Here is a 72,089-nt window from a genome sequence, read left to right as displayed (position 1 = left end):
CATTTGAAGTTTGACTTGCAGGACAATAATATAGGTGTCACAGGGTTCAAAGCTTCGATGTCCCGAACGGAGGGTAATTCCACCACAGGTGTGCAGCTTAACAGGGTGTTAATTGGGGAGCCCGTGAACACCTCCTCCACAGGCAGCCCAGAAAGCTGTGCCAGGATTTGCTAGTGAATAGAGGGATTCAAGAGCCAAACCCATGATCAAAAAATAAAGAGAAATTTAACTTGTTTTTATGCTGCAGCCATTACCACACAAAATGACTTCAAGCACATTTTAATTGGAGCTGAAGGCTTTTTGACTTTACCACTAATCAGAACCACTTCAGGTCTTGGAAATACTTCTCTGCCTCGGAAGGAAAATAAAAGAGCCAAATTAAGGGTTGAGGTTCTCCAATAGAAATAACTTCCCTACATTTAGCAGGTTGGTTTATTCAGCGTGGGTAAGAAAAAGCCTTGCTGATTCCCTGGGGAATCAGACGTCCACGGTTTCTACATATAATAGAAGCGTGACCAGCTGATAAAGTACTTTTCCTCTCTGATGCTGCACCCTGCTTCTCCCATTTTTCTGAGCCCCCAGCTACGAGGATAGGAAATGGCAAAATGCTTCTCTGGGAAGGTAGCTAACTCTCTAGAGCAGAGAACCCATGACAAAGAAATCTGCATCCTCATTGGAGGCCACAGGGCTCTACACCCTGAATATCCATTTCCTGCTCCTCTTGGAAGACTCTAAGACACAAGGAATCCATTACTCTGCAGGGACGAAAGCCACTGGCTAAACATCATCCATTTTAGGAGTTCCCATCGTGGTCCAATGGTTAACGAATCTGACTAGGAACCATGAGGTTGCGGGTTCGATCCCTGGCATTGCTCAGTGGGTTAAGGATCCGGCATTGCCGTGAGCTGTGGTGACGGTTGCAGATACGGTTTGGATCTGGTGTGGCTGTGGCTGTTTAGACCCCTATCCTGGGAACCTCCATATGCCTGCCGTGGGTGTGGCCCTAGAAACAGACATAAAAAAAAAAAAGTCATCCATTTTTATCATCCATAAAAGCCTCAGTGCCATTCCCTAGGTAGAAGAGTCTTCTACTTTTATCAGAAAGTGGTTTGAGGAGTTCCCTTCATGGCTCAGTGGTTAACAATCCCGACTAGGATCCATTAGGATGCGGGTTCCATCCTGGCCTCACTCAGTGGGTTAAGGATCCGGCATTGCCGTAAGCTGTGGTGTAGGTCGCAGCCAACTGTTCAGATCTGGCATTGCTGTGGCTGTGGTGTAGGCTGGCAGCTGCAGCTCCAATTCAACTCCTAGCCTGGGAACTTACATATGCCAAAGGTGTGGCCCTAAGAAAAAAAAAAAAAAGTGGTTTGAAATAAAAAGCCTTGGGTGATCTTATTAACTGAAGATAGCTTTCTGAGAGCCCTAGTCCCATCCAAAGAGTAATAGATAGCAATCTTTCTCTTTTTAAACCCTCTTAATACATAAGTGTATCATATGCCTAAGAAAAACAGAAATTGTCTTTCTTATATCCAAAAAATGTTGTGGAAAAATGAAATCGAAAACAAAGCATAAAACCAAGAAGGCATGGCTATCCTTCAGAAGGCACCAAACTTGCCTTATGGGAAAGGCAGTGTTTTCCCAAAAACATTTCCAGTTGCTGCATCCTAATCTAATATTGCATAGAAGCAATAAGCCTCATATCTCTACAGCCAAGCAAGCTCTCAGAAAACAGAAAAATTGCCCTGTCCTTGGCCTAATGCCAAGTACAATTTGACATATTAATACGTGCTAAAACAGTCTCTCAGCATTTTCTGTGAGTGATGTGATCCACATAATTTAATAAGATCCACAATCTCACTTCAGGCATAAGAAAGAAAATTGTTCCTTTTTTTTCATATCCAGAGTGGAGTAAACTCTGGTTTCCAACTTATTCTGCCTTACCTGGGTACCACTTTGGATAGAAGGTAGAGAATTTAGACCTAGCCCACTGCAGAAGCAGCATAAATCTAAAGGAATTTTTTTCCAGAGTGTTTCATGGGACCAAGGTAAAACCTTTAATGTGATCATGTTCATTGTAAATCTCTAAGATGACTACGTAGGGCAGCATGTCCTAAATTGCTTTAACCGTGATCCCCTTTCCTATAGAAAATCTAACACAATTACATTCTGAGGACCACACTTTAAGAAACACAGTGGAATGATCCTAAGGAACTGAGGCTCCTAGTCTGCCAATAGCCACCTGAGATGGCAAAGATAAGCCACTTGACTTTTTCAGGGCCCCTCTCTCTTCCTTTTCAAAGTTTGGGCTCCTTCCTATAGGTGTCCAGGGATGTCTAAAGAATTGAATGTTGGAGATAAGAAACTGTTCTGAAGCATTAAAAATGCCTTTCTCTTTCTGATTTACTTCACTTAGTGTGAGAGTCTCTAGTTCCATCCGTGTTGCTGCAAATGGCATTATTTTGTTCTTTTTTATGGCTGAGTCGTATTCCATTGTGTATATATACCACATCTTCTTATGTGGAGTCTAATACATGGCACACAGGAACCTTTCCACAGAAAAGAAACTCATGGACTTAGAGAACAGACTTGTGGTTGCCAAGGGGGAGTGGGGTGGACTGGGAATCTGGGGTTAATAGATGCAAACTCTTGCCTTTGGAATGGATAAGCAATGAGATCCTGCTGTATAGCACTGGGAACTATAGCTAGTCAGGCATGATGGAGGATAATGTGAGAAAAAGAATGTATATATGTGTGTGTGTGTGTGTGTACAGTAGAAAATTGACAGAACACTGTAAACCAGCTATAATGGAAAAAATAAAAATCATTTGAAAATCTTTAAAAAAAGAAAAGTTAAAAACGCAACCCTAGTGTGAGGCATCATTTCAATATTAGTTACCCCATACTGCTAACACCCACCCTCATTACTCCCTCTTAAAAGTTTTAAGAATTCAAAGCAATATCAAAGTAATGCAATTTAACTTCAAACTCTAGTGTGATTTAAAATGCCACCTAAGTGTGTTTATAGCAGTTAAACAATACAATTCCAAAAGGAAGTCACGAGGGACTGAAGTTCATCTTTTGGTGCAGTGCGTAAACCCTTGGATGTTGACACTACTTTTATTGTCCCATTAGGTAAATACAGGTTTAAGAACCACCGCGCTGTAGATGATGGTCTAGATTGAGATCGCTTTGCCTGTTGATATAAATCCTTTGTTTCATGGTTCCCGACACAAAAAGATTCATTAACATCGACTGTGTGGTTATAGTGGTTGTACTTTCCCAGTGAAGAAGCACATTGAAAATGTGTGCCTTTTTGTTCCTTTAGGAAAACAGTACGAGCCAGATCCACAGTTCTCCTTCACTAGCTTTTTATTTCGGCTGTCTAAACTGTCTCAACTGGACATCGTTCCGGGTCTTAACATGGGGCGGGGGGGGGGGGGGGGGGGGCTGGCAGGGAAGGAGAGGCAGGGAAAGAGTCTGAGAGGCCTAAATTCTAGTGTCGTTGCTGAGGCTGTAACTCTGATCCTCCATTGCAGATGGCAGACCAATCCTTCGCTATGCTTCTCCTTTTCCTTCCGCCAGTTGTCCCCTTTGCTCCTGTCCTTCCTCTCCTTTGATGTTCCCTGTTCTTCTCCTTGCCTCCTCTTAATCTTCTGAATACACGTCCCTCCCTCCCATCTTCCTTCCTTTCTCCCTTCCTTCCTTCCTCCCTCCAGATTCCACGCAGTGCAGTAGTTGGAAGCCAGACAAAAGATACCAGACCTTCTACTTTTGTTAACCCCTACCTCTTTGGTGACACATAAAATCCATGACTCCTCCACCCCAAGCCCGCCCAGTTGAGTTCCTCACACCAGAATGGAGGACCTTATATTTATTCTTGTTGCATTTCATCCCCTGTGCCTGGGCTCCATCACCCCTACTCTTCAAGATTTCATGCAATACTTATTCTGTCGCGCAGGATGCCGCTTGCTTAGATGGTCATCTAGAAATCTAATACGTGTGGATTAAAAATGTTGGCTAAGACAGGAAAAGGGCAGAGTTTGGGGTGGGGGAGAGGGTTGGGGTAGTCTATAGGGAGGTCTAGTCTGTGAACTGTAAATCATTGTACTCCAAAGATAGGACTGTGGGGGTAAGGAGAATGTGGAAAGGGTTGGGTCTGTAGGATTCCTCTCTCCTGGGCCTCCATAACTTTGAAGTTATGTTAGAATAATGGGACTGGACATGCTGATGAAAACTGCGATGACGACCATGAGTCCCAGTTGATTGATGTATGTGAATCCTCTTCTGTTAATGAAGGTAGTTTATTTTATATCAACAAGTGCTTAGAACAGGGTTTCATCCATGACCCAAACTTTCTGTCATCCATCTCCTGACTGATCGCTCTGCTATTAAGGAGAATGTCTGACTGCAAAGAACCTAAGCAACAGGTAAAGAACCTGTTTGCCTAGTGGGGAGAGAAAGAGTAAGCAGGAATGAAGAGACTAAAGGAAGAGCAGAGGTCTTGGTAAAGTTAGAAAGATGTACTTTTTGAAAGATTATGAGATGGAACAACATTTTTTATTAATCAAACTTCTGCCCTGACTTCAAATATAAATTTTGGAGAGCCTCTGAGCAGGAAAGTAGACACATGTAGGTTTTCCATAAAAGCCTGTTGTCGGTAGCCTCCTTTCCTGATCAATGTGAAAACAATGTGGTTATTCATTTAAAAGTCTTTATGATTATATTCCATTATAGGTTATTATAAGATATTGGGTAAAATCCTCTGTGCTATACAATAAATCCTTCTCGCTTATCTATTTTATAGATAGTAGCTTTTAATCTATTAATCTCATCCTCCTAATTTGCCCCTCTCCCTCTTCCTCTCCCCTTTGGTAACCATAAGTTTGCTGAAAACAATATGACTAGACCTTTCATTTTCTGATTCCTAAAACAATCGGAACCAGGAGCACGAGAAATGATAGTAAATTCAACAGAAATTGCCCAGTTATTTTTATCATGCTAATATCTCTTCATATTAGGGTATAGAAGACGAACTGCCATAAGTTTATGTTAGCATAAAAAAAGGTTTTTAAAAATTTTGTTCCATCTAGACAGAAAGTACGGTATTCCTGTTGACTAGCTTGATTTCTCAGACTTTTTTCCTAACCCATAAACCAGTTATGGTGATCTTTCAGTTGATTTAGAAGTTAAAAAGGCTCATACCTCATACCCTATCCTTCATATCAGCTTATATATCTAACACCATGTATCACAGCAGGCGTTCCGCAGAACAGACCTTTTTACAGATGGGAGAGTGGGAGAATCCCCTATAAGTTGTAATCTTTCTTCAGAAAAATCCTTAAACATGGGTGGGCTTTTGGGGGTGTTTTGTGGGTTTTTTGACACCATCTAGTTTATTGTGGGTTGTCAACAAATGCTTTTGAAATGATTTGTTATTGTGTTACATAAAGAGTCACTTAGTAATAATAATTTCAAGCTAATTAAAAAGCTTAAACGTCGAGCTGACAATCTCCTGTGATGAGATAATCAGCCTTTGTTAGCACTGTCGGTTTAGCAAATGTGGTTTTTTTAAAAACAGATTTTCTAAACTAACAGTTTATAAAAATTAGAGAGTTAGAGAAATGACTCCTCAGAGGCCCAAGAGACCCAAGGAAAACCAGCCAAAATGAAATGATCACTGTATGTTGCCAGAATATGTAAGATTAAGGATAATCTATTCATTTTATACCCTTCAAAGTACCTAGCACACAGCGTGCACATGTTGGCCTTTGATGGATTTATTTTTTGACTCACCAAATTTTTATAAATCTAACAATAGTTGGCAGTCATAGACTTTTGGAGCTGGAAGAGTTCTTGTAATATCCTGGAAAGAGCAGCACTTACTTTGAAATTAGAAAGATATACTTTCAAATCTCAACTCTACCACTAAGCAGTTGTGACCTTAGGGAAGTTACCTACACATTTTGAAGTTCAGTTTCTCCACCTATAAAATAAGGATGTTATTCTGCAAGAATAAAGCAAGATAACATATGTAAATAGCTTTGCACATTGCCTAGCTCAATAAATGCGAGGTATTTATTATTTCAGTATTATTATTATTATTTTTTGTCTTTTTTGCCATTTTCTTGGGCCGCTCCTGCAGCATATGGAGGTTCCCAGGCTAGGGGTCCAATCGGAGCTGTAGCCACTGCCCTACGCCAGAGCCACAGCAACGCGGGATCCAAGCCGCATCTGCAACCTACGCCACAGCTCATGGCAAGCCGGATCGTTAACCCACTGAGCAAGGCCAGGAATCAAACCCGCAACCTCATGGTTCCTAGTCGGATTCGTTAACCACTGCGCCATGACGGGAACTCCAGTATTATTCTTTTTAAGCATAGATAGGACAACCCTTTGACAGACGGGAGATAATAGAAGTGATGGTGGTTAATGTTGATTGAGTATTTGTTACATGCTAGTTATTGTGCTAAGTGGTTTATGAGGCTTATTTCATCTGGTTATCTTTTTTTTTTTTTTAACAGCCCATCAGGTAAATGAACCCATCAGATGTTTACTCAGACTTTACAGATAAGACAACTGAGGCTAATAGAAGGTAAGTAATTGGACCAAATTCACATAGCTGGTGAGAAGCAGTCATCGAGTGTAGTGGAAGAGAAGGCATTAATCTGAGTCCCCAGATTGAAGGGAGATGTTCCAGATCATTCTGTTGGATAAAGTCAGAGCCAAGATTAGCGTCCGGAAGTCTGCTTCTTTCTGAGCCTGTTTTTCCATTTGCCTAATAAGGATAATAATCCTATCACAAAGGATTAGGAGATAATGTGGGAATGGGACACAGGTCGGAATTTATGAGGACATAACGGCACCAAGAAAAGGAGATGAGAGTAAATCAAAGACAGAGCCTTCTGACTCCAGAATTTGGCCTGGAGCCCACCCTTCGGGAAGGCCAGAAGACTGCTAATCCCTGAGAAGGCAGTTTATTCTTATTCATTCATTCACGCAGGCATTTGTTGACTCATCCGTCCATCTAGCTGTTATTTATTAACCGCTTGCAATGTGCTCACCTCTTCTAGATCTCAGGGGTACAATGGTGAGCACAGCACAGATAAGGAGCTCATTTTGGCTGAGTGCTGCCAAGATTTGGGGGACCTCATGGAGGCTACCACACCTGTTAGCCACTGGACCTCTGAGCCAGGAATAACCAATTCTTGCTACTCTTGCCTGCATCATTGGCATTCCTGGCTGCATGAAAAGCATTCCCTGGTCAACTTGCTGGTCCCACCATGTTTGGGTTTTCTGAGGACTGACAGAGACAGGTCTGGAAAGGGAAAGCTCCTTCTTATATAATGAAGGAGGAAAGCCTCCTTTTGCCAACATTAGACAGGGGAGAACTAATTGCTCTGCTGTAGTTGATGAGTCGTCCACACTGGAAATTTATGCTAACAGTAAATGGCTTAGTGCAAACAAGGTCGAGTCACTTTGCTGGTGGATGGCTTTGGTTTTGCAGTTCTCTGAGTATAGTAACTCAATTTAAAATTGTTAGAGGCATTTAATCACGGAAAGGGGTAATTTCCAGTTACTGCTTTGTAGCTTGATTTATTTGCCTCTTGAAGATTTTGTGAAATTCCCTGAAATTAATTTGCATTTGCAACATAAGAAGTAATATCATATATGGTATCTTTTTATTGGCAAGGCTTATTTTCCAATAGTGGTTAATGTGATTCTCTCTTAAGAGAAAGTACCGAAATATTTCCTTTTAAAAATAATAAATCTGTATTCATATTCCATCATTAATATCCTAATGAGAGAAAAGATAAAGTATATATTATGAAAACTCAATAGTAACCACAGCTTGGGTTTAGACCTGAAGTGTACTATCCAGTATGGTAGCCTTTAGCTTCATGTGGCTGTTGAACACTCGATATGTGGCTACTTCAAATTGAGATGTGTAGTAAGTATAAAATACAACGATATGTCAAAGACTTAGTATAAAAAAGAATATAAAATAGCTCATTAATATATGTTCCATTAACTACACATTGTAAATGATAACAATTGGGATATATCAGGTTAAATATGTCATTCAAGTTAAATTTACTTGTTTCTTTTTACTTTTTAAATGGGACTAGATGAAAAATTTAATTAATAACCTCCCCAAAACAGAAACATCTGGGCCCAGATGGTTTTACCAGTAAATTCTAGCAAACATTTAAAGAAGAAATGATACCAGTTCTCCATAATCTCTTCTAAAAAATAGAAGAGTCATCACTTCCTAACACATTCTGTGAGAGCATCATTACCACGGTTTCTATTATTCTAGCTTCCAGATCACTCATTTGTTCTTTAGTCTGCCATTAATTGCCTTTAGCTCAGTTTTTATCTCAGCAACAGTTGTCTAATTTTGATTGGTTCTCTTTATAGTCTAAGGTGTTGCAGTGCTCACCATTTATATTGATAATCTTTCTTAATTCCTTCATCGCTTTTATTACCTCCTTTTTGAACTCAGGATCTAGTAGACTGGAGAAGTCTGTTTCATTGTTCGCTCTTTCAGGGCAGTTCTCTTGTTCTTTTAATTAAGAGTAGTTCCTCTGCTTTTTCATTTTACGTACATTTCTCTGACCATGAATTTAAGAGAACTAGTTATTGTGGTCTCGAAGGGCTGTTTTTACGGGGGAATAAATAACGTAGCATTAGATTATAATCCAAAGAGTAGATTAAATACTCATGCGTCCACACTGACATAAATAAATGAATAAATAGATGGGGAGAAAGAGACAAACTTCTTGTAGAGAAGAATTCCAAATAGTTTATGTAGATACTGTCTTTCAAGGCAGTGACGCTTACCGCTTTGACTCCTGAGTGTGGGCTGTATCTAGTGACTTGCTTTCAAAGAGTACAGTACAGACAGAGAGAAATGAAAGAGTAGCGTACAGGAGTTCCCGTCGTGGCGCAGTGGTTAACGAATCCGACTAGGAACCATGAGGTTGCGGGTTTGGTCCCTGCCCTTGCTCAGTGGGTTAACGATCCGGCGTTGCCGTGAGCTGTGGCGTAGGCTGCAGACGCGGCTCGGATCCTGCGTTGCTGTGGCTCTGGCGTAGGCCGGGGGCTACAGCTCCAATTCAACCCCTAGCCTGGGAACCTCCATATGCCGCAGGAGCGGCCCAAAGAAATAGCAACAACAACAACAACAAAGACAAAAGACAAAAAAAAAAAGAAAAAAAAAAGAAAGAGTAGCGTACACTGGAGGAATGGGACAAACACTACCTCAGCCAGATGGTCAAGGCTAACATCAACAGGGATAGGGCATGTTGATATGTTGATAAGGCCTGGATATGATGCGATCTGTGCGGTCTTCCTCCGCAAATCCCCTAACCCCAGTCTAATCATGAGGAAAACAGCAGACAAATCTCAAGTGATGAACATTCTACAAACTTTCTGACCAGTCCTCCTCAAAACTGTCAAAGAATCTCAAAAATAAAGTCTAAGATATTGTCACAGCTGAGAAGTGGCTAAGGAGACACAGTAATTAAATGTAGTATTGTGTCCTGGATGGATCCTAGAACGAGAAAGGGAAACTAGTGAAAAGCTAAGCTAATCTGAATCAAGTATGGACTTCAGTTAAAATCATATCTAAATATTTGTTCATTAATTGTGACAAATGCACCAGTCTAATGTAAGATACTAATAACAGGGGAAACTGGGTTTGAGGGATGTGAGAACTCTCTGTACCGTCTTTACCATAATTCTGTAAATCTAAAATTATTCAAAAATAAAGTTTATTTTTAAAATTATGTTGAGCCTATCTATTCCCATAGCAGCTTTTTTTTTTCTTATTTTTTACCATCCTTGAGAACAATCAGAACAATCGGAAATTTCTACAACTCTTTTCTCCTGTTGCCTGCCATTGGTATGCAAGAAAAATGGGAATCCCATTGGGGAATGTCATTTTCTCTGAATCAAGAGTTGTAAGGATGATGCTGGCAATGGCATGTTAGTCATAAATGGCTGACTTTGTGCATGATGTATCTTAGTCTTCCAAGGCCTCCTTCTTTGACAGCAGGAGGCTGAAGTTCTTACATTTCCTATTACTCATAAATCCCCAGAGCTGAGCACTCCTGGCCATTCCTCAGAGCTATTTCTTGGAAGGAAGGAAGGAAGGAAGAAAGGAAGGAAGGAAGGAAGGAAGGAAGGAAGGAAGGAAGGAAGGAAGGATGGATGAGCTAGAGAAAGATTTAATTATCTTGAGTTAAGTACTAATTGCTATAATGCTAAGCATCTTAGACATACTTAGCTGTGGATTATGGATTAATATTACACTGCTTTATTTTTCTAACAAGCACAGTGTTACTAATAAGGTTGACAGAGTTTGCATTTTCCTCCTAGGAAGCGAAAGGTACAGAGAGCTTATTAACTAGTTGGATCTTTTAGACATCATGCTCAAAGGAAATGTGAGCGACCAGGAGGGATTTGGGGAGGCGTTTACAATTTACAGCTCAATGAGATGCAAAAATATTCATTGTTAATAGCTTCTGCTGGGAGTTCAGCAAGCCCCACAAGAAAAGGAGGATTGACTTGTTGGTCTCTGGAGGCCACCTGCCTGCTCTTTAAATTGTTTTGAAGGAGCCAGAAGGGCCCCTAAATCCATCTTGGCACCTGCATGGTGATATCTCAGGTGAGCTATGCTAAACAGAACAGGAAAGTGGTCAAACCTACATCTTGCTTTTTAAAGTTACGTATGATGGGTAAATGAAATGAAAGTGAAATCTGAATGAAAGAAGAAATTGTGAAGACTTTATTTTAACAATTGAGGCAACATGAGTCTCACATGACACTAGGTCTTCAAAACTCAGTTCAGCTCATTGCCTCCCACCGCTTTTCTTCTCTACGTTTCCCTTCCTAGCATCCGCCACGGGGCATCACAAATGTTCTAAAGTTGGAAGAAGCTTCCTTGCTGTGACACAAAGTAATGAAGTCATTGTGCGTTATGTGGTCCTGGAATCTTGCTCTTTCATGGCCCTACTGCTGGATGATGCGCTTGTCCTCCTCAAAGGTCGCTGGGACTGCCCTTAGAAGGTGCACGTTGTAATGAAGTCAGGGTTAGTGGCAGAATAATGACAGCAAACACGCGTGGTAGTCACTATGTGCCGGGCGCTCTTCTGAGCGTTTTTTCATGGATTACTTCATTGTCATCAAGCTTATTACTCTAAGATGCATGTCGTTTTAGTTTCCCCATCATATAGTTGAGAAAACCGAGGCACAATGGCTATTCTTGAGATTTGTACAAGGTGACGCCTCACCGGTGTCACACAAGCCCCCGTAAGCCTCGGATTTGTCCTGAAGGAAGGTACTTGGGTTTGTTTATGGGTGTTTGCCTCACTCTCCACTGCTTCTCTTCCCAAAACTGGCATTTCTGACCCACGAAGCCGTGGTAAGCTTGTCTCCAGAAATCCTTTCCCTTTCCATGTAAAGATGGGTGGGGTCCTCTCTGGTCTCCGCTGCACTGGCACGTCCTCCCATCTGCGCATGCCTGCATCCTACCTGTGCTCCAAGCTGCCGGCACCTGTCTTTCTCCTCAGCATCCCTTGCTTTTCTCACAGCCCTGCTCTGCCTTCACCCTCTCTGTGTCTGCTTGCGGGCGACCGACTCAACACCAGTATCACGGACTCTAAATCTTTGGAACTGACTTCACTTCGTATAATAGGCTGCCTTTTCCCTTTCTGGTCTCCCGTTTAGAAAGGGGAAATCTTTTTTTTTAATGTCTTTAATCTTGCTTCTTTCTGGCCTCTGAGATCTTGATACTCAGCCTCTATAACCAGTTCCTGTGCTGAAATACCACTTAGATTGCCTGTATTTATTGAATACTTTTCTTCCTACTTAGGGATTCTGCACTGTATTTTTGTTTAGGCTCACTAACACATTTGGATAACACAGAACCAAAGGAACCCAGGAAGTTCCCTGGTGGCCTATCCATTAAAGATTAGGCACTGTCACTGCTGTGGCGCAGGTTGGACCCCTGGCCTGGGAACTTCTGCATGCCGCTGGGCATGGCAGAAAAAAAAAAAAGACCAAAGGAGACTGAATTATGGACATTAGTAATATGCTATGCTAAATATCGCCACACTGGCCATCATATTACAATATATAAATGTATCAAAGTATCACACTGTACACTTTCAACTTACACACTGTTATGTATTAAATTTATTCAATAAAAATAACAAGAATGTGCTACAAAAGCATTCCTTGTGTGGCATTATAAATCTTAAACATAAGCATATTCTAACATCGTATCTATCAACAAAAATATGTTCTGACAACACAGACCGCGTTCAGAAACTTCAGGGCTCTTGGGAGAAGTAATAGAGGAGGCAGGAAGATATATCTAACAGTATTAGTAAGGACTATATTCATAGTGAAGTAAGGTAGATCATAAATGATGCACAGGTGATTCAATACCAATTAACTATGTAAAATATTCTGGAAAATATAAAATATTGGATTGGTCCTGGTTGGTGGGAGGGACAAAAATCACCCTGGCATGAAACTCCTTTAAATGGGAACAGTTAGTTTTCATTCTACATGAAGGATGAAGTGTTTACTTGAGAATACTGTTTGCAATCAGCTAATTAAGAGTTGTAAGTAATTTCCTGTTTTGATAGCCAGAATGGGGTTTTTTTTGGCCACGCCCATGGCATGTGGAAGTTCCTGGGCCAGTGTTCACACCCCAGCCACAGCGGTGACAATGCTGGATCCTTAACCACTAGTCTACCAGGGAACTCCCAGAAAGACATTTTTATCAAGGAAAGGAGAAGAAATGAAGAAAAAAATATATATATATTGAATATGCAGAGCTTTCGAGAAGGAGGTAAGGGAGTCACCAAGAGAGAAGAAAAGGAGGTGAAAACTTGCATAGACTTTGCAATGTTACCTAGGGTTGTCCTGATTCTGCGGAATCACTGAAGCAACTACCCTTTCTGAAATTCTTGCTGTGGGATAAATATCGTGTTACTTACATTTCCTATAATTTAACAACAAACATGTTATAGGTGAGAATATCAACATCCAAAGTTAAGTAACCTGTCTAAGTACACAAAGCTAGCAGGTGGCAGAGCTGGGATTAGAGCTCAGGCCCAGCTCACTCCCACACCATCCCCTCTTTCCTATTCAATGGAGCTGCTTGTGTGCACTACTCATTAGCACACCCAAGCTATGAAGCAGGGGATGTTGTTGACATGCGGACTGTGTATGCATGAGTAATTGCAATGATTTTTGAAGATGAATTTTTATTTTAAAAGACATTTATTTCATAAAAGTAATGCATGTTTGATATTTAAAAATCAGAAACATGCAAACAAATAGTAAACAATGAAACAAACACCTTCACAAAGCCACTAGATAGAGCCAACCAATCTTGGCATTGTCATATCTATTCTTAAAGCCTGTGAGCGTATATAAATCAAAAGGCACGGGCATTTTTAAGACTTTATGTATGCACTGCCACATTGCCAGAATCATCGTTTTCACATAGTATATGGTATTAAAATGAAACTTCATTATTGGGAATTTGTTCGTTGAAGTATCTTTTTTTTTTTAAGGCTTCAAAAATTTATTGTTAAATGTGTACATTTTTTAAATTGTTATTTCCCCAATACAATTTTTTCTTTCTACTGTACAACATGATGACCCAGTTTTACATACATGTACACATTCTGTTTTCTCACATTACCATGCTCTATCATAAGTGACTAGACATAGTTCCCAGTGCCACATAGCAGGATGTCATTGCTCATCCATTCCAAAGGCAATAGTCTGCATCTATTAACCCCAAACACCCAGTCCACCCCTCTCCCTCCCCCTTGGCAACCACAAGTCTAGTCTCCAAGTTCTTGATTTTCTTTTCTTTGGAAAGGTTCATTTGTGCCGTATGTTAGATTCCAGACTTAAGTGATATCATATGGTATTTGTCTTTCTCTTTCTGACTTACTTAATATGAAAGTCTCTAGTTCCATCCATGTCGCTGCAAATGGCATTATTTCATTCTTTTTTATGGCTGAGTAGTATTCCATTGTGTATATAGACCCCATCTTACTAATCCAATCATCTGTCGATGGACATTTGGGTTGTTTCCATGTCCTGGCTATTGTGAATAGTGCTGCAATGAACATGTGGGTGCATGTGTCTTTTTAAAGGAAAGTTTTGTCCGGATAAATGCCCAAGAGTGGAATTGCTGGGTCCTGTGGTAGTTCTATGTATAGATTTCTACGGTACCTCCATACTGTTCTCCATAGTGGCTGTACCAGCTTACCTTCCCACCAACAGTGCAGGAGGGTTCCCTTTTCTCCACACCCCTCCAGCATTTGTTATTTGTGGTCTTAAAATGATGGCCATGCTGATGGTTGTGAGGTGGTATCTCATGGTAATTTTGATTTGCATTTCTCTAATAATCAGGGATATTGAGCATTTTTTCATGTGCCTGTTGGCCATCTGTACATCTTCCTTGGAGAAATGTCTGTTCAGGTCCTTTGCCTATTTTTCCATTGGGTTGTTGGCTTTTTTGCTGTTGAGTTGTATAAGTTGCTCGTATATTCTTGAGCTTAAGCCCTCGTCATTTGAAATTATTTTCTTCCATTCTGTAAGTTGTCTTTTTGTTTTCTTTTTGGTTTCCTTTGCTGTGCAAAAGCTTGTCAGTTTGATTAGGTCCCATTGGTTTATTTTTGCTTTTATTTATGTTGCTTTGGGAGATGAAGTTTCATTGAATCATAGTCAAACTTCTGCAACATCTCTGAAATTTCTCTCTGGAGAAAGTTATAAAATTTTATCATATGAAATTTTTTTTTTGCTTAAATAACAACTAGTTAGAATTTATAATGGGGAGTTCCCATCATGGCGCAGTGGTTAACGAACCCGACTGGGAACCATGGGGTTGCAGGTTCGATCCCTGGCCTTGCTCAGTGGGTTGGCGATCCGGCGTTGCCATGGGCTGTGGTGTAGGTTGCAGACGCGGCTCGGATCCTGCGTTGCTGTGGCTCTGGCGTGGGCTGGTGGCTACAGCTCCGATTCGACCCCTGGCCTGGGAACCTCCATATGCCGCGGGAGCAGCCCAAAGAAATAGCAAAAAGACAAAAAAAAAAAAAAGAATTTATAATGGGAGTTCCCGCTGTGGCTCAGTGGTAATGAATCTGACTAGTATCCATGAGGTATCCATGAGGATGTGGGTTTGATCCCTGGCCTCACTCAGTGGGTTAAAGACCCCATGTTGCTGTAAGCTGTAGTATAGGTCTTAGATGTGGCTTCGTGTAGGCTGGCAGCTACAGCTCCGATTTCACCCCTAGCCTGGGAACTTCCATATGCCACAGGTGCAGCCCTAAAAAGAAAAGACCAAAAAAAAAATTTATAATGAAGAAAAGCACCACCTTTACAATTGTGACAGTGACATTGAAAAAGCATAGGATTATTTATATTTACCAAGAAATATCAAAAACATGTAAAGAATAATTTAAATCACTCTTGAAGCACACAAAAGAAGGAGTTCCTATTGTGGCTCAGTGGTAACGAACCTGACTAAGATCCATGGGGATACAGGTTTGATCCCTGGCCCCGATCAGTGAGCTTCAGATTATGTCCCAGACATGGCTCAGATCTGACGTTGCTGTGGCTGTGACACAGGCCAGCAGCTGCACCTCTGATTCAACCCCTAGCCTGGGAACTTCATATGCCACACATGAAGCCCTGAAAAAAAAAAAACTGAGGTACACAAAAGAAACAATTAGAAAAGCAACCCATCTTCTTGGATAGGAAGACTCAATTTGCAAAAGTTGTAAATTCTCTCTAAATGTATTCATAAATTCAATTTGATAGCAATAAGAATTGCAGCAGATTTTATTTACTTGTTTAATTTTGGTTATGTTATAGGAGTAAGACAAGGTCATTCTAAACTCATATGGAGAAATAAATAAGAACAAAGGAGAAAATTTAAAAACAGGGTTAGGAGTTCCCGTCGTGGCTCAGTGGTTAACGAATCTGACTAGGAACCGTGAGGTTGCAGGTTCAATCCCTGGCCTTGCTCAGTGGGTTAAGGATCCAGTGTTGCTGTGAGCTGTGGTGTAGGTTGCAGACACAGCTCAGATCCCACGTTGCAGTGGCTCTGGCGTAGGCTGGCAGCTACAGCTCCGATTAGACCCCTAGCCTGAGAACCTCCATATGCCGCGGGAGCAGCCCTAGAAAAGGCAAAAAATAATAATAATAATAATAAAATAAATAAAATAAAATAAAAAAACAAAACAGGGTTAAAGGGGGAAAGTATGGAAGACCATCTCTACCAATCAGAAAAATATTTTATAGGCCCTCAACGGTGTGGTATTAGTGCATAAATATTAAGGCAGACAATGGAAATAGAAGATAAAATACAGAAATAGATTGGAATACATACAATAATTTATGAGATAGCTAGCCTCTCAGATCAGTGCTGAAAAGATAAATGTTTGACATATTGTTTGGGAAAAACTAGGTAACCATCTACCAGGATAACTTCTAAGTAGATCAAAGATGTTAATCAAACCCCATGCATGCTAGAACAAAACATGGAGAAGTTATTTGATCACCTCAGAGTGGGAAGGGCCTTTTAAATTTCAAAATTCAGATAAATTTGACTATCTAAAAAGTAAAAGTCTATTTTAAAAAAATCATCAAGTCAAAAGACACGGGGAGGAGTTCCCACTGTGGCCCAGTGGGTTAAAAATCCACAGCGGTGGGAGTTCCTGTTGTGGCACAGTGGAAGTGAATCCAACTAATATCTATGAGGGTGTGGGTTTGATCCCTGGCCTCACTCAGTGGGTTAAAGATCCGGCATTGCTGTGAGCTATGGGGTAGGTCGCAGATACAGCTCGGATCCCGCATTGCTTTGCCTGCGGTGTAGCCCAGCAGCTGTAGCTCTGATTCGACCCTTAGCCCAGGAACTTCCATAGGCTGCAAGTATAGCCCTAAAATGACCAAAAAAAAAAAAAAAAAAAAAAATCCACAGTGGCTCAGAGTGCTGTGGAGGTATGGATTTGATCCCCAGCCTGGTACGGTGGGTTAAAGGATCCAGTGTTGCTGCAGCTGTAGTGAAAGTCACAGGTGCGACTTGGATTCAGTCCCTGGCCTGAGAACTTCCACATGCTGTGTGCACAGCCAAAAAAAAAAAAAAAGTAAATTCATAATACAAAGAGCTCATACTGCACAATATCAAAAACAAAAAAAACAAAAATCTCGAGTTCCTTGGTAGCACAGTGGATTAAGGAACCGGCTCTGATTATTGCTATGGTGTAGGTTCAGTCCCTGGCCTGGGAACTTCTGTCTTCCCTGGGTGTGACCAAAAAATATAATAAAATTACAGATCCAATTTCCTCAACAGTTATAGGACTATTCAGATTTTCTCTTTCATATGGGCTAGTTGTGATGGTTTGTTTTCCCAAGAATTGGCCCACTTCATATAAGTTGGCCTGTAAAATTGTTTGTAATATTCCCATAGTACCTTTTTGATGTCTACAGTGTCTACCTTATTTCCTTATTTCATTCCAGATATTGGTAATTAGTGTCGTCTCTCCTTTGTTCTTTGCAAATCTTGCTAAATGTTGGTCAATTTTAGTGACCATTTTGAAGAACCAGCTCTTTGTGTCGTTGATTTTCTCTATTGTTCTTCTGTTCTTGACTTTGTTGATTTCGGTTCTTATCGTTAGTATTTCCTTTTCTCTGCTGCTTTGGGATTATAAATCGTTCCTGTTCTTTTTTAGGTTCTTGAGATAGGTGCCTAGACTATTTCAGGAGTTTTTTTTTTCATTTAATAAATATTTATAAGGTAGCTTTTACTATGCATATGATCTTCTTTCAATATTATAAATCCATATGGTGGACCTTTAGAATTCAAAAAAGTCTATTTAAAATTGTTTTTTAAATTATCTATTTTTTAAATGATTTTTATTTTTTCCATCCTCGCTGGTTTACACTGTTCAGTCAATTAAATTATCTATTTTTTAAGTATAGTCGATATACAATGCTGTGCCAATTTCTGCTGTGCAGCATAGTGACCCAGTCATACATATATATACATTCTTTTTCTCATATTATCTTCCATCATGTTCTATCCCAAGCGATTGGATATAGTTCCCTGTGCTGTACAGTAGGAGCTCATTGCTTGTCTATTCTAAATGTAATAGTTTGCATCTACTAACCCCAAACTCCCAGTCTATCCCACTCCCTCCCACCTCTTCCTTGGCAACCACAGGTCTGTTCTCTATGTCTGTGAGTCTGTTTCTCTTGTGTAGATAGGTTCATTTGTTCCATATTTTAGATTCCACATGTAAGTGATTTCATTTGGTATTTGTCTTTCTCTTTCTGACTTACTTCACTTAGTACAATAATCTCTAGATCCATTCATGTTGCTACAAATGGCATTATTTCCTTCTTTTTATGGCTGAATGGTATTCCATTGTATATATGTACCACATCTTCTTAATCCATTCATCTGTTGTTAGACATTTAGGTTGTTTCCATGTCTTGGCTATTTTGTATAATGCTGCAGGGAACATTGAGGTGCATGTATCTTTTCAAATTATGGTTTTCTCCATACATATGCCTAGGAGTAGAATTTCTGGATCATGTCGCAGTTCTATATTTAGTTTTCTGAGGAACCTCCCTACTGTTTTCCATAGTGGTTGTACCAATTTACATTCCTACCAACAGTGTAGGAGGGTTCCTCTCTAGCATTTGCTATTTGTAGAGTTATTAATGATGGCCATTCTGACTGATGTGAGGTGACACCTCATTGTAGTTTTGATTTACATTTCTCTAATAATTAGTGATGTTGAGCATCTTTTCATATGTTTATTGGCTATCTGTATATCTTTTGGAGAAATGTCTATTTAGGTCTTCTGCACATTTTTTGATTGGTTGTTTGTTTTGTTGTTGTTGAGTTGGGTGAGTTGTTTGTATATTTTGGAGATTAAGCCCTTGTTGGTTGTATCATTTGCAAAGATTTTCTCCCATTCTGTAGGTTGTCTTTTCGGGTGTTTTTATTTGTTTTCTGTTTTTTGTTGGTTTTTGTTTGTTTCCTTTGCTATGCAAAGCTTTTGAGTTTAATTAGGTCCATTGGTTTATTTTTGTTTGTATTGTCATTATTCTAGGAGATGCATCAAACAAGATATTGCTGAGATTTGTCAAAACGTGTTCTGCCTAGATTTTCCTCCAAGAGTTTTATAGTATTTGGCCTTATGTTTAGGTCCTTAATCTTTTTTGAGTTTCTTTTTGTGTATGGTGTTAGAGAATGTTCTGATTTCATTCTTTTACTTCTTTTCTAATGTAAGCAGTTAGTGCTGTGGATTTCCCTCTCCACTGCTTTAGCTGTGCTTCACAAGTTTTGACATGCTACATTTTTATTTTCATTCAGTTCAATATATTTTTCCATTTCCTCTTTGGCCCATGGGTTTTTCAGAAGTGTGTTCTTTAATTTCTAGGTCTTCGGAGATATTTCCTTTATCTTTCTGGTAATTTTAGTTGAATTCTACTATGGTCATAGAAAACACTCCACTATGATTTTAATTATTTTAAATTTGTTGGTGCTTGTTTTACAATCCAGGATATGGTTTGCCTTGGTATATATTCCATGGGCATGTAAAAATAATGTGTTTTCTGCTGTTGTTGGGTATAATGTTCTAGATTCTGTTGGTCGATAGTATTGCTGAGTTCTTCTATATCCTTGCTGATTTTTCTGTGTAATTGTTCCATCAGTTATTGAGATAGAGGTGCTGAAGTCTCCAGCTATAACTGGGGATTTATCTATTTATCTTTTCAACTCTATCACTTCATGTATTTTAAAACTCTCTTGTTGAGTGTACACACATTTAGATTTGTTATATCTTCCTCGTGGAATAATGTTTTTATCATTATGTAATGTTATTCTTGGTCTCTAGCCATTTGTATTTGTCCTAAAGTCACTTTATCAGGTATTAATATGGCCACTTCTGCTTTTTCACATTAATGTTTGCATGGTTTATCTTTTTGTATTCTTTTACTTTGGACCTACCTGCCTCACTGAATTTGAAGTGAGCTTCTTGAAAATAGCATACGATTAGTCTGTGTTTTTTTTAATCTCCTCTGCCCATCTTTGTTGTTTGTGTATTTGCTTTTTACAGCCCCACCCACAGCATATGGAAGTTTCCAGGCTAGGGGTCGAATTGGAGCTACAGCTGCCGGCCTACGCCACAGACACAGCAACGTGGGATCCGAGCCACGTCTGCGACCTACACCACACCTCACGGCAATGCCAGATTCTTAACCCACTGAGCGAGGCCAGGGATTGAACCTATATCCTCATGGATCCTAGTCGGGTTTGTTAACCACTGAGCCACGAAGGGAACTCCTGTTCTTTGTGTATTTCTATGATTTGTATGTAAAGTAATTACTGATATGTTACTGTTTAATTAAGTTTGCCACTTTGCTTTTTATTCATTTCCACAGGGTCTTATTCCTCTGCTTATTTGTTTTGCTTTTTTTATGGACTACTTGAATAGTTTTTAGGATTCAGTCTTAATTTAGTTATAGTATTTTTGTATTTATCTCTCTTTATAGTTTTGTAGTGATTGCTCTGAGCACTGCAATATGCATGTGTGACTTATGACAGTTTACTTGTATCAATATTTTATCACTTTGAGTGAAGGGTGGTGACCTCACTTCAATTTAGGCTACCTTTACTACTTTTAAATATTGTTGTCTTGAGTATCATATGGTATTATAATGTTTGTTTTAATCATCAAACATGATTTATAAAGCTCAGGAGGTAAAACACATTCTATTATATTACCCATAGTCTTGCTCTTCTGTTCCTGATGCTCTAAGCCTTTCTTGGGGCCATGCCCACAGCATGCAGAAGTTCCCAAGCCAGGGATTGAACCCAAGCCACAGCAGTGACAATGCTGAATCCTTAACCACTAGACCATCAGGGGACTCCTAAGCTTCTTTGTAAAAATCACTTCTTTCTGTTTGAAGAATTTCCTTTAGCCAACCTTTAAAAGTGGCCTTCTTGGGAGTTCCCTGGTGGCCTAGCTGTTAAGGTTTCAGCATTGTCACTGCTGTGACTCCAGTTTGATCATTGGCCTGGGAACTTCTGCACGCTGTGGGCATGGCCAAAAAGAGTGGACTTCTAGCAAAAATTATTTTATTTTTTTAAATCTGAGATTGTTTTTTATTTTCCCTTCATTCCTAATGGATCATTTTGCCAGATAAAGAATTCATGGTTGATAGTTCCTTTCTTTCAGCAGTTCTTTCTGGTCTCCATGGTTTCAGATGAGAAATCCCTTGTCATTTGAATTGGTGTTTCTGTACAGGTAATGCATCATTTTCTCTGGCTGCTTTCAAGACTTTTTTTTGGCTAGTTTTCAAAAGTTTAATTATAATGTGTCCTGGCGTATATTTCTTTTGGATTTGCTCAACTTCTTGTGTCTTTTGCCAAACTTGGGAAGTTTCCGGCCATCTTTTCATATTATAGTATATCTAAGAAGGCTTTGACTACTGGTTTATATTTGAATCTAAGAACATAGTACCATGGCTGGCACATTTTTGATGCTCTCTTTATATTTATCAAATGAATGAATGAATAAATGAATGAATCTAAGAATAAGTAAGTGAATAAATGAATTTTTGAGTAGGCGCAATGAACAGCTAACTATAATTTGGAATTTCAAGTCTCTTGATCAAAATTGTTCTTTCCTATAAAGAGCTGAACCAGTTTTATTTGTCTATTTACAGGCTATAATCATAGGTGAAATGCAGTTCCCTAGAGATTTAACAATCTCTTTTGTCTTTGGTTATTTGCATCTTCACATTCCTGAAGCATCTAATCTCATGTATGGATTGAATAAAAGAATGAAAGTAATGGGAGATCTTCTGAGAACTCTTGAATCTCCCAAGGGATTGAAAATACCAAGGCCCTACCTTGCCATCTACCCTGTTTTGTCCCCATCATTTGTATCCATTAAAAGGCATCCATTAAAAATTACCATTAGGGTAAACATGGAGGAATTCTTAGACATGTCTTTGAATAGAAAATTATATGTTCCCAAATGCCCAGAAGAACAACATTCTTTCGCTGTGTCCCAGCAGTCACTCCTACCTATAGTTTACAGAACTAAACAGTAATGCTTTGAATATCCCTTCCAGCTTAGACTGGAAGCATAACGCATTGCATTTGATTTCCAAACCAAAGGTGACAAACTGAAGTTTTGATCAATAGATTTTGCCAGAGGCAGAAGCAGGTTTATTGTGGTCATTTTTTGGAAAATTCTCTTGTTTGTGATAAACGCATCACTGTTTTCATTTCTTCCTTCCTTCTCTCCCTTCCTCCGTGATTCTTTCTTTCTTTCTTTTCTTGTCCTTCCTTCCTTCCTTCCTTCCTTTCTTCCTTCTTGTCAATTAAATGCTACTTTCATGTACAGAATACATCCAAAAAATAAAATCTTCAATGCTTGTTGAATTAGTATTAACTTAACTATAAATTTAACCAAGATATAGTTAGACAAGAATGGTACTTTCTCTGGCAAATGATTTTTAAACATGCTGAAAAGCAAAACAACTGATAATAAGTCAAACAATATGTATATATTCTGGCAAACACAATTTAATCGAATTTTCCTCAATTGGAGGCTGAATGACTTAGAATCCTAGCTGTGGTAAGGTTTTTCAGAGCATAGCCTGAAACCTGTGATCCTTTACCACTTGGGACCAGTTACACATTCCTGCTCCATGATCATTTTCCAAATGATCTGGGGAAACTTAACCAGGCTGCAGCAATGTGAAGGCCATGGGTCCCCTGGGAAGGCTATGGCTGTTATTTCCCATAGACCAGCTGAAACCAGTTGCAGGATCACACAGGTCATTCCCAAATTTCCAAGACTACTTGAGGCACAAAAAAAGGGGTCTTAAAGCAGTGAAGTGGGTTGTATGGTCACTTTCAGGCTCTGTCCACAGAATAAATTGCAGCCTAGAATTTTAGTGAAATTTTGAGCATGTCTGAAGGGCTTTCATGTTTACCATAATTCTAGGTGAGAGAGCCAGGATAAAGGAAAGCCACAACCACAGTGGGAACAGGGTTATTTAGGATTGAAATATTTAATGTTTGTAGAAAGAATGAGGCTATTTTGTGTCCCTGTTAAGTGCTCTTCAAAGTTGTTGGTTTGGTTAATACGCTTTCTTTATTTGGATGAAATACTGGGTTTGTCTGCCAAATGATTGTCTAATCATATGTTACTTTGTCTTCCAAAATGGCCCAAAAGTTTTGTTGTGCTACTTCTATATTTGCTTTCTATACCTGATCCTCAGTGGAGTAGGGGCTGTTTCAGGGATTAACATGAATAGTTAAAATGAGAAGTTAACCCTCTGTTTATGATATAAACCACACTTTTTATTGATGTGTAGTTTATTTACAATATGACGTTAGTTCCAGGTGTACAACAAATTGATGCAGTTACATATTTTTTCCATTATATGTTATTGCAAGATATTGAATATAGTTCCCTGTGCTATACAATAGGTCCTTGTTGTTTATCTATCTTGTATACAGTAGTGTATATCTGTTAATTCCAAGCTTCTAATTTATCCCTCCCCCTCACCTTTCCCTGTTGGTAACCATAAGTTTGTCTTCTGTGTCTGTGAGTCAATTTCTGTTTTGTAAATAAGTACATTTGTATCATTTTTAAAGATTCCATGTATAAGTGATATATGATACTTGTCTTTGTCTGGCTTACTTCACTTAGTATGATAAAATCTAGTTCCATCCATTTGCTGCAAATGGTAAGATTTCATTCTTTTTTAGGCTGAGTAATATTCCTTTGTATATATGTACTGTATCTTCTTTATCTATTCATCCGTTGCTGGATATATAGGTTGCTTCCATGTCTTAGCTACTGTAAATAGTGCTGCAGTGAACATTGGGGTGCATGTACCTTTTCAAATTATGGTGTTTCTCCATATATATATATACCCAGGAGTGGGATTGCTGGATCATATAGTAGTTCTGTCCTTAGTTTTTTAAGGAACCTCCATGTCATTCTCTATAGCGGCTACACCAATTTACATTTCCACCAACAACGTAGGAGGGTTCTCTTTTCTCCACACCCTTTCCAGCATATATTGTTTGTATACTTTTTGATGATGGCCATTCTGGCTGGTGTGAGGTGATACTTCATTGCAGTTTTGATTTGCATTTCTCTAATAAGTAGTGATGTTGAGCATATTTTCATGTGCCTGTTGGCCATCTAGATGCCTTCTTCAGAGAAATGTCTATTTAGGTCTTCTGCCCATTTTTTGATTGTGTGTTTGGTGTTTGGTTTCTGGCCACCCCCTTGGCACATGGAAGTTCCTGGGTCAGGGATCAAACTTGCACTGCAGCAGTAACAAGGCTGGATTATTAAGGAGATAATACTTCCCCAATTCATTTTATGAAGCTAGTATTAATGTGACACCAAAATCAGGAAATGACTAAAAATGCGAAAACTACATACGAATATCTCTCATGAATATAGATACAAAGATTCACAACATAAGATTAGCAAATAGAATTCAGCCATATATAAAAAGAATTATACCATGATCAAGTGGAGTTTGTGTTAGGTATGCAAAGCCAGTTCAATATTTAAGTAACAAGGTATTTCATTAACAGGATATATAAAAAAATCATATTCTCATATAAATTGGTACAGAAAAAGCATTAAAAAGTGCACCACACATTGATGATAAAAATTCTCAAAAAAATAGGAATGGGGGGACTTGGTAAAAAGCATCTCCAAAATCCCTGCAATTATTATTATACTCAATGGTCAAAGACTGAATACATTCCTCCTAAGATCAGGAATAAGGTGAGGACATCTGCTCAAACTACTGTTATTTAACATGGTGCTGGAGGTTCTAGCTAGTTCAGTAAGGCAAGAAAAGTCATAAATCATAAAGGAAGAAAGAAAACAGTCTCTGTTTACAGATTGCATGATTATCTATGTAGAACATCTCAAGGAATTTGCAAAAAAGCAAAACTCCTAGAACTAGTAAGTGAATTCAGCAAGATTACAGGACACAAGGTAAATGTACGAAAATTGGCTATACCTCTGTATACTTCCAATGAATATATGAACACTTAAATTTTAAAAATACAATATCATTTACAAAATCAGAGAAAAAAAAGGAAAATATCATTTACCATTCTCAAAAAAAAATTAAATACTTACATGCAATTTTAACCAAAAAAATGCACAGCATTTATATGCTGAAAAATACTAGGGAGTTCCCATTGTGGCTCAGTGGATTACAAATCCATGAGGATGAGGTTTTGGTCCCTAGCTTCGCTCAGTGAGTTAAGGATCCAGCATTGCCATGAGCTGTGGTGTAGATCGCAGATGTGGCTCGGATCTGGTGTTGCTGTGGCTGTGGCATAGTCTGGCAGCTGTAGCTCCAATTCGACCCCTAGCCTGGGAAGCTCCGTATGCCTTGGGTGAGACTCTGAAAAGAAAAGAGAAAAAAAAAAGAAAAATTAAAAATGCTGATGAAAGAAAACATTAAATATATGGAGAGTGAATTTGAAGATTTAACATAGTAAAGATGTCAATTCTCTCCAAATACATATACAGATTTACATAATTTCTATCAAATCCCAGCTAGATTCTTTTTCTAGATGCAGACAAGATTATTCTATGTGGAAGTGCAAAGAAACTAGAATGATTGAAATAATTTTGAAAAAGAGGAATAAAATGGGAAGAAACTCTTTACCTAATTTCAAGACTTACTATGTAGCTACAATAATCACAACTGTGTGCTATTGACAGAGGGATGGACACATAGAACAATAGAAGAGAATAGAGAATCTTGAAACAGATCCACACAAAAATGTCCAACTGACTTTGGCAAAGGTGCAAAAGTAATTCAGTGGAGAAATGATAGCCTTTTCAACAAATTGTGCTGAAGCAACTAGACACCCATAGGCAAAATAAAACAAAACAAAGAAACTACCTTGATCCAAGTCTTACACCCAATACAAAAAATAACTCAAAATTGATCACAGGCTTAAATGTAAAATACAAGAGTTTTAAAACAAAACAAAGGAGATAATCTTTGGAATCTGAAGCTAACCCAAGAGTTTTCAGACCTGCTACCAAAAGAATGATTCACAAAAAGAAAAAATGATACATTGGACTTCAACAAAATTAAAAACTTTTGCTTGCAAAAGACCCTAAGAGGACGAAAGACAACTAAGAGAAAATATGTGCAAATTACATATCCAGTAGAGGACCTGTATCATAAATATATAAAGAACTCTCAAAACTCAACAGTAAAAGAACAACAATCCAATTTTAAAAATGGGCAAAAGACGTGACCAGACATTTCGTCAAAGAGGATATATAGATGGCTAATAAGTACATGAAAAGATGTTCAACATCTTTTCAGAGAAATCAGAGAAATGAAAATTAAAACCACAGTAACATATCTTTACACCTATCAAAATGGCTAACATAAACAATTATGACAACATCAAATACTGATGATGATGATTGGGGAAAAACTGGGTCCGTCATACATTGGTTTTGGAAATGTAAAATGATATAGTCCTTCTGAAAACATTTTGGCAGGTTTTTTTAAAAAATAAACATGTATCGGAGTTCCCGTTGTGGCGCAGTGGTTAATGAATCCGACTAGGAACCGTGAGGTTGAGGGTTCGATCCCTGACCTTGCTCAGTGGGTTAAGGATCCGGCGTTGCCGCGAGCTGTGGTGTAGGTCACAGACACGGCTCGGATCCCGAGTTGCTGTGGCTGTGGTGTAGGCCGGTGGCTACAGTTCCGATTGGACTCCTAACCTGGGAACCTCCATATGCCGCAGGAAGCGGCCCTAGAAAAGGCAAAAAGACAAAAAAAAAAACCTAAATATGTAATTACAATATTTCCTAGCAATTGCCGTCTTGGGTATTTATTTCAAAGAAATAACAGCTTATATTCACACACACACACACCTGTACACAAATATTCACAGTGGCTTCATTTATCTGCTGTTTTTACATCCTTCAATAGGTAATTAGTTAAATAAACTGTGGTAGATCTGTACTGTGGAATACTACTTAGCAATAAAAGGAAAAGAACTACTGACACATACGACTACTTTGATGAATCTCCAGGAAATTATGCCGAGTGAAAAAAGCCAGTCCCCAAAGGTTACATATATATTATTATATGATTCCGATCATATTTTTTTTGAAATGACAACATTTTAGAAATTAAGGGAAGATTAGTGATTACTGGAAGTCAAGAGACAAAGAGGGAGGGGAAAGAGTGGGGATAGTTATAAAAGTGCAACATGAGAGCTCTTTGAGTGTTGGAAATATTAAGTATCTTGCCTGTGGTGGGGGATATACAAAACCACGTGGGTGATATAATTGTGTAGGAAGTAACACAGACACAAACAAGCACACACATACAAACACAAATGAAACTGGAGAAATATGAAAAAGGTGGTTGCGTTGTATCTATTTGAATGTCCTGGTTGTGATATTCTATGATAGTTTTGCAAAATATTACCATTGGATGAAATTGGATCAGGGGCACAAGGGAGTTCTCTCTCTCTCTGTTTTCATTTTTTTTTGTTTGTTTGTTTGTTTGTTTGTTTTACAACTATATGTGAATCTATAAGTATTTCAATAAAAATTTCAAATAAAAGTAATATGGACAGTAAGGATCTCAACTTTATTTTTTAATGCATAGAAAAAGCTAGAGGATTATTCAATGATCTGCTAAAATGATTGTTTGGGGATTGTGGAATTATGGACGATTATTTCTTCTTTATACTATTTTGAACTTTCAAAAGTATTCATGATGAACATCTAAAGATGACACTCAGAAAAAGTAACTATTTCATCTGAGCATCAGTGTAACAATGATCTTTAGAAATGCACTAAGAGAGATTAAACTAGGGTGACAAATTAATTCTAGTAATATTTACATTTCAGCAAAGAAGGAAAGGAGAGAATTTTGGACTTCCAATACCAGTTCTGTCGATCTTTCTTGGTTTCTGTTTCTAATGACACCTCCTCTATTAAGTAGAAGGCACAATTCACTAGGTCATAATATTAAGAGGTCTAGTTTTTGGTTTTGGTTTTGTTTTTTGTCCGTACCCACAGCATGCTGAAGTTCCAGGGCCAGGGACTGAACCCACACCACAGCAGTGACCCAAGCCACTGCAGTGACAGCACCAGATCCTTCACACACTGAGCCACATGGAAACTCCTAAGAGGTCTAGTATTTGAAACAAGATGATTGATAGACCTACATTTCCGAAAGTTATTCTTGCTTGAAATACAGAAGAAGACACTAAAGAGATAGAGCCTACATGCATTAATTAAGAAAGAGGAGGAGTGGTGGAGTGGAGTTTGAAAAGTGTGACCAACAACCGGGTGAAAGGTAGTGAGAAACTGATATATGTAAGATAGCGTTTGTAAGAAGTGGGCAGGAATGAACAGTCACATGCCATTTTAAGGAATAGGCATTTGACTGTATCAGTTTGGGGGATTTCATGCAGAGAGTTGATTATACAAGTAAGAGAGGAGCTGGGAGCCAAAGAGAACATAGTGAGGGACCCAGAGACTGTCACCAGTAAGAAGCTCCCACCTCCCTTCAACCAGAAGGACAAGGGATAAAGCCATGATACTGGAGCTTAGGGGCCAGGATTACCCAGTGGAAGTTGGAAGTACAGTAGCTTGTCTGGCAAGAACTAAAGCCACAGACGTAGCCACAGCTGGAAAAGCTGCCCACATCAGAGAGAAAGGGTATAAACATCCTAGCTTCTTTCTCATTCCCACCCTCCAATCTTCTACCAATGCCAAGTCCAGTTGCAAACCAGATGACTTGAGAGTCTGGATAATGTAGCCTATAGAAGTCAACTCCCTAGGATACAGAGAAGGGCTGGGGAAAGGCAAGACACAGGCCAAGGACTAGCACAGTCATTCTTCTTAGATACTCAACACCCATTCTCATCTCATACCCACATTTAACAAAGTCATGCGTCTGCCAGACATGAGACAACTACCCATAATACAACTTGCCAGCGCTCTCCAACAAGGGGAGAAAGAAAGTTTCATCACTCATTTTTCTATCTCAAGTCCAAGATTTCCAGGAATTATGGAGTCACTCTTATAAATGGTAGATGTGGCTCCTTGTGGTCTGTTGACCTGTAAGTTCAATTACCAAGTGCTTATTACCAACATTCCTCATAAAAATAATAGGGAGAGAGCAATGAAAAGAGCAGTTGTTGGTTAATACATGCATAACAAAGCCTGGCTGCTGCAATTCTTGTTCCTGTAACTGGGTATGTGGACATAGTTGATATTTATCACTTTCTTCTTCTATCACATGTTTTGTTATTCTTGCCCTCTCAGCCAGCATGTCGGCTGGTTGGAGTTGCTTACCCAGTGGGGTGAGCCAATCCTTCATTCCTTTTGAGGAACTTTCTTTGTGAATCCTTGGTGCTCATGTACTTACATTGGTTTGCTGTAGAGTTTGATTGGCTTTTACTATCAGACGCAGAAGTACTAAAAGATGCTCATGAATCTCCTGGGTTTCAGACATAGTTCCCCCCAATCCCCATTGTATAGTAACAGACAAGTGCCCATGGACAATCATGATCAGTCACCTCAGCCAATATAATCACCTTTTCTCTTCTTGTTAGCTCAGTGGTATGAGGAGCTCCAAATGCCAGGTGACAGTCTCAACTTCCAGCTCACATTGACACTGAGTGGAAGCATTTCTTCCTTGGGAACCAAGACTTATTCCCACAGAGCTAAACACTGTGGACAGGAAGCAAACATGATTATTAGATGTAATAGTGAGAAAGGCTATTCCAACTTCTTCCCCTTAATTCCTGGACCCATGTATTCTATGTAAAGGAGAAACATACTATATATATTGGTCAGTGGTTCAAAGCATGTGCCACATCCTGCGGGAGAACATCCCAGCACTGCAGAATGTGACCTCCCAGTTGGTACCATACCTGGATATTAATTAGGACAGTCCACTATTTTTTATCAGGCCAGCAGCTCCTGAATGATGGGGTACAAGCCAAGGTTAGCACGTTGTCCCAACATGATTTATTACTGAACTTTCCCTGCAATGAAATACGTCCCTTGGCCAGAAGCATCATTGTGTGTGATAATATGACAGTGAGTTAGGCATTGCAGAAGCCCATGGATGGTAATGTTGAGAAGGCGAATCTAACAAACTGTGGCCCCTCTGTGATAGGAAAGGGTCAAATGTAATCAACTTACTACCCGCTGGCTGGCCGGTCCCTCCAGAGAATGGTGCCAAATTGGTAGCTCACTGGTGCCAAACTGGCCCCTGATGTGGTGGACTAGGACTCAGCAGTAGCAGTGGCAGGTCAGCTTTGGCAAGGAAAAGTGCATATTGTTGAGTCTTGCTAGTCTCTCATACCAGGGCTTCTCATCAAATAAAAACCCAACCAGAAGCTGGTTGCCACGAAAGCCCAACAGACGCAGCCTGTCAGGGATCAATCCTCCCAAGTAGAGCAGGAGACTGGCAGGGAGCAGTTCTAAAGGAAGGTAGGCCTGGCTTACTGAAGAGAGAAAGTGGCTTCCGAGTTTTCTGCTGTAGGTGACTGGGCGGACACTGGTTCACTGAGCTGAGGATACGGGAGTTTGGGAATTTGTTGAGTTTCAGCTGTCTAAGGAATGAAGAGCTGCCAAGGATGCAGTCTGAAGGGCAGGGAAGAAGTCTGTGATAGAGATATATAACCAAGCGTAAATAGAACGTAGAGTCTTTGAAATCATGGGGGTCAGCGGGGGAGTTCACGCAGGGTCAGTGTAGAATGATTGGAGGAGAGGACCAGAGACAAAGCTCAGACATCACCAGCACTCAAGCGATTGGTCATGGAGAAGAAAGAAGTCAGAGTGGTGTCTCAGAAACTAAGGGAGAAAGAATCATTCAGGAAAATCACTTAGGCAAAGGGAGCCGTCCCCAAGGACTAACTCGCCTAAGAGATCTAGTCAGATAAGCCTGGAAGGAGCCAGCAAAGTTGAGCAATAGATCGGTGGTGATGGTGGTTTGGCCAAAAGTGAAAATGAAAAACCTCTTAAACAAAATCCTTCTGTTTTGTTCCTTTCTTTACTTCTCAAAACATTTGTCCTGAAAGTGTGCTCGATTGGGGGGAAAATAATTTCCAATCCAAAGTTGAAGTGTTCAGGTGTTGAGGAAGAAAAGCCATGCGTCATGTGGGGAGTCTGGGCAGGGCGTGTGATGGGGAGAGAAGGGTGTGGTGGCAGAGATGGCTCTCACCACACTCTCTGCTGTGTCCTAGAGAACGGGAAAAGCCTAAACAAGCAATTCATGATTTGTTGCTTCTGCAAGCTGTAAGAATTGCGATCTGGTACCAATTTTCTTCTGAGAGATGGTATGTGAAAAGTATTTATTCCTTTTTATGGAAGAGTCAACACAGAAACAAAAGTTTTAAAAATCTGTTAAAATAATGTTTCAAACCCTAAATGCAGAGTTCCTGCCATGGCTCAGTGGCTAAGGAACCTGACTAGCATCCATGAGGACATGGGTTCGATCCCTGGCCTTGCTCAGCGGGTTAAGGATCCGGCATTGCCGTGAGCTGTGGTGTAGGTGGCAGAGGCAGCTCGGATCTGGCATGGCTGTGGCTGTGGTGTAGTCCAGCAGCTGTAGCTCCGATTCAACCCCTCGCCTGGGAACCTCCATATGCCACAGGAGCGGCCCTAAAAAGACAAAAAGTCAAAAGAACAAAAACAACAAAACCCGAAATGCTACTGCCCTTCCATTAATTTTTAAATATTTTCTTTCATAAGTATACTTTTACATGGTTGTAATCATACCATATTTTTTTCCAAGTTAGAATCCCAAAGTTAAAATAAAAGTTTAGAATTTTGCACCATACCCTTGAGATCCTTAGCAAAATCTTGCCTTTGTAAATGGGGAAACGTGTTGAATTCAAAGAGTCCTTAGAAATCTGGAAGAGACTTTAGAGATTATTCTCTCCAACCCCTCCGCTCAGAGGTGACTAAATTGAGGCCCAGAGAAGTGGAGTGGATTTATTTAAGGTCAGGAAATGATACATGGCAGGACCTTCTCTAGAACCCTGAGCTTTGGAGTCCAGTTTCTAGCACTCTTGCTACCATCACACCTCTGTCTCTAGCAGTGGGTTTGTTTAGCACAATTGTGTTAGAGTGTCATGCATTATACATACACCTCCATCCAGGAGATTGCAAATAAAGCCACATTAGTCTGCCCTTCCTCCCATCAAGAAATAGCCCATTTACCCACCTTTTGAATCTTGTGACTTGCTTTGACCACAAAATACAATGGAAGTGATAGGGCATACTTGCCAGCCTAGGCCTTAAAAAAATCTTGCAGCTTCTGCTTTCACACTCTTGGAACGGTAAGACCACCACATAGAGAACCTAGGGCTAGCCTGCTGAAATGAGCAGAGACAAGGGGCTCAGTCGCCATCATTGCTCTGCCAACACCAGATATGTCACTGAGACTGTCTTGGATCATCCAGCCTTTAGGCAACTTGCCAGCAGAGATGAGTGGAACCTGCCCAACCAAACCAGAGAACCATGAGTGAAAGGACTGGTTGCTTAAGGCACTGAGTTTGGGGATTTTTTTTTTTAACACAGCAAAAGCTAATGGAGGAGTTTCCTTGTGGTGCAGTGGGTTAAGGATCCAGCATTGTCACTGCAGTGGGTTGCTGCTGTGGCGAGGGTTCCATCTCTGGCCTGAGAACTTCTGCATGCTGCGGGTGTGGCCAAAAAGAAAAACAAACCAAAAAAAACTGATGGATTCATACATTTCCTTATTGCGCTGACAATCCACTCCATTAGAATAAATCATACTTCATATCTTACGGTTTCTTGAATCAAGAGGCTAGGAAGTGTATTTTTTCCAGCTTTAATTTTTGTTTTATTATTTTCTTTTAGATAGCTAAACTTTAAAAAGCAATTTATAGAATAAATTTTTGGACATGCAAGTCTATGTACAGCTCTGACGGCCATCTGCTTTGAAAAAGCCGTTGGTTGAGCCCTTTATTTTTACCACCCATCTCCACTTTTCCTGCCTACACCTCAAGGCATTCAACGGTGATCTGTACATATGGATCAAGGTGGTGTTAAAGTGGTGGTAGTGCTGGTGTTGGTGGGGGGGGGGGTTATGAGGAGGCAGCTCCATTGCAAATTAGGAAACAGCAGTGCCTTTTTTTCTTAGCTTGATTTCAGCCTGGGCTTTCTAAATAAACCCGGCAGAAGCAGCTCCCCAAGTGACGCAATGAGGAAAATGAAGCGGAATGAATAATTCCTGATCTGGAGCATGGCAGATGAACAGGCTGAAAACTCCTACTCTCATCAAAGGCTCTAGGGATTTATTACTCATAGCTTTTCATTTCCATAGAATCTTTAATTTGATACACACTAACTCTTAACGCAAATGTGCTTATAGAAAATGTCCATACTTGCCTCATTAGGTACTGAAGACACATGGACTTTCAACATCCAGTGAGCCAATCGTGTGATCAAATTTAATATTTAGGTTGATGAGATTGTACCAAATACTGAGCCTGGGCTCCGCAACACAGCAGAACACGGAGCTGGGCAATATTTAACTGTTGCCATTACATGCCTATACTGTCTCTCAGAAAAGAGAAGGTGGAGGGGATTATGGACTTTTATATAGAATTAGACCCTGTAATTACACCCTGGTCAGTCAAGACTTTTTTGTTTGTTTGTTTTTGGCTGCACCCACGGCATGCAGAAATTCTCCAGCCGGGGGTTGAGCCCACGTCACAGCAGTGACAATGCCAAATCCTTAACCACTAGGCTACCAGGGAACTCCAAGATCTTTTCTTTTTCATCATTTATTTTTTAAATTTTGTTATTATAGTTGATTTATAATGTTCCTTCAATTTCTACCATACATTCTTTTTTTTTTTTTTCCTAACCCAAGAGACTGGACACAGTTCCCTGTGCTATACAGCAGGACCCCATCACCCATCCATTCTAAATGTAACAGTCTGCATCTACCAACCCCACACTCCCCAGCAGTCCCCCTCTCTCTCACCTCCCCCCTAGCACACACAAGGCTGCCCACCACATCCATGATCTGTTTCTGTTTTGTAGATAGATCATTTGTGCTATATTTTAGACTCCACATTATAAATGATATCATATGGTGCCTGTCTTTCTCTTTCTGACTTAATTCACTTAGTATGAGAATCTCTAGTTCCATCCATGTTGCTGCAAATGGCATTATGTTGTTCTTTTTTATGGCTGAGTAGTATTCCGTTGTATATATGTACCACAACTTAATCCATTCATCTGTTGATGGACATTTAGGTTGTTTCCATGTCTCGGCTATTGTGAATAGGGCTGCCGTGAACATAGGGGTGCATGTATCTTTTTGAATGAAAGTTTTGTCCAGATATATGCCCAGGAGTGGGATTGCTGGATCATATGGCAGTTCTATATTTAGTTTCCTGAGGTACCTCCATACACTTTTCCAAAGGGGTTGTACCACTTTACATTCCCACCAACAACAGTGAGGAAGAGTTCTCTTTTCTCCACCTCCTCTCCAGCATTTGTTGTTTGTGACTTGTTAAGGATGCCCACTCTAACTGGTGTGAGGTGGTACCTCATTGTTTTGATTTGCATTTCTTTAATAATGAGTGATGTTGAGCATTTTTCCATGTGCCTGCTGGCCATCTGTATGTCTTCTTTAGGTCTTCTGCCCATTTGTTGGTTGGGCGTTTGGTTTTTTCGTTGTTGAGTTGTATGAGTTGTTTGTATATTTTGGAGATTGAACCCTTGTTGGTTGACTCATTTGCAAAGATTTTCTCCCATTCTGTGGGTTGTCTTTTCGTTTTTTTTAATGGTTTCCTTTGCTGTGCGGAAGCTTTTGAGTTTAATTAGGTCCCAGTGGTTTATTTTTGTCTTTACTGTCATTATTCTAGGAGGTGGATCAAACAAGATGTTGCTGTGATTTATGTCAAAGAGTGTTCTGCCCATGTTTTCCTCCAGGAGTTCTATAGTATCTGGCCTTACATTTAGGGCTTTCGTCCATTTTGAGTTTATTTCATGTATGGTGTTAGAGAATGTTCTAATTTCATCCTTTTACATGCAGCTGTCCACTTTTCCCAGCACCACTTATTGAAGAGATATCTTTCCTTCACTGTATGTTCTTGCCTACTTTGTCATAGATTAATTGATCATAGGTGCTTGGGCTTATTTCTGGGCTTTCTAGCCTGTTCCATTGATCTATATGTCTGGTTTTGTGCCAGTACAATACTGTTTTGATGACTACAGCTTTGTAGAATAGCATTTTATCATTTAAATACACCTCAATGATAAGTCAGAATTCTTTAGACTATAAAATTCACAGTGAGCTGTTTCACCTCATTTATTTATTTGTTTGTTTGTTTATCTTTTTGGGGCCGTATCCACGAAGCATATGGAGGTTCCCAGGCTAGGGGTCGAATCGGAGCTACAGCTGCTGGCTTATGCCACAACCACAGCAACACCAGATCTGAGCTGCATCTGCATCCTGTGTCACAGCTTGTGGCAACACTGGATCCTTAACTCACTGAGCAAGGCCAGGAATCAAACCTGCATCCTCATGGATACTAGTCGGTTTCTTAACCAGCTGAGCCACAATGGGAACTCCCTGTTTTACCTTCTTTAGACTGTAAAGTTCCCAGTGAGCTGTTTTACCTTCTTTATTGGTTTCTGGAGCCACTTATTTTACTTTTTCTCCATCCATTTCCTCTAACAAAAGATAGGTAACAAAAATAGTTATACTCAATGACGCAGAATCTAACAATTCAACTAAATAGCACTCTTGTCACACTCAAATTCTAAGCAGAGGGACAAAAGACAAGAAGAAATCTTAATAATCAGCAAATATTCAGAGTTCCCGTCATGGCTCAGTGGTAATGAACCCACCTAGTATTCATGAGGATGCAGGTTCAATCCCTGGTCTTACTCAGTGGGTTAAGGATCGGTGTTGCTGTGAGCTGTGGTATAGGTCACAGATGTGGCTTGGATCTGGCATTGGTGTGGCTGTGGTGTAGACCAGCAGCTGCAGCTCTGATTTGACCCCTAGCCTGGGAACTTCCATATGGCTTGGATGCAGCCCTAAAAAAAAGACAAAAATAAAAATACTCCTCTTTTAGGAGACATCATTTATTCAACAGAAGTTTATTGAACACCAATCCTGTGCCAGAGATGATGCAAGATTCTAAAGGCTTGGAGGTGAACAGGAAGGATCGTGATCTCAGCATTAGGGAATGGTCAGGTGTCCTGGCCTCAGCCTGATTTGTATATTTCTTCTAATTTCATCTTTCTTCTCAGTTATAGGTCTGTACCAAGAGTAATATGTCTAGTAATATGATTTCTTTCTAAAAAATAATAAGAGCTAATACACTTATAGTGCTTGCTATGTGCCAAAAGGTATTTTTTGCATTTTCATATATTAACTAATTTAATCTTGAACAATCTCTCGAGGTAGCATTATTATTCCACCCCCCCCCCCCCCGTTTTTACAGGTAAGGAAACCGAAGCAGAGAGAGGTTAGGTAATTTACACAGATTTAAACCATTCACTACATTTTTCTTACTAAGGCAGAACACTGTAGAGAGTTGTTATTTTTTTGCAACAAAGATGGAAAGAAAGTGTGATGTTGTTGAGCCTAAGTTAATTAATAAATCTGGATGTCAAAATTCCCATTCTCTAAGCCTTCAGCTGAACTGAGATTTAATACTCTAATCTGAATGTTTTCCAGCACACAGATGCCCTTAAAAACCACATCCAAAGGAAAATAAATTGTAGAGCGTGTTGAATTTTCTTAAAAACTGCTGCTGATTTATAATCAGTCTGTCCAATTCTCAAGCTTTCAGCCTATACGCTAGTACATCTGCTTCAATATTGAAATGGGATATCAGGTCCCGCATATTCCCAGGGAAAACCAGGGGACTTTGGCCAAGTGTTTCCTAGAATTTCCTTGTGGGCACCTTCTTCCAAAGATATAAAGATCCTCTGTCTAGAGTTTTCTGAAAAGACCCAGTTTCCATGATTTGCTCCATTGCCAGAGCATGTATCAAATGAACCTTGATGTCTTGTCTCTTGTAATATATGTGTGTGTAATAACTGAGCCAAGTGGGTAGACCCTCTGAAGAATGTTTTGCCTAAACTTCCTCTGGTTTCCTGGAGATAACTGCTAGCCCACATCTGATGCCTGGGGCACAGAACATTCTGAACAATAGGCAGCAATGCTTATTTTCTTGAACTGGCACTAGCACATTGACAACCCTTGTTTGTCTCCAAAGACACAGGAGTAAGATATCTTCCAAAATTAAAGATAACCTTTTAGAATAGTAATGATATAATATTGGCGATGATGGTAATAGCTGACATTTGTTTACCTCTTATAATATGCTGGGCTCCATGCTAAATGCATTATAGCAGTTGCAGTCTCTTTTAATTTAAATCTCACTAAAATCCTCGTTCCAAAGGAATTTTAAATGACCACTATGGTGAAGTTTTCAAACTTTAATATGTATAGAAATTACCTGGGAGCTTATTAAAAATGTATTTTTCCCAAGTCCCAATCTGGAACATAAGATTCAGTAGTACAAGCACTTTTTAATAAAAATAACAGGTGGTTAAAATGACTTCTATCAATCATTCCAATTAAATCTTTTTTTTTTTTGCTTTTTAGGGCACACCCATGGCATATGGAGGTTCCCAAGCTAGGGGTCAAATCAGAGCTACAGCTGCCAGCCTACACCACAGCCACAGCAACGCAGGATCCAAGCTGCATCTGTGACCTACACCATCATTCCCGGCAGTGCCAGATCCTTAACCCACTGAGTGAAGCCAGGGATCAAATCCGCAATCTCATGTTTCCTAGTTGGATTCATTTCTGCTGCTCCATGACGGGAACTCCCCAATTAAATAAAATTTCTTTAGACTGTGTCCTCCCCAAATCCATATGTTAAATCCTAACCCCCAGTGTGATGATATTTGGAGGTGGGGCCTTTGGGAGGTGGTTAGATCATGAGGTTGAAACCCTCATGAATGGGGTTTGTGTCCTTATCAGAAAGATTCCAGGGTGCTCCCTTGTCCTTTGTGCCATATGAAAATACAGCAATGAAGACAACCATGAACCTGGAAGTGAGCTCTCACCAGACACCACATCTGCTGGTACCTTGATCTTGTTCTTCCCAGCTTCCAGAACTGTGGAACGTAACTTCCCTTTGTTTATAAGCCACCCAACCTGTGGTACTCTGTAATAGCTGCCCAAAAGGACTAGGGAAAAAATGTACTGAACTTCTACTCAGTCCACGGAGAAATGAGCAAAATAAGAATCCCCGTTGTTTGTTATCTCGTAAAAAGAATGACAATATTGAACTTATCTTTCCATAAGGAGTAAAAAGAATGTGTTGATTGTGTGACAGATTTGGGGAAAAGAAAGTGAAATTCAGAAGGCAGGGAAGAGAGGGACAGGGAGTGTTCAAAGAAGGGGAATATTCTTGTTATCTCTTGCTTCACACCAAACCATTCTGAGGCTTAAAAGAAAAACAATCATTTATTTTGTTTATGACTCTGAAATTTGGGCAGAGCTCCTTGGGAACAATCTGTCTTTGCTCCTTTGTGTCAATTGGGGTGGTTTTACTTGCTCTGAGCTCAGTGAGCAACTACTTCCAAGATGGCTCACTCACATAGCTGGCAAGTTGGTACTGGCTATGGGTTCCTCTTCATGTTGGCCTCTTTGATGCGGTGTCTTGGGCTTCCTCACAGCATGGTGATGGGTTTAAGAGTGATCAACTGATGGACAAGAAGTCGAAGATGACAGTTTCTTAAGACCTGGGCTCAGAAACTAAAACAACATCGCTTCTATCACATTCAACTGGCCAAGCAATGAAAAGCCCAGATTCATGGGGCAAGGATGTAGATTTCACTTTTCACTTGTAAGAGGGTCAAAGAACATTGGGGTAATGCTTTAAAATTTCAACAGGGACAGAGAAAGGGATGAGTGAAAACATGAAAGAGAAAGTTGCCTGCTTTCCTAAGGCCAGTTGTTTTAGAAAAAGTAATCGAGGGCAGTTCAACCTGAATTTTTCTTAAAAACGTGGCTGCTGACTTGCAGCCAGCCTGTCTAAATCTCTTCTCAGGCAAAGTTGTTTAACCCTTTTAAGCCTCAGTTGTATCATCTAGAAATTAGGGGTAACAACATTTCCCTTCCAGTGAAAATTGTGAAGACAATCTGATTGTAGTCGTTGAACGTGGATCTTTTCAGGCCTGCTTTTCCAAACTGAAATAAGCTGGCTGTCTGGGGTCGTCGATCACGTGAGAATTTAAAAGGAGACTTGAGCTAGCAATACATCTTCATCACAAATGATCTCCATAAAGACCCTTTCTCTGATTCTAAGTGCATTGCTGACGTTGAATTACTTAGAATTATACTCACTAATTTTATCCTGTCATTTCAGGACCAAGGGCATGTTTTTCCATTGAGAATAAGATGTCTTAAGAAGCCCAAACTGTGATACAAAATTCTCAGCCATCAAGAGTTTTCTAAAATGATGTCATTGATGTATCATAGCGCATATTTTAAAATCACCTCCAAGTACCACATTAGAATATGAAGAAATAGTTTCAGAGTGGAATGCGACCAAAGAGTAGATCAACAATCCATTCGCTGCCATTTCCCAAGTTAAAATATTCATCTGTCTTGTTTTTGTCTGTGATGTGCTGTTCAGCTTAGCATCCGAAAAAGTCTTGCTTTTTGGTTAGAATTATCGTCATAGTTTCTGGTTCTATGCTTAATCCAATACCCAAAACTTATCTGCTAAATGTAGCAAGTATTTGATGCCCTTCCTAAAACTCAAAATTGCAAGTTAGGGAGTTCCCTGGTGTCTCAGCGAGTTAAGGATCCACCATCGTCACTGCGGGGAATCGGGTTATTGCTGTGGTGAGGATTGGGTCCCTGCCCTATGAACTTCCACATACCACAGACAGGGCCAAAAAAAATTGAGAGTTAGGACCTTCTAAATTAGTATAAAGAAAGAGAAGGAAAAAGAAGCGGATACATATGGAACTTGACTTAAAAGTCAAGCTGTTCCACATCAAGCCAGGTAGAAATACAGTGAAGAAATATTACAAGTAATGTCATTTTTTTGCTGTTGTATACTTACTATCATTATTTCTTTAGTAATAAATAGGAAGTTATTTTTTCATTTTACAGATAGAAAGGAATCTTTTAATTAAAAAAAAATTGTTCATCCTTGCATGTGTCATCATCCCATTAGATCCCAAATGTTTGAGAAAAACTGTACAGATGGTGATGACATAAGCAGTGGGCTAGATTGCTCCAAGATAGTGTAAATGAGACGAGAAGAGAGCCAAAGACAGAGCCCAGGGAACACCCACATGAAAGAGACAAAGAAGAGTCAAAGAAAGAGACTGAGGAAGGAGAGGCCAGAGATGGAGGAGGAAATATGGGAGAAGGTGTTTTCATGGCATCAGAGGGAAGCAAGAGTTTGGAGAAGCTTTTCTCATCACCGAAAAGCATCAGCAATATCCACTTCTTCCCAAGGCACATGGGAGAAGAGTAGAAACTAATCAAAAAGATAGAAGCAGTCAATTCAATGATAGCAGAATGTTGTGGCTAGAAACCCTTTTGCTTGGATTAAGGTGTGGGAGGGAACGAGGCAATAGAAACAGTGAGTACAGAATACTCTTTGCAGATTCTGGGCAGAAACCAGAAGGTGAAAGTAAGAATGGTAGCCAACGGGATATATAGTGTCAACAGGGTGTGTGTGTGTGTGTATGTGTGTGTGTTTCCTAATATATGAATAATTTAGGGAGTTCTCCTGTGGCATAGCAGGTTAAGATTCTGGTGGTGTCACAGCAGCGACTTGGGTTGCTGCTGTGGTACGGATTTGATCCTTGGCCTGGGAACTTCCACATGCCGCAGGTGCAGCCAAAAAAAAAAATAATTGTTTAAATATGGATTGAAATCAGTTAATACAAAGGATGTGTTTAAAAAGAGGGAGGCTAGACCAAGAGTTTGAAAAGGCCGGAGGAGATGAGATCCAGATCTTGATGCAGAGAATAACCTCAGATAGCAAAAAAACCTTCTTTCAGAAGTGACACGAGGAAAGTAAGGAAGAATGACTAGAAATGCAGTTGTGAAAAGGTATAGTGGAGGACGCAGTATTGGCCAGGAGTTGATAGTGATTGAAACTGGATGATATGTACATGAGGGTTCATTTTATGGTCTGTCTAGTTTTGAATATGTTTTAAACTTTCCATAGTAAAATAACTGAAAAATATCAACAAAGACATTTTGGGTAGAAGATCTCTTACTCAGAAGATGGCTTACGTTTTGCTATGAAGGAGGAGAAAAGGGTTTCTGCTAACAGTTAAGGTTGTGGATTGCGGGCTTGAGAGGAATGGTAAAAGTGTGAAATAGCTGTTCTGGGAATAAAAAAATGAATGAACCAGGGACCAACTAGTTAATGATCCAGATGAGGTTGAAGGTCTTACATTTCCAGTGGCAAATATTTGTGGCTGTAAGATTTTCTTTTCTTTCTTTCTTTCTTTCTCTCTCTCTCTCTCTCTCTCTCTCTCTCTCTCTCTTTCTTTCTTTCTTTCTTTCTTTCTTTCTTTCTTTCTTTCTCTCTCTCTCTCTCTCTCTCTTTCTTTCTCTTTCTTTCTTTCTTTCTTTCTTTCATTCTTTCTTTTTTTTTTTTTTGTCTTCTTGCCTTTTCGCCTTTTCTAGGGCTGCACCCTTGACATATGGAGGTTCCCAGGCCAGGGGTCGAATCGGAGTTGTCGCCACCAGCCTACGCCAGAGCCACAGGAACGCGAGATCCGAGCTGCATCTGCAACCCACACCACAGCTCACGGCCACGCCACCAGATCCTTAACCCACTGAGCGAGGCCGGGGATCGAACCCGCAACCTCATGGTTCCTAGTCAGATTCGTTAACCACTGCGCCGCAACGGGAACTCCAAGATTTTCTTTTCTAAAAATTTTTATTTATTTAAGTTTTACTGAAGTATAGTTGATTTTACAAGGTTGTGGTAATTTCTGCTATCCAGCAAAGTGACTCAGTTATACATGTACACATATCCATTCTCTTTCAGACTCTTTTTCCACACAGATTATCTGCAAGATTTTCTCTCGTAGCTCTCAGGAGCTTAAATATAGGAGCCATTAGGGAGATCCATAATCGATTTTTGATGGGCTGGTGCAACTAAAGACTAAGGCATCCGTAAGAAAGATTTGATGTCAAAGAGCACGTTGTCTCTCCCTCATGAAAAAGCTGCTGTGTTTGTTTTTATAAAGCAGGAAAATACTTCAGTATAGCAGTCTGGGAGTTTGGAGTTAGATTCTGAGAAGAGAGAAAGACTAATTTGAGAGGTAGGATAATGTTTCCTTAAAAAAAAATCCTCTCGTGTGATGTCATGTAATAGTAACCATAAATATTTACAAGGAGGAGTTCCCGTCGTGGCGCAGTGGTTCACGAATCCGACTAGGAACCATAAGGTTGCGGGTTCGGTCCCTGCCCTTGCTCAGTGGGTTAACGATCCAGCATTGCCGTGAGCTGTGGAGTAGGTCGCAGACGCGGCTCGGACCCAAGTGGCTGTGGCTGTGGTGTAAGCTGGCGGCTACAGCTCCGATTCGACCCCTAGCCTGGGAACCTCCATATGCCGCGGGAGTGGCCCAAGAAATGGCAAAAAGACAAAATAAATAAATAAATAAATATTTACAAGGAGCTTGAATGATAGTCAAATAATATAACCCAAAGGCACTTTTGTAATTATTCCAGATTTTAGGGAATCTAATATATGGTACAAACGACTCTATCTACAGAAAAAAAAAAAAAACCCTCATGGACTTGGAGAACAGACTTGTGGTTGCCAAGGGTATGGGGAGGGAGTAGATGGACTGGGAGTTTGGGGTTAGTAGATGCAAACTATTGCATTTGGAGTGGCTAAGCAATGAGATTCTGCTGTAGAGCCCAAGGAACTCTATCTGATCACTTGTGATGGAACATGATGGAGGATAATGTGAAAAAAAAAGTATATATATATATATGTATATATATATATATGTGTATATATATATATATATATATATTTCACTTTTCTGTACAGCAGAAATTGACAGAACACTGTAAATCAACTTTAAAAAAAATTAGGTTTTAAACCAAATGTGCTTTTAAGCATCTACACATTATTTGTACTAAAAAACTACTATCTATCTAGAGGGGAAGTCATTTCAGATACTGACCTCCAAATTTAGTAACGTTTTTGCTATCTCCACTGATGGCTTTATTTCCCATTCCAGACTTTCAACTATTGCTCTGCCTCAGATCTAAATGTCCATGTACTTTTTGATTTTTGCTTTTTTTAGGGCTGCACCCCCAGCATATGGAAGTTCCCAGGCTAAGGGTTGAATCAAAGCTGTAGCTGCCGGCCTACACCCCAGCCACAGCAACACAGGATCCAAGCCGCATCCGGCCTACACCCCAGCCACAGCAACACAGGATCCAAGCCGCATCTGTGACCTACCCCACAGCTCATGGCAATGCCTAATCCTTAACCCACTGAGCGAGGCCAGGAACTGAACCCACATCCTCATGGATACTAGTCAGGTTTGTTACCGCTGAGCCACGACAGGAACTCCCTGTCCATGTATTTTTAATAAAGATTAGTTGTTGTGGGAGTTCCCATTGTGGCTCAGCGGGTTAAGAATCCTAGAATCCTTGAGAATGCAGGTTCGATCCCTGGCCTCACTCAGTGGGTTAAAGATCTGGTGTTTCTACAAGCTGTGGCTCAGATCCATTGTTGCTGTGGCTGTGGCATAGGGCAGCAGCTGCAGCTCCATTTCAACCCCTAGCCTGGGAACTTTCATATGCCGCAGGTGCAGCCCTAAAAAAAAAAAAAAAAAAAAAAAAAGATTAGTTGTACGTTTTCTACCCTCTGTACCAATAATATCCTCATAGCCTAAGAGTCCCTCAAAACTATTTTTTTTCCTTTTTGGCTACATCAATGGCATATGGAAGTTCCCGGGGCCAGGATCAAATCCCAGCCAGAGCTGGGAACTATGCCACAACTGTAGCAATGCCAGACCCTTAACTCACTGTGCCGGGTGGGAGTCAAACCCGAGCCTACACAGAGACAAGCCAGATCATTAACCCACTGCACCACAGTGGGAACTCCTGAAACTGTCTATTTTGGACCAATGATCACTAACAAAATCTTCTTGATTTGCCATATATCCATCCTCCAGATGTGTTTACATTTTGCCAACTGCACCATGGAGTTTGAATATTGTAGGCAGTTGGTTACCCAGTAACTAACACTTTGGTTGCAAAACAGAACTTCCCTAATCAAAGCTGTAAAATAAGGGTTAATAAAAAGAGAGAAAAGGAGGCCAGTACTAAGAGCATGGTGGAGGTTAGTGGAAATCACAGTGCACTGGAACTTGTATAAATGCAAATCTATATGTATGTATTGTTTCAACATGGACTTAATTGTATCCTTCAAATGATAAGAGTTGTCAGTGGTCTCTTGTTTGCAATGTGAATTCTTAGAGGAGGTGAGATGTCTGTCAAACTCTCTATGAATGAAAGCCAGCAGGTCATGGAATTATATAGCGTCATTGCCAGCTCAGGTAATCACAGACTGGAGAAGTCAAGCCAACTCTCCTATTGACGACAACTCTAAATTCTGTCCAAAATACAAAAGCCATGTTTATAAAGGCAGAATACTTTAAAAAGAGAGAGAGAGTTAAAAATTACAGAACCAGTGCGTTCCCATCGTGGTGCAGCGGAAACGAGTCTGACTAGGAACCATGACGTTGCAGGTTTGATCCCTGGCCTTTCTCAGTGGGTTAAGTTTCCGGCGTTGCCATGAGCTGGGGTGTAGGTCTAAGACGTGGCTCGGATCTGGCGTTGCTGTGGCTGTGGCGTAAGCTGGCAGCTACAGCTCTGATTTGACCCTTAAACTGGGAACCTCCATATGCAGCAGGTGTAGCCCTAAAAAGACAGAAAGAAAGACAGACAGACAGAAAGAAAGAGATTACAGAACCAGGGTGTGGTGTGGGCACAAGTCCCAGAAATTAAGATCCTCACTCTGTCTTTTTTCCCCATTTCAAAAGAGGATACTAAGTAGTTGAGATGTTCAGAAGTATTTTTAACAGCTTTTCCGGGCTGGGTAGACAGGGATGGGAGTCCATGGACTGCCGAAGGTAGGATGGGAGAGGGCAGGGACTAGAGATTCTCATTTAGGGATGGGATTCTGAAAGCATGTACTCCAGTAGAAGAGTGGACCTGAAGAAGGTGTCCATTGTTCTGACTCCAGCTCAGCTTTGAACCATTACCCCAGTCCCTAAACTTGGATTGAAATAACCCCTGATTGCTCGTGCCAACAATCCACTCGATGGAATCAAACATAAATCCCCTCTGGAGGAAGAGAACAGTAATTTAGGCCTCAAATAACTTCTTAGTTTTGCTAACAGAATTTTACACACACACACACACACACACACACACACCAGGCATCAAAGAAGATAAGATACATGGTTAAAAACCAAGAAAAACAATAGGTGGTAGAAATACATCCACAGAGACTCCACGTATTGGGGTTATCAGATGACTTCAAAATAATCGCGTTTGCTACTAACAAGATAAAATACGTGATTAAGAATGGAAATTCTAGCATTTAGAAATTACAAACTTAAGAACTTGGCGGGTAGGTTTACCAGCAGATTGGACAGAGGTGAAGGGAAATTTAGTGAACTAGGGGATGAGACGAAAATATCCAGACAGAAACATGGAGAGATAAAAGGACAACAAATAAAGAAGGAAGAACAAATCATCGAGAGAACTCAGTGATAAGATCTTGTTTACATTCTTTTTATTTATGTATTTATTTATTGCTTTTTTATGGCTGCCCCTGTGGCATATGGAAGTTCCCAGGCTAGGGGTTGAATCCGAGCTGTAGCTGCCTACCTACACCACAGCCACAACAACGCCAGATCGAGCTGCCGTCTGCAACCTACACTTCAACTCAGGGCAACACCAGATCCTTAACCTACTACACAAGGCCAAGGATCAAACCCTCATCCTCATGGATACAAGTTGGGCTCATTACCACTGTGCCACAATGGGAACTCCTTGTTTACATTTAATCGAGTCCTAGAAGGAGAGAAAAGATATAACTGTATAGGCGCAATAGTTAAAAAGACAGTGACTGGGAATTTTCCAAAACTGGACTCTTTTTTTTTTTTTTTTTTCCCACTTTTGGCCACCCCACGGCATATGGAGCTCCCAGGCCAGGGATCACATCTGAGCTTCAGTCGAGCCCAAAGCCACAGCTACGGCAATGCTAGATCCTTAACCTCCTGTGCTGGACTGGGGATCAAACCTGTGTCCCAGCTCTCCCAAGACACCAGCAATACCATTGTGTCACAGTGAGAGCTCCCAAAATTGATTCTTTAAAAGTCATTTTAAAAGGAGTTCCCATTGTGGCTCAGTGGAAACGAATCTGACTAGCATCCATGAGGATGCAGGTTCGATCCCTGGCCTCGCTCAGTGGGTTAAGGATCCAGTGTTGCCGTGAGCTGTGGTATAGATCACAGACATGGCCTGGATCTGGCGTGGCTGTGGCTGTGGCATAGGCTGGTGCTACAGCTCCGATTGGACTCCTAGCCTGGGAACCTCCATATGCTGCAGGTACGGCTCTAAAAAGACACAAAGACCAAAAAAAATCATTTTAAAAGGCTTATAAACCCTAATGAAGAAGCAGGAGGCGAGGTTTGAAAGGCACTTTGAAGTCAGAGCGTCAACTACTCTGTCAGTGTAAGGGCTGAATCGTGGCGGGTAGGCACATTGAAGAATCAGTGTGTCAGGGCGGGATCCCAGACACCTGAGGAGAGATGAGGGGCCATTTAGTTAAAGAAACCAACAACAGTAAAGGGCAAAGTAGGAATACTTAAAGGACATTAAAATCTGAGAAAAACTAAGCTTCATCAAGTCCAAGCGGATAGGAGAAAGACCAAAAGCAGAGGAAAAACACCCACAGCCTGGGACATGGTCAGAACTCAAATGGAATAAGAAACTGGAGCTGAGCAAGGCTGTGAAATCCCATCCATCTCATATAAACAGAGTCTGATATCTGAGGCGAATGGTTTAACGTGGTTTAGAGGCAGAGTCCTAGGGTAGATGACTGATGGCTTTAAGGAGGTGAATAACTTGGTACTAACTGTTGTACAAAGATAATTCTATAGTCAGTGTGAGAGGGGAACAGGAGAACTCGTATTGTGATGGTTATGAGTTCACAATTGGGGATCAGGCAGTCCTGAGTTAAAAATAAAAATGAGGCGTTCTCATCGTGGCACAGTGGTTAACGAATCCGGCTAGGAACCATGGGGTTGCGGGTTTGATCCCTGGCCTCACTCAGTGGGTTAAGGATCCAGCGTTGCCGTCAGCTGTGGTGTAGGTCACAGATGCAGCTCGGATCCCTCGTTGCTGTGGCTGTGGTGTAGGCTGGCGGCTACAGCTCCGATTCGACCCCTAGCCTGGGAACCTCCATATGCTTCAGATGCGGCCCTAGAAAAGACAAAAAAAAAATTTTTTAATAAAAAAATAATAAAAAGTCAAATAAATGAAAAAACAAGTCCCCTCTACTAGCTCTGTCAGGCATGTTACATAGGCTCTCTGGATCTCAGTTTTGCCATCTGCAAATTGGAGCTATTCAGAGGGGTGTTTTGAAGTTAATGAAGTCACGACGGCAAAGCGCTTGGCTCAATGCCTGGAATGCAGCGAGACTGCAGTGAACATGCCGTAAGCAGACAGTGAACAGTTACAGGGCACTTAGAGAAGAAACTCCAAGTGGCCAGATCAACCAGGATTGTAATGATCTATATTCTAAGTGAGCCCAGAGAGGTCCAGGCATAAGCCTGTCAATAGCTGTGAGAACAGGGCCTGGGCTGGTGGGGGCGGGGGGATGTGGCCAGGGACTGAGTGTAGAAAGGGGTGGGAGTGGGGGGGGCGCAGGGAGGATAGGGACAGTGCAATAAGGCAGAAAAATTACATAGGCGTCCACACCGATATTTTTCCAGGGCGCATGCTCTGTGTCCAATTAGGTGCAGCCGACGGGACCCGAGGCCCAGATAACATTGACAGTCACAAGCCTGATTAAACAAATTCATGCATGCTCCCATAGATACAAAAAGACTCATTTGGTTTTCAGAGCTAAAGGGGCCTACTGCAGTCTAATATTCTGCAAGCATGTGCGAGCCCTGTGTGAACTTTGACCAGCGGCAAGCATTTTCTTTTTAATGATCTATTTCTGCCATACCACGATTCCTAACAATTTGTTCAAATCCAGCATGCTCTTCGTTTCACATACAACCGAAGAAATAACTCAGGAACATTAAAGGAAAACTTCCGCGTGTAGGGAATCTACTCTCCCTGTTCACATGGCCGCTCTTCAACCAAACGCACTCTTTCAGAGGAACAGCTCCGAGCAGACGCAGCTCATCTTCTCAGCCCAAGCAAGCTGTCTTGCAAAAGAGGTTAAGAATAGATTGCAATGTCCTCTAAGGTCTCTGTTTTCTCCCCTTGTTGCTCTCAATTAGACAAAAGGAAATCAGTTTATCAAAGGAGTTCCTGAGGCTCAGATTCTCTGGGTAACTAACGAGCTAAGGTGCGGAGGCCAAGTGGCTCACTAGGGATCATTTCAATCAGTGGGCAGCACCAGTGAAGGGTTTATCCATTGGTTATTTTTGGTTACTCCAGCTCCACCACTGAGAGAAGCAGCCAGAGGGATGTAAGGCATGGCTAATGATGGCATGGTAAGGAGGTTAGGAAGAGGAAAGAGTGTCTCAGGACAAAACCCTCTTTTCCCCCATGCTAACACCTCAGCTGTCATCTCTCTTCTCAGCCCACCCTAGGAGAAACAGTGTTCAGGGTGCCGTGATCGGTGGTGCCCTCATCCCCCTTTTCTGCTTGCTTCTCCCACCCATCTTTAACCCTTGTCCAGTGTCGAACCCCTAACGTCTCTATGCTGTGCCTTGCCCTTTGCCACCTGCCAAGATGCGATCCCAGCCTGTGATGTGGATCAGCTTTGCCCTACAGAACCTGAGCCAATATGTGTGTTTGCTCTAGCAACACCCAGAAGGAGCCCTGGCCCTCCACATGGACGTTCAGGAAACCGGGAGCCCCATAGGAGTCACGTTCAAGCAGGGGTATCTGTACTCTGCTAGGAAAGAAAAAAAAAAAAAAGGCATCTTGAAGGAGCTATAACACATGGAACAGGCACGCTATTTTGACCCTTTTACTCACCTTGATTGCGGTCTAAATTCAGTGCTAATTCACGGTGCTTTTTGGTTTTGTTTCCACGTATGGACAATAAGCTGGGGGCTTACTCGGGAGAGGAACCCTGCCCATCTGGCTCATCTTCATGCCCACCCACACACGCTCCCCGCTCCAACACCTGTGTCTGGCACAAGGCGTTCGGCAATTGTTCCCCAGACTTAATGAGAATAAGCACAGGATTGTTGATTTTCTCCTCCTTAATCTTAGAGACACCAAGAAACACTTTTCCATTTTAATAACAGCTCTTACAATATCCATTTTAATATTTGCTGAGGGTTGTATTATCATTCAATAATTAATTCCCATAATATCTTGTGGAATGAGTTATCCTCATGAAATTTTTAGAGCTAAAGAAATATGATGAAATCCTCGTTCAAGAGCAAGGGAGAGGCCACATGGAAATTGGAACCCAGAGGGAAATTGCTGAAAGCTAGATTCAGGCCAGTTGAGGCTTAAAGAGACTAATCAGTGACAGTGAGGGTAAAGATTCTGTGATGGCTCTTTCCTAATCGGAAGTCCTTAACAATCTACTTAACACATTTATCTTTCTCCTAAAAAGACATGTTTTGATGAAAAGGAAAAACTGTTGTCTTTTTAATGGCCTATCAAATTCTGTTCTCAAGTGTCTCCCCCATCCCAGTCAAGGGCATCCTCGTCCCTGCAGTGGGTCAAGGCCCTAATGGTTTTTCTCCCTTCTGGTCTACACCAATTCATCAGCAAGTACAATCACCTCAACCTCCTAGATCTCTTTTAGTCATTTTGCATCTTTTAGCATCATTTTGACTGCTTCCCTTCTAGCCCCAGCCCTTGCCGGGAAGAATGAAATGGCCTTCTAAATGTTTATCCTGCAGCCATCCTTATTTCCTTAACAACCTAGATGCCTCAGATCAGGAGAACGTGGATACTTTTTTATAAGCACAAATCAGCTCCTGTCATAGTTTTGCCTCCCACTGCATTTCAAATAAAATTGAAACCCCTTTCCAAGTTCTACAAGGGCTTACGTGTTGTAATTCCTCTTTTATTTATTTTTAGCTTTCAGATATGAAAAGTTCCAGTAATTCCAAAGCTGTGGTTCTTGACAAATGAGGCACCACTCACTGGGGGGAGGGGGGATTAGACATTCATGGAGCAGTTTTGGTTGTTGCATTGATGGGGGGCTGAGATTTAATGGCATTTGCCTACATAAGGGCCAGATCGAATAGGGTTTCTGCCAATAAGTGAACACTTGTTCATGGCACAGTATGGATGTTGATTTCTTGTTAGAAATGTGTGCACATGAAAACCCTCTACATACGATATATCTTTTGACTTGGTTTGCCGTATACTCAATTTTCCAAGCTGCAAACACCGAATAAGTGAAAAAGGACCGTTGGATATTGTCTTTTATTTTTTTTATTTTTATTTTTTGCATATTGTCTTGATCAGAACTTTGCAAAGAATGGGTCACCATTTGGGAAAATCATTTTACTAACAGACCACATCATTTGTGTCATATGAATAACCAATACAGCATGTTTGTATCACTTTTATTAGTAGCTGTTGCGTTCATGGCAGACATATATATAGATGATCCTTATTTCAAATGGTTAAATATAAAGAAAAAACAGTGACTATGTTCAATTGAATAGTGTTACTTCACTTCAATCTAGACTTGTTCATTATAAGCAGTTGTAAGCATTTGAATCATGATGTCCCCACCTATTGTAGTCACACCAAAGTATTTGTATATTGAAATGTGTATTATTTTATTCTATAAAGTGCTTTTCTTTCTTTTATTTTTGCTTACGCTATTTTTACTTATATTCTCCTTCATATTACCGTTACAATATCACATTTCTTTATTTTTTAAATTATGTGGGTAGGTAGGTTGTATTATTTGTAAATTTCATTTCAGAACATTAAAGAGGCATATTATAAAATATTTATTATGAAAAGAAGGCATTGACTCTAATATGACTGAAGATGACATGAGAGTCCCAAGAAATCTTACGTCTTTGCACCCGTCATACCCCACCACCAATCTCCCCACTCCACTCATGAGAATGCAGCTCACTTCCACAGAAGTCTCTCTTCTTGCTTTGTCCTAAGGAAAACCTGTGAGCCCAGTTCCACCCCAATCCCTGCAGCCTCCAAATTTCAGAGATCACAGATGTCCAGGTGGCTTTTTAAACCAGTCAACTAGGGAAGAGGAAAATGGGGAAACATAACGGTACTCATTGAATCCTTCCCTAAAGAAATTTTCCCCATCAACACAATTTCTCCTTATTACTCTTGTATGACCTGTACATGTGATGACCTGAGAGGAGAGAAACCACTGGGCGTGGGGGAGACAGAACTACAAAGCACGTCCCAGTGAAGGCTACATTTCGAAGTTCTCTACCAGCTACCAAGAGGCAGAATTTTGCAAGCAGCATTTGTAACTGAAGACGAGTAAAACTCATTCATTAATACGTACGAATATGTTCGTTCTCCGCCACACTCCCAACACGGGGCCTTGAATAATTAATGGCATTGAGATAGATGGACAGGAAAAGTCATTCTGATGAGGGGAACAGCATGAGTAAAGAGATAGAGGCAGGACTATTCAGAAAACAATGAGAAACCCAGACTCCTTAAAACAATATAATTTAAGATGCATATGTGCAGGAATTGTTGACTGTTTTTACTGCCATATCCCTAACAAAGAGAATGTGGCAAAAACGAAGCACTAATTAAATATTTTTTGAATGAAGGAAAGGAAAGGAAGGGGGAGAAAAGAAATGAAGAGAAAGGGAAAAAATAAAACTTCAGAAAATATTCCAGGAGTTCCCGTCGTGGCACAGTGGTTAACGAATCCGACTAGGAACCATGAGGTTTGCGGGTTCGATCCCTGCCCATGCTCCGTGGGTTAAGGATCCGGCGTTGCCGTGAGCTGTGGTGTAGGTTGCAGACGCGGCTCGGATCCCGCGTTGCTGTGGCTCTGGCGTAGGCTGATGGCTACAGCTCCGATTCGACCCCTAGCCTGGGAACCTCCATATACCGTGGGAGCGGCCCAAGAAATGGCAAAAAGACAAAAAAAAAAAGAAAGAAAGAAAATATTCCAGTTTCGGGAAGACACAGCCAAATAATGGCCAATACACAAGTTTTCTTCTCATTCTTGCTTTCTTTGATGGAATGGGTAAGGAAGATAAGACTAAATAATGCACTGTATTGTGCTTTTTAGAGCCCTTTTAAGATTTTCTAAAATGCTTTTATATGCAATGTCTCATTTGGTCAAAATATTGGACTACATTTCTAGAAGAGAAGTCTACTGATAGAATGTGGCGATTTCATACTTGCATTCCCATTTAAACAAATTAACTTTATACAGAAAACAGTCCATCTTTTGAATCAGACCACTGAGACCTTCAAGTTATGTTGTTTTAAGGAGTCTGGGTTTCTCATTGTTTTCTGAATAGTCCTGCCTCTATCTCTTTACTCATGCTGTTCCCCTCATCAGAATGACTTTTCCTGTCCATCTATCTCAATGCCATTAATTATTCAAGGCCCCGTGTTGGGAGTGTGGCGGAGAACGAACATATTCGTACGTATTAATGAATGAGTTTTACTCGTCTTCAGTTACAAATGCTGCTTGCAAAATTCTGCCTCTTGGTAGCTGGTAGAGAACTTCGAAATGTAGCCTTCACTGGGACGTGCTTTGTAGTTCTGTTTCCCCCACGCCCAGTGGTTTCTCTATGTACCATTCCTGACACATAGTGGGCACTCAATTAATATTTGAGACTTGAATAAATGAATTATTCTGAGTCTCTGTGTAGTCAGAATTCAGCTTAAATATGCCTTGAGCCATTAAAAAATGAGACCGCAGCAGCACTGATATACTGATTTAGAGAGTCATGACTATTCCGTAACAGGGCATGTTTTCATATTTCCACAACCTCGAAACATACAGCCTTCTAATTGCCTCCTGTACTACTCCAGTGTGTGCACATCGCCGTGTAATGGGCTTGCTTTGTGCAGCGCTCCTTTATGCGTAACCATGGCAATGCCGTCTACTTCATACTTGAAGTGTCTGGAAGACTACGGCTGTGAATGCTAACTCCCTGTATGATGACTTGATGACTTGTTTAGCATGCAAGGAGACTCTGTACATTTTGGCTTCTTTAATCATAATGATCACAACACTCCCTCTGTTTCCTCCATGAAGTAAAAACCTATTTATAGAACAATCTAAAATAAAAGTTCTAGACCCCAAACTAATATCTCAAGGCAGTGTCTGCCTCTGAAATCTAAGGATAAAGGACTCAGGGATTGTCCTCAGAGCTTCCATTTTTCATCCGAAATCTAACTATTGGCAACAGAATTTGTATCACTGTTTTGCACAGAGAATATTTTGGAGGGTGCCAAAAGTACAGAGAATTGAAATGTAATGCATCTTGCACATTTGGTCTCTGCACAGTTTCCAGCTAGGACATGTGGCCAAGTCCTCCATGCAAGGAAGCATTTATCGCTCCAGGGCTTGCATTTATTTTTCTTGTGAATATTTGGATGCTACCAGAATCCCACCCACATGCCACTAATCTGATCAATTTTCGGCCAACTCTTCCTTTACTGTTAATTAGAAATACAAGACATTCTCAAATATCAAATAAGGCAAGCTGTTTTTTAACACACACACACACACACACACACACACACACACACACACACACGCACTTCCATATTCTGACAGAAAATTTATAAAGGATTTTGAAATCAAATCCACATCCCACTTCAGATCTGTTAGTGGTTATATCATTATATAAACATTCTGTGAGCAACGCACAGATATTTTGCATTTAAAAGGACTCAGATTTCAGTTGCATTTCATTACTGACCTATTGCAGGTAAATTTTTCATAAAATTGTTTATCATTTTCTTTAGGAAAAGTGTATAAGACTTGGAAATAGCCTACAACTCAGTTTCAAATGATGGAACTCGTATGGTTCAGGTTACCTTTTAAAGGTCATAGGAAGTCCAAATTAAGGCAAGTTGACACTTTATTCCATACTCAGAGCATCTTCAAAGTGAGACAAAATAGAATTTGGTTCATTGCTGTGTCAGTCTTAATTTTGACTTGAAATAGCTTATGTGTTGCCATCTCAGCATTATATAGAATCTAAACTCTTCCAGGCAGAGATTGCTTTTTTCTTTTTGCTTGCTTCTATATAATTTATCATCTTTAAAACACTATGTACCTTTATGATTCCTTGTATCTCTGATTCTGGAAATGTTGATTCAGACGTTTAGCTTTGATTTCTTAATTTTATTTCTTTTTCAGTGAGAATGTCTAAAGAAATAATAGTATGGTGTGCCAAGTCAGGTTTCAAAAGTAAAGATTTTAATGAACAAAGTCATTCTAGCCACACTTGGGTTAACAAAATGAACAAATAAAAAATTCTTTTTAAAAATGAATGCTTTTCAATTACAAGATGAAATGTCAAAATATAAGGGGGAGGCATCAGTGAAAATGTTGGAATAAGGAACGCTGAAATTTTGCTTTTTTTAAAAAATGGATGATTTTCCATTACAAGATGAATTGTCAAAAAATAAAAGAGGGAGGCAGTCACTGAAAATGTTGGCGTAAGGAACACTGAAAATTTGCTCCTTCATAAAAGCATTGAGAAAATTGACAAAAATTGTCAAAAATCAACTTTTTCAGTACTCTGGAAACTAGCTAAAGTCTTGTACCAATGTGGGTGAGTATTTAGTCTAGAGCGATGGCTGCATCTTGATACGCACAGAAAATTTGTGACATTTTAATTTACCCTCATCCCATCCACTTCTCCACAGCTCCACAGAAGTCTCGAAAAATAAAAGCCACATTCTCAATACAGAAGAAAGCAGAGGAGGCCTGGAAATCTTTTAAAACTTCACTCTCAAATAAGAGTCATTATCAAGTAGTTCCCTGGGACACATCATTTGAAAGGGTTGTCTTTTAGGGGGCTCACTTAAACTCTCTCAGTACTAAACATCTTTCCCTGGGTGATGGAAAGGAATTTGTCAAATGTTTTAACATCACATCTACCTGAAGTGATGGAAAGCAGTAGAGGCAAACCGAAGACTAGCCAGGGAACTTAAAAAGAAAAGCTGAGAAGTGAAATATCCACGGAGGCTTTGAAAAACTCCAGCATATTTCTGAGAAATCACAAAGTCACGACCATGCACAGGGCTTTTTAAATGCTCATCAAGAGATCTAAGAAGGCAATAGTCTCACTTCTGACTGAACTTGTGATTCCACACAAGGAAGAATTGAAGGCTAAAGCAGAGCCGTTAACTACCTAGTGGAGTGTTGAGGCCATGCCCGAGTAAGTGTGCACACTTGTGTGCACACTTCTGGACACACAGACGCACATACACACAGCCCCTAGGCAAAGGTTGATAGTTCCAAATATCTAAGGGAAATGCTGTCCAATCTTTAGCTGACCGCTAAGCTAACCAAGTAGAGGTTTCAGTGGCCACACATGATACAGTTGCATACTTGACAAAATTCGTTTAGAAAAGTCACTAAACAAACAACTACTAAAATCCGTAGCAACAACATACTCTACCTGAACTTCCTTATGCTGCAGATGTGGCCCGAAAAAGAAAAAGAAAAAGAAATATATATATATATACACACACACACATACACATACACATAATGAAAAACAAATAACAATTTAAAATGCTACAATATATATCTAACACAAAATAAGCAGTAATGGAGGAACTGAGGAAAAACAAAAAAGACATTATAGGAAACAGCAAATAGACAAACATAATCCTACTTTCTCAGTCTTACATTGGTTGAAAGTAAATGAAATTCTCCAATTAAAAGGCAGAAATTGGCAGAATTTCATTTAAAAACATAGTCAAAATATATTCTACATACAAGAGACACACTTTCGATTCAAAGACACAGATAGATTGTAAGTAAAAGGATGGAACTAGATATTCCATGCAAGTGGTAAGCAAGAGGGAGCTGAAGTGGCTATATTAACATCAGACAAAAAAGAATTTAAGAGAAAATTGTTACTAGAGAGAAAGAAGGACAAAGTATAATGGTAAAAGTGTCAACCATCAGGAAGGTATAATAATTATAAACATATATGCACCTAACAGCAGAGCTCCAAAAATACATGAAATAAAAACGAGTTGAATTGAAGGGAAAAATAGGCAAATCAACTATAGAGTTAGAGACTCCAATACCCCATTTTCAATTGATGACTAAAACAACTACACTGTTGCCTATATTTATAGTTGTCTATTTCTAGGCTCTCTTTTCTGTTCTGTTGATCTATTTGTCTGTTCTTTCACCAATACCATACTGTCTTGATTACTGTAGCCTTAAAATTGTCTTGAAATTGGGTATTGTCAGTCCTTCAACTTTATTCTTCTTCAATAGTCTGTTGGCTATTCTAGGTTTTTTGCTTCTCCAATTATATCTGAATTTGTTTGTCAATATCTGCAAAAAAAACTCACTAGAATTTTGATTGAGATTGTATTGAAACTGTAGGTCAACTTGAAAGAACTGATAGTTTGACAATGTCAAGTCTTCCTATCCATGAACATGGAATATCTTTCCATTTATTTAGTTCTTTGCAGTATGATGTTAAAAAGGAATGGCGAGAGAAAACATCCTTTTTTGTACCTGATCCTAGTGCATAAGCTTTGAATTTCTCATCATTAATTATGATGTTAGCTGTAGGTTTTGGTGGATGGTTTTTATCACGTTTGAGATAGTTCCCTCCCATTCTTGGCTTACTGAGGCCAGGAAATCAAACCTGTGCCACAGCAGTGACCCGAGCCACAGCAGTGACAATGCCAGGTCCTTAACCCACTAAGCCAACAGGGAACTCCTGTTTTTTTTTTTTTTTTGTCAGGAATGAGGGTTTGATTTTGTCAAATGCTTTTTCTGTATCTACTAATATGATCATGTGATTTTTCTTTTTCAGTCTGTTCAACATTTTTGAATGTTGAACCAGCCTTGTATACCTGAACTAAATACTACTTGGTGGAGTTCCCATCGTGGCCTAGCAGGTAGCAAACCTGACTAGCATCCATGAGGACACAGGTTCGATCCCTGGCCTCACTCAGTGGATTAAAGATCTGGTGTTGCCGTGAGGCGTTGCTGTGAGCTGTGGTGTAGGTTGGTGGCTACAGCTCCAAATTCGACCCCTAGCCTGGGAACCTCCATATGCCATGGGTGCGGCCCTAAAAAGACAAAAACACCAAAAAAAAAAAATACTACTTGGTTGTGATGTATAATTTTTTTCATACTTTTTTGGATTTAATTTGCTAATATTTTGCTGAGGATTTTGTATCTCTATTCATGAGAGACATTGGCTTGTAGTTTTCTTTTCCTGTGATATCTCTGTCTGGATTTGGTATTGGGGTAATACTAGCCTTATAGAATGATTGGGGAAGTATTCATGCTGCTTCTGTTCTCTGAAAGAGACTGTGTGAATTGGTATAACTTCTTCCTTAAATGTTTGGTAGAATTGACCAGTGAATACATCTGGGCCTGGAGCTTTCTGTTTTGAAGGGTTATCTATTATTAATTCAATTTCCTTCATAGATAGAGGCCCATTCAGATCATCTCTTATGTCAGTTTTGACAATTTGTGTCTTTCAAAGAATCGAGCCATTTTACTCAGGTTATCAAATTTGTAGGCATGGACTGTTACTTCAATATCCTTTAAATTTCCATGGCATCTGTAGTGATGTCCTCTCTTTCATTTCTGGTATTAGTAATTTATGTTCTCTCTCTTTTTTTCTTGGCCTGACTAGAGGCTTATTGATTTTACTGATCTTTTCAAAGACCCAGCTTTTGCTTTTGTTAATTTTCTCTTTTGAAATCCTGTTTTCAATTTTATTGATTCAGCTCTGATTCTTATAATTTCCTTTAATCTGGTTACTTTGAATTTAATTCTCTCTTCTTTTTCTAGTTTCCTGAGGTAGATTACTGATTTTAGATCTTTTTTTTCTTTTCTAGTATATGCATTCAATTCTATGAATTTTCCTCTAACTACTGCTTTCTAACCCACAAATTTGATAAATTCTATTTTAATTTTTATTTCAAAATACTTCTAATTTCTCTTGAGATTTTCTTTCTATGACTCTTGTGCTACTTAGAACTGTACTTTTTAATCCCCACACATTTTGGGATTTTCCAGCTATCTTTATGTTACTGATTTCTAGTTTAATTCTGTTATGGTCTGAATGGAGACATTGCATGATTTATATATAATTCTTAAACTTGTTAAGGTGTGTTTTATACCTCACCATGTGGTCTATTTTGGTAAATGTTCCATGTGTCAGTTTCATGTTCCATGCTCTGTTGCTAAACACATACACATTAAGAATTCTTTTGTCATCCTGAAGAATCAAGTATTTTGTCATTATGTAATTTCCCTCTTTATCCTTGATAACATTTCTTTGAAGTCTACCCTGTATAAAATTAATATAGCTACTCCTTCTTTCTTTTGAAGGTGTTAGCATGGTTTATCTTTCTCCATCCATTTACTTTTAATCTATATGTGTCTTTATATTGAAGATGGATTTCTTATAGACAACATATAGTTTGGTCATATTTTAAAATTATTATTATTTTTTTATTTTTAATTAATTAATTTATTTATTTTTTGCTTTTTAGGGCTGTACCCGTGGCATATGGAGGTTCCCAGGCTAGGGGTCTAATCGGAGCTGCAGCTGCCAGCCACAGCCACAGCAATGAGGGATCCAAGCCACGTCTGCAACCACAGCTCACATCAATGATGGCTCCTTAACCCACTGAGTGAGGCCAGGGATCGAACCTGCATCCTCATGGATCCTATTCGGGTTCGTTAACTGCTGAGCCACGACGGGAACTCCAAATTCTGACAGTCTGTCTTTTAACTAGAATGTGTAGGCCTTTGACCTTCAAAGTGATTACTGTTATAGTCAGAATAATGTCTACCATACTATAACTGTTCTATTTGTTGCCCTTGGTTTCTGTTCCTATCTTTGTCTTTTATTCTTTTTTGGAATTTTTTTTTTGGTTTAATTCAGTATTTTATATGATTCCATTTTCTCTCCTTTCTTAGCATATTGGTTATACTTTAAAAAAAATTAGTGATTGCCCAGAGTTTGCGATATACATTTAGAAGTAATCCAAATCCACTTTCAGCCAACACTATACCACTTACAGATAGCATGAGTCCTTTATAATGACCAAATTATCATAACTTCTTCCTCCCAATCTTTGTACTGTTACTGCCATTCACTTCAATTATATCTAATGATACCTAAGTATATATATGTATATATATTATGATATTTGCTAGGTACATAAGCATACATAGAGTACATTGTTGCTGTTATTATTTGTGAACTGTTATCTGTTAGACCAATTAAGAATAAGAGAAAAAGTTACTATTTTCGCTTTACTAGCATGGCCTAGTGGTGCAATGGATAACACATCTGACTGTGAGTCAGAAGATTCTAGCTTTGCTTACTCCTTCTTTGAAGCTCTTCTTTTCTTTAGGTAAATCTGAGTTTCCTACCTGTATGTTTCCATTCTCTCTAAAAAACTTCTTTTAACATTTCTTGCAAGGTAGGTCTACTGGCAACAAATTCTCTTAATTTTTTGATTGGGATATAATTGACATATAACATTGTGTAAGTTTAAGGTGTACAACATGTTGATTTGATATATTTATGTATCACAATATGATTCTCACCAAGGTGTTAGCTAAGATCCCTATCGTGTCACATTATTATCATTTCCTTTTTGTGGTAAAAGAACAATTAAGATCAAGTCTCCTAGCAACCTTGCAGTTTATAATACAGTATTATTGACTGTAACCACTAAAGTGTATATTCTATACCCAGCGCTTATGCATCTTCTAGTTGCAGTTTTGTGCTCTCAAACAACATCTCCCTGGTTTCCCCACCCTCCAGCCCCTGGTGACCACCATTCTACCCTCCGTTTCCATGAGACTGGCTTTTCTAGATTTCATAACAAGTAATATACAGTATTTGTCTTTCTTCTCAGTTTTCATTTGCCTGAGAAAGTTTTCATTTCTTCTTTGCTCTTGAAGGATAATTTTGCCAGGTACATATTCCTAGGTTGGTGACTTTTTTCTCTTAATACTTTAAATATTTCACATCACTCTTCTCTTGCTTGCAGGTTTCTGAGGAGATGTCAGATGTAAGTCTCACCTTTGCTCCTCTATAGTAAAGGTGTTTTTCCCCTCTGGCTTCTGCCAGGAATTTTCCTTTATGTTTGATTTTCTGTATATGTGTAAATTTGGCATTGATCTTTCTTGGTGATCTCTGAGCCTCCTCCTGGATTTGTGATTTGATATCTGACATTAATTTGGGGAAATTCTCAGTCATTTTTTTTAAACTCTTTTTTCTGTTTTTTTCTCCTTTCTTTCTCTTGATATCCCCATTGCATGTATGTTACCCTTTTTATAATTGTCCAACAGTCCTTGGACATTTTGTTCTATTTTTTCTTCAGTCTTTGTTCTCTTTGATTTTAAGTTTTTGAGTTTTCTAGTGATATATCCTCTAGCTCAAAGGTTCTTTCCTTAACCATGTGTGGTCTATTAATAAATCTATTAAAGGCATTCTCCACTTCTGCTACAGTGTTTTTGATCTCTCGCATTTCTTTTCAGTTCTTTCTTAGGACTTACATCCGTCTATTTACATTGTCCATCTGTTCTTACACACTACATACTTCATCCATTAGAACCCTTAGAGTATTTTTGTGTGTGTGTGTGTTTTTGGGGCCGCGCTCATAACATATGGAGGTTCCCAGGCTAGGGGTTGAATCAGAGCTGTAGCCACTGGCCTATGCCACAACCACAGCAATAAGAATCCTTAGAGTATTAAACTTTATTGTCTTAAACTACTCCTGTGATAATTACAACATCTCAGCCTTATCTGAGTCTGGTTCTGATGCTTGCTCTGTCTCTTTGAATTGTGTTTTTTGTCTTTTGATATGACTTACTTTTTTTTTTCTTGAAATCTCGCCATGATATACTGCTGTAAATAAGATTTTAGTAGTAAGTGGTGAGGTGTGAAAGAAGGGGAAACATTCTGTAGTTCTATAATTAGGTCTCGAACTTTTAGTAAGCCTGTGCTTCTGGACTATAAACTTCACAGGTGTTTTTCAGTTTTTTTCTCTTCCCTTCTGTGGGACAAGATGGGCTAGAATTGGGTATTTCCCTTCCCCAGGTTAGTTAGGCTCTGAGAATACCCCAGCTGGTTAGGTTCTGGTTAACTCATGTCCCTCAGGGGATGCCTTAAGAACAGAGTGCTGTGGGAGTTCCCATTGTGGCTCAGTAGTTAAGGAATCCGACTAGGAACCATGAGATTGTGGGTTCAATCTCTGGCCTCACTCAGTGGGTTAAGGATCCGGTGTTGCCATGAGCTGTGGTGTAGGTCGCAGACGCGGCTCGGATCCCACATTGCTGTGGCTCTGATTAAACCCCTAGGCTGGCAGCTACGGCTCTGATTAAACCCCTAGCCTGGGAACCTCCATAGGCCATGGGAGCCGCCCCAGAAAAGGCAAAAAGACCAAAAAAAAAAACCCAAAAACAAAAAACAGAGTGCTGTGGAATATTTCAAATTCGTTCCTTTTCCCATCCCCATGCAGGAAGCCCAAGGTGATGTTTCTCTGATGTTTACTGTGGAAATCTGGTAGACCTCCTAGAGGTAGCTCTCACAGTATTGTGGGGTTCCCCCCTCCACCATGACTGGGTCTCCCTGGAGTTTGTAACTCTCAGAGGCTGAGCCTATAGCATTTTGTCAATTAGAGTTCAGGTTTTCCTATCCTGGCACTGGTTCCCACAGTGTTTTCCATTTCTCTCTGCTCAGGGGACTTGAGATTCCTTGTATTCACTTGTCTGTCTCTCCAATCTTGAGGGCAGCAGTTTGCCCTCTCTCTTCTAAATCCAAGAAGAACTATTGATTTTTTATTCTGTTCAGGTGTTTACTTATTATTACTTATTATTAGGAGAGAGTGGTGACTTCATTGCTCCTTATGTGTAGAACTGGAAACCAGAAGCCCCCTATTTCATTTTTTAATTGACGGTTTAATGGTTAATATTGGTTTTTGAGATGCAGAAAGAGTTAAAATGAATAATTTGGAAACAACTGTACAAGAATTATCCGAAATATTCCAGTCTATCTCTGTGACAGAGACCCATAAAATTCAATGGGTGGGAGAGGGAGAGACCTGGGTGGTCAAGGCCTATGCAAATATTCATTGAAAGAGTGGTTAGACTTGGGGGATTTGGATTCTCTGACTCAAAGGGAAATCAATGTGGGGAAACACATTAAGAAGCCATTTCTTTCTATTTTACAAATTTCTCAAGGGAAAACTCTGTATTCATTTCCTAGGGTCTTTGCAGTGCTAAATTTTAAATGTTCAGTGTAATAGAGAAGTTATAAGTCTGAGACGTTGTTAACCCAGGCTTTATGACGACCAAACCCTAAATTTCAAATATGAAATAAGCACTGGTTTTATTTTTACGAATACCATTTTATTGCCACTCAACTTCATTTTGGACTAAAAAATATTCAAGTGAAATTAAGAAAACGTACAGCATGTATTTATTGGTATGAAACGGAGAAGAAGGTTATTCTACAGCTTGTACATCTGGTAGCGACTTACAAGATTTGAAGTATTACTAGACTTCATTGGTGTTTCAGTGTCGTAATTACCCATGAAAAATTAAGTTAGTACTTTATTGCATGAATTAAGTACCAATCCCATGAGACAACACCTGCAGTCCTTATTTAATGCTTTTCTGTTGCCATTAACAATGCTGGTGCAAACAGGGCATTCTGGGAGTAAGCTTACAAAGTTATTCTTTTACTGTGCAAGTCACCATGGTTTTCAGTGTTTCCTTTAAATAGAGACATTGAAACTTTACACCTGTTGATTGCTCTCGTAGCATTACACCTATGTCGGTCAGTAGTGATATGCAAAACCTTAAATTGGGTGAGCCTCCTGAATATCCACACCATTATATCATTATTGCCTTTGGCCTAGTCTGGTAATAAATGGAGGAAAGACCTTTTATCGTGTATGTTAATATATAGATTTGCAGCTACTAAAACATCTTGGGGAAAAAACATATAACTTTAGAAAATCTTCTCAACTATGATACTTTCCTTAGTATTCATAGTACCAACTCTCCTGAAGATTTGGTCAGGTCCCTTTAAAAATTCAAAAGATCTTGACCGTTACCAGCAGATTAAAGGATGCCTGGCTACCTTTCACATCCCTCCAAGCGTTTTGATCAAGCTTTCAAAAACATAATTTACCTGGATATTTTCCCACCTCTCCATTACCTGCTCTTCTTTGTGGAGAAATAGCTGTCAAAATGGACTTGCTAATAAATCGCACAATAAGGAATTTGCCACTGGAATTCTCTGCCCTTCAAAATTCAACAGTGTTTTTTGTTTTTGTTTTTTGTTTTGTTTTGTTTTGTTTTTGTCTTTTTGCTATTTCTTTGGGCCGCTCCCGCGGCATATGGAGGTTCCCAGGCTAGGGGTTGAATCGGAGCTGTAGCCACCAGCCTACGCCAGAGCCACAGCAACGCGGGATCCAAGCCGCGTCTGCAACCTACACCACAGCTCAGGGCAATGCCGGATCGTTAACCCACTGAGCAAGGGCAGGGACCGAACCCGCAACCTCATGGTTCCTAGTCGGATTCGTTAACCACTGCACCACGACGGGAACTCCTGTTTTTGTTTTTTTTTAACCATACATGTTACCAACTTTTACTCTTAGTTTCCATACTGCTGGGCAGAAATATGAGTCATGTGAAAGAGAAAAAGACTGCAGAGGTCCATTACTACTCTGCCTTTTTAGTCACTCAGCGACTTAAGGAAGATTCCTTCCCCACTGGTCCTAGCCCTTTACACATCATCCAGTGACTCAGGACCTAGATTTTACCCTTGAGAAGCTTCACATTCCTGGAGAGGAATGAAAGGACCATGTTAGACATCACTAGGTATGGAGGGAAATAGAGCCCAGTGCAGGCTTACATGGGCCTGAGGCTAATTCTGCAAGGTAGGAGTAGTTACAGTACCGGGAGCCAATCATTTAGCAAGTGTTTGCCAAGCCCTTCCGATGCACCAGGTATGGTCCTCAAAGACACAGGAGAGAGCAAGTCAGACAAAGTCCTTGCCCTCCTGGAACTGACATTCTAGTTAAGGGAGAAAGACAATATGCAAATAAATGAGGAATAAGCATAACTATATATAGCCAGGGAGTGGCAAATACTTCAGTGTAGATGTAGAATAGAGTATGGTAAGGACATAGAGAATATTCTTTTGTTAGCAGAAAGGAGCGTCCTCTTGGATAAAGTAACTTTTGACTAGACATCACAGGGCAAGGAAGAATTAAACAAGTGGGTATTTCAGGGAAGAGAGTTCCTGGCAGAGGGAACTGCAAGTGCAAAGAAGGCCCCGAGATAGGAGTGTGTATGAGGAGTTCAGGAAATAGCAAAAATACCAATACATCTGGAATGAAGAGTTGGCGTCGAAGGAGATAAGGTTGAAGAGTTAGCAGGGGATTGGATCATGTAATGGGAACTTGGATTTTACTTTGCATGAGATGGGAAACCACTGGAGGGTTTTGAGCAGAATGACAGTTTCAGATCAGGTGGCCTCTGTCTAGAGAATATAGCAAAGCATTGAGGGACAAAGGTGGAGCCAGCAGGAATTCAATTAAGAGATGACTGTACCTTAGACCTGGGGAGTGGTGATGAAAGAGCTGAGAAGTTATCAGACCCTCGATTGAATATTAGGGTAACCTAGTTTTTTAAATGAAATTGGAGTTCCCGTCGTGGCTCCGTGGTTAACGAATCCGACTAGGAACCATGCGGTTGCGGGTTCGATCCCTGGCCTTGCTCAGTGGGTTAAGGATCCGGTGTTGCCATGAGCTGTAGTGTAGGTCGCAGATGCGACTCGGATCCCGCGTGGCTGTGGCTGTGGTGTAGGCCAGTGGCTACAGCTCCAATTGGACCCCTAGCCTGGGAACCTCCATATGCTGCGGGAGTGGCCCAAGAAATGGCAAAAAGACAAAACAATAAAATAAAATAAAAATAAATAAATGAAATTAAGAAGACCCCCTCCTTGGCACATATACTGTGTTCATCCAATTCCCCATAAACATTTTCAGATTTGACTGGAGTATAAGGAACAAGAAACTCTATCTGCCTAGTCATTCTACACACACTTTAGTGCACTGAGCTAACTGAGGAGCTACTGCTGTGATGCCTTTCAATGCAGCCAGAGTAATTGGTATCTTGGATTCAACAGAAAAGCACCACATTGTATAACCTGAGGTTGAAAAACCAAAGTCTCAGAAAATTACCACGAAGTGACAGTGCTGAAGAATCCATTGCTGATTTAATTGGGAAACAAATTTTGTTAGGCAGCTCTAGGATAAAAGAGGGGAGCGGAAGGCCAGCATCCCACTTAGCTCGCTTTAGAAAAGGATCTTGACATTGTGTATATTTTATCTTCTATATTTAAAAAAATACCATAACTCTGTCATAATAAGGTAAGAAAGTCACTTCTCTCCATTAGCACATTAGCGTCCTAATCGTTCATGAGGTGACCATATTCAACAAATATTTACAGTGTTCACCCTGTGTGAAAGGCACTGACCAACATAATGCAAAAAGCAGTGATAAGAAGATGGAGTAGAGGAGTTCCCGTCTTGGCACAGTGGTTAACGAACCCGACTGGGAACCATGAGGTTGTGGGTTCGATCCCTGGCCTGGCTCAGTGGGTGAAGGATCCGGTGTTGCCGTGAGTTGGGGTGTAGGTCGCAGATGCAGCTTGGATCCTGAGTTGCTGTGGCTGTGGCGTAGGCCAGTGGCTACAGCTCCGGTTGGACCCCTAGCCTGGGAACCTCCATATGCTGTGGGAGAAGCTCAAGAAATGGCAAAAAGACAAAAAAAAAAAAAAAAAAAAAAGAAGAAGAAGATGGAGTAGAAAGTGCTAAGTGTTAAAGCAGAGCCAGTGGGGAGGGAAGCAAAGCCACCACAGACCCCCTTGCAGATTTCACTGCTGAGGTTTTCACTGCACAAGTTATCATGGTTGCAGATGCCAGCTGCCCGAGTTCCTTCCCATTCCCTGTGCCCCTCCTCCATCAGAGCCAGGGATCCACAGTGGCAGCTGGCAACATCCTCTGCAGTTGTGTGTACACACAGACAGCCAAGGTCCCTATAGATGCTCGTGGGCCTGGATCTGGCCCTGACTCTGTCATTGGTTTGGATGGCTGTGTACAAATGCAAGTAGCCCCTGCAGTGGTGCACCTGCACACCACCAGCCCCAGCCTGCGTCACCAGCCCCCACCACTGGGCATGCCCATGGAGAGCCTCTGAAGCCACACAAGTGCATACCAACAGCCAAGGTCTGCATGGCTGTTTGTGGACCTGGATCCAGTTCTGACTCCTGCCACTGACCCATACCTCTGTGTGCCTGCAGCTAGTCCTTGCATCTGTGCAGTTGTATGCTACCAGCCTAATATGCGTATGGATCCACAAAGGATCCCAAATAGCCACAGCAATCCTAAGAAAAAACAAAGTTGGAGGCATCAACGTTCCTGGTTCTAAACTATATCTCAAAGCTATAGGAGTTCCCTGGTGGTCTAGTGGTTAGGATTCAACACTTTCACTGAGGCAGGTCTGGGTTCAATCCCTGGTCTAGGAACTGAGATCCCACATCAAGCCACTATACACTGTAGCCAAAATTTAAAAAAAAAAAGAAACTCAAGCTATAGTAATCAAAACAGTACGGTACTGGCATAAAGAAAGACACATAGTCCAATGGAACAGAATTGAGAGCCCAGAAATAAACCCACACATATATGGTCAATTAATCTTTGACAACGGCCCCAAGAACACACGGTGAGGAAAGCACAGTAGCTTGGAAAGAAGAGCCAAGAAAAGAGAAGGAAGGGAAAAGAGAGAAGAGAAAAGAAAAGGCAGGGCAAGGCAACGCAAGACAAGAAAAAAAAGCTGCTGCCATTTATATTGATGGTTTTATAATCCTCTGGGCTTTCAATATACTGTGGTTTTCTAGATATTGCAGGGGTTTTCCTGGTACTGAATCTTCCAGGTGATTTCTGCTTGTGTTGGTTTAAGAAGAGGGTGTTTTTGGGGGGCGGGCGGGGTAATAAGTTCCACTCCAAAGCATCTTGCTTCTTAGCTAATGCGATAAGTAGAAAAGAATTTTTGTGTTTTCACTCGTGTCAGTTTAAAACATTTGTTATACCAAAATGCAGAGATAGATTATAGAGTAAAATGGAAAATCCATGTGGATTTTTTAGATTAGCTATGAAATTATACTTACTGCCATGAGTTTATCTCCTCATGAATTCTCTCCTGATATGCACTCCTTCCCCCCACATCCCATCACCCCTTCCAGTTCTGGCTTCTTTAATGGAAAACTTTGCGGAATCCTATTCTAAGGGCCCTAAGGACTCTCCAGTCCACATTTCATTAGGCAGCTTTTATGCCTGCTCTTAGGAACACCTGTTAAGTAGAGGATAGGAGATAGACAAAAACTAGTAATCATAAGATGGCTTGTGATGCTTTAATAAATGGATGAGGGCAATGCAGGATTACCAAAAGGTAAAATGCCAAGAGATCAGATACCCTATCTAAAACAATTGTTGAGGGGAGTTCCTTTTGTGGCGCAACCTAAATGAATCCAGCTCCTATCCATAAGGATTCGGCTTCAATCCCTGGCCTCGCTCAGTGGGTTAAGGATCCAGCGTTGCCGTGAGCTGTGGTGTAGGTTGCAGACGTGGCTCAGATTCATTTACGCTGCACCACAATAGCTGGTCAATGGAAATTTTTGATGGGAGGAGTGCGGAGGGGATCATAATTCTAATAGCACCAAGCACCTTCTGGGTTCAGGTCCTAAAAGAGCTCATTTAATGCCTCTAGTTTGCCCCTCAGCTCCACCCCCTCCCCATGCTCCCACTTAAAACAGACCCTGAAACAAGGAGTGTAGGCTGCGGATGACTCGAGACCTCCCTGAGCTAATGGTCGCTGTCTCTCGCTGGGGGTAATCTATATCTAATAATTGGTTGGGAGTGGAGGGGATGAAAGGGTTCATATAAAGGCCCAATCCATTTGCCTCAGTTCATGACAACTCTTGTTTCTTTCTTTTTTCTTCTTAGGGTCACATCTGCGGCATATGGACGTTCCCAGGCTAAGTGTCGAATCAGATCTGCAGCGGGGGCCCCCACCGCCGCCACAGTAACTCAGAAATCCAAGCTGCCTCTGTGACCTATACCACAGCTTGGAGCAACACTGATCCTTAACCCACTGAGCGAGGCCAGGGATGGAACCCACATTCTCATGGATGCTAGTCGGGTTCTTAACCCGCTGAGCCCCAGGGGGAACTCCAGTTCATGACAACTCTGAAAGGCCATCCCAGCTCCAGAGCTTTCTGTGGGAGCAGCTGAGACCTCCTGCTGTTCAACCTCACAATTCAACTTCTCCCTCTGTCCAGTCCTGCTCCTCTTGCTCCCTGACAAGGGTTGTTCTTCGAGCATTCCCCCAAAAAACCTCACGCACGCAGATCTCAGGGTCTCAGCATCTGTTTCCTGGGGAGCCCAGCGTGTGACGGGAGAGCACGTCACCAGCTTCTTCATGGTTTAATAGCCTCATTTAGCTACAGTTGTTCCTAGTTAGGGAACAGGCTCCAGGAGCATCCTCACTTCTGATACCAATTGCACGTTCCAGCCCCTCCTGCCCCACATCACCCTCGGGTTTGATAATTAGCTAATGAGACTCACAGAATTTACTGAAAGCTGTAATCCTCACCGCATATTACAGTGAAAGGATGTAGATTAAAACCAGCCAAGGGAAGAGACGCAGAGGGCAGAGTCCAGGAAAGTGCTCCACGCAGAGCTTCTGGCCGTCTTCTCCCGCTGCAGTTGTAGACAGGGCTAACTCTCCTGATAACAAGGTGTGGCCACACACACAGAATATTCCCAACCTGGGAAGCTCCCCTGAGCCTTCCTGTTCCACGTTTTTGTTGGAGCGCAGGCTCGGAGATCCGGTTTTGCACTTACCTGGCTGAACCTCGGCCTCCTGCGCTTCTAAATAGGTAAAGCTGATAGCACATGACCCAGAGACCACCTCAGATCGTCTTGCTGGATTATCTGAAAGGGTCTCCAAGCCTCCAGATAAACAAAGACACTTTTATCAGGCAAAACATTCTCGGGGCTTAGAAATTACTTCCCAGGAACCTAGGACAAAGGGCAGACGTCTCTGTGGGCAAGGTTAAATTCTTTACTACCCAAGCTGTAAGGTGACTTCTGAAGGGAAACGATAGAGATTTAAATTCTAGAAAGGTGGATTGCATGGAAATACCTGCCCTAATATACATGAAGTTATTACAGATATTTTATAACATCCAGACTCTCATTCTCTCAATAGTAATGTTTTATAAATATGTCCATTATGACGGTAAAGGGAAATAAACTCAAATTTGACGTCGAAGGAAGAAGTGGCTTCTCTTACTTGAAACATTACAATTTTAGTTTTGCTTAAAGAGAGAATGAGTTTGTCAGGGAAACAAGTAATGTATTTTCTGCATTATTAAGATGTGTTCATCAGGGGTTCCCGTCGTGGCGCAGTGGTTAACGAATCCGACTAGGAACCATGAGGTTGCGGGTTTGGTCCCTGCCCTTGCTCAGTGGGTTAACGATTCGGCGTTGCCGTGAGCTGGGGTGTAGGTTGCAGACGCGGCTCGGATCCTGCGTTGCTGTGGCTCTGGCGTAGGCTGGCGGCTACAGCTCCGATTGGACCCCTAGCCTGGGAACCTCCATATGCCGCGAGAGCGGCCCAAGAAATAGCTAAAAAAAAAAAAAGATGTGTTCATCAATTCTCACTCCCTTGTTATGGAAGCCCCTCCGCCAACTCCTTTGTCTAGGCGGCCTGCACTTCTCTCTGGTGTACCTGGGTATCTGAGGTACGTGTCCACCTGAGATCAGAGTCAACAGCAAACAACATAGTTAGACCCATAGACTTGAGAGACACAACGATTCTCAACCTACATCGCAGGAGGCCCACACCCCTGGACTGGCCATACCCTCCTCACCTTGAACCCTTTCTCACCATGAGTAAGATCTGCACAGTAACAAGCAAAAGCAACCCCCATATTTATGATGTCTAAAAGCAACAATACAAACGCCGAAGTCACCATGGAAACTGCCTCCCACTAGCATTTGCCTTTCAGAGATTTTTAGAAGCATTTATCCACAACACATCAGCAGAGAAAAAAATTTGAGACAGATGCCCCTAATTATGAATGCCTACGCTTACTAGAAGGAAATTTACCAAGAAATAAAAAAAGAGAAGGGGTCTTTAATCCAGACGTCATTAAGTATTTATTTTAAGACGTCTTCACGCACCTATTTCCCAGAAAAAAATCCTCCAAGAGAGCATTTAGCATGTAGCTTTTATATGTGCTCGGTTTTATATATCTCATAAATATGTCTATTTCAAAGTAACATGTATTTGTGTTTTCTTTTCGAAATTTGTTTTATCGATAAATTTGACATTTTTATGAGGCAAAATTGGTTGTGAGGGATAGCGATCCAATTCGTCACTCGATACCCTTAGAAAATATAAAGTCCACAAAATAGATTTTTGACTTCAATCAGGACCCAAGAAGGCTGAGATATTTAGGGTCGATCTCCTACAGAGTGCCAGCTTATAGGGAAGCGTAAGAAAGAAAGTGTTTCTTGAAGTTGCCTGTCAAAGCTGGGGATCAGCCTTGTTTGCATAGTCACAAAAGTACAAGTAAATCCACCCAAGATGGATGTAAAATTTAGATAAAACTCAGCAGCCAAAAGGGGTCAGCTTGTTTCGGGAATTGAAGTTAGATCCCGTTTCCTCCTGTAGTTTTCAATAGTTTCTCCAGCAGAAATCTATACCCCCATCTTTCATGTTCCGAAAACACGTTGTGCCTCTCTTGAGCCACCTACTAATATTTTGCCTTACGTTACAGTTATTTTTGTCTCTCTCTCTCTGGTATAAAACCCTTTGAAAGTAGAGAATACTTCTTACATATGTTTTTTTCACCCCCATAGCCCCTCCCACAACTCCTTGCACACTGTGGGAGTTTCCATGTGTTTGTGAAACGAATTAAGAAAATCTGGCTCTAATTAGTGCAAGATTAAGCCTAGGATACTTTTGAGTTCACAGGAAGCCTTTTTTTTTTTTTTTTTTTTTGATTAAGCAAATGTTCCCCTCACAAGGTAACCAGAAAGTAATCTCCTTAATGAGAAAACTCACTGATTAACTTTGTAATTTGCTGTCTTTCTCAAGAACATCCGATATGGAAAGCTATACATTCGCCTGTATGGAGTATTTGGCATACGATAACCCACATACAGTACGGTAAATATCAAGGAGGAAATTTACCCCATTTCCTGCTAGACCTGACTGCTAGAATATTCATCAGCGAGATGGTGAAGACAATGACCTTTCGCTTCATTTGAATGCATGACTCCTTTCCAGATCATAGATGGGTTCTGAAAACATAACAGCCCACAGATTGTCCCCCAATTTACTCCACCAGGATGACCACCAT

Source organism: Phacochoerus africanus, chromosome X (genome assembly GCF_016906955.1).
Source record: "Phacochoerus africanus isolate WHEZ1 chromosome X, ROS_Pafr_v1, whole genome shotgun sequence".
In the NCBI taxonomy this organism is placed as follows: Eukaryota; Metazoa; Chordata; class Mammalia; order Artiodactyla; family Suidae; genus Phacochoerus; species Phacochoerus africanus.
The sequence above is the reverse complement of the archived record's forward strand: the minus strand, read 5'-3'. Positions refer to the sequence as shown.